The 72,089-nt window shown below is 46.1% G+C and overlaps 2 protein-coding genes across 2 annotated transcripts; one reads left to right on the top strand and one right to left on the bottom strand.

Annotated features, from left to right (window-relative positions):
- Window positions 1–20,880: 20,880 nt before the first annotated feature.
- On the top strand, window positions 20,881–22,385 carry LOC135374209 (uncharacterized). The gene is made up of 2 exons (XM_064607205.1): window positions 20,881–20,891; window positions 21,227–22,385. The coding sequence occupies exons 1-2, from the start codon at window positions 20,881–20,883 to the stop codon at window positions 22,383–22,385; spliced, it is 1,170 nt and encodes a 389-aa protein (XP_064463275.1).
- A 1,870-nt stretch (window positions 22,386–24,255) lies between these two features.
- LOC135374208 (uncharacterized) lies at window positions 24,256–25,275 on the bottom strand. Its single transcript, XM_064607204.1, has 3 exons — window positions 25,070–25,275; window positions 24,354–24,540; window positions 24,256–24,279 (listed from the first exon to the last, which is right to left on the bottom strand). Exons 1-3 carry the CDS (start codon window positions 25,273–25,275, stop codon window positions 24,256–24,258), a joined length of 417 nt encoding a protein of 138 aa, XP_064463274.1.
- Between the last annotated feature and the right edge of the window lie 46,814 nt (window positions 25,276–72,089).

Genomic DNA, 72,089 nt, shown 5'->3' with positions numbered 1-72,089 from the left:
CCAAGAAAACGTTGAAGCGCTTGGCGCGAAATTTGGCCGACGGCGAAGGAATATCGCGCGCAGTAAAAAAAAACAGCAATTGCGACGGGGAGAGACGTGTTGGATTCCATGCAGGGCTCGGGGAAGAACAATGGGAGGATACGCCGCAAAAGACAATAAAAAGCCACACCTGTCGAAGCACCTGCAGACATCTTTGGTTCTTTTTGAGCGAGAGGGTCACATATCCACTTCGCTCCCGTCATGACGTCAACGAAAGGAAAAATACAGACTCAACGGTCACCGCATTGTCTTACGAGTGACGTGATGATATTCGACCCCCCTTCTGTTCAATACGGAGTGGAAGATACTTCGTACCAACTTTTTTATCCGGTCAACGGAGTAAATAATTCCGTGATCGAGTTTTGTATTCAAAATTTACAAAGGGCACACTTGCATCTCTACGGTAGCTTTGTGTCTTTGACCGCACGCATTGTTCGCGACGACGGGGAAGAAATGGACGAGAAAGATGTCGTTTTCCCAATAAACCATCTGTTGAGCGGCATGTTTAAGACGGTCACCGTTTATGCGAACAACAAGCTCGTCAGTTCCAACGAGTTGTACGCCTACAGGAGTATTTTGGACGTCGTGCTACATTCCACGCCTATGGCTCAAGAAACAGTGCACGCGGCTGGACTCTATGTCGAGGACGACGAACATTTAAAGAACGATTACGACGTCTCGTCTCGCGGTCCGAAACAACGTTACGAAGCGACGAAGGGTGGAAAATACTTTAACCTGGTCGGTCAGATCAATACCGACCTGTTCCAACAGCCGCGACTGATGCTACCTGCCGTCGAAATTCGCATAATTTTCCTGTTAAACAACGACGAATTTAAACTCATGTCGGCGCCCAACGACAAGAAGACGTACAATTACGAGGTGGACATCAAAGAGATGACGTTACACTTGAAAAAGGTGACGCTGGCACCTTCCCTCTTTTTGGAATACGAGCGGCGCCTTCAGAGCACACCTGCTATCTACGTCTTACGCGGATTGGAAACCAAAGTGCGGAGTTTGAGTGCCGGGAGCTTGGACGCTCACTTTGAAAACGTTTATCCCGAAAGGGTGCCTTCCAAATTATGCGTCGTCCTGCTCGCCACGTCCGACTTTCTCGGAGACATCCAGTCGAACCCCTACAAATTCCGCCATTACGACCTGTCTCATTCGATGCTCTTCGTGGACGGTCAGCAAGTGCGAACCGAGTACGACTTTAAGAACGACCTCGTCAAAATTCCCTACTTTAACTTCTTGCAAGAACTGGGAGAGAAACATTTCAAGTATAGCTACGACCGATTTAAAACGAACGGGTTCCTTCTCTACTTCAACTTGGACGTGGACAAGTGTTCTTCTCCTTCGCATTTGAACGAGTGGCGAAAAGGAAACGTTCGCCTGCAATTACGTTTCGCTAAAGCCCTTCCACACGCGGTCACCGTCCTCTTGATTTCCGAGTGTCCCAAGCTCATGTGCGTCGACAAGGACCGCACGGTCACCTTCCCATAGAACAAATGTACGAGAGCGACATCTTGGAACTCGTGTCCCTGAACCCCCTCGCTTCCTCCATGCTGAGAGGCATTTGCGCTTCCGACGAAGCCTTCGTTTTACGCAAGCCCGGCTATTTAATCATCAATACCGAAGAGCGAAGAAATCGCGGGCAGCACTGGGTGCTTTACATGAAAAACTACGATGGGTCTGCAGTGTTTTTCGACAGCTACGGACTTCCCCCCATCGAAGCAAACCTTCGAAGGACTTTACTAGTGGACGAGTATAACGACCAGTGTATTCAATCACCCTTTTCGCCTTACTGCGGGCTTTTTTGTATCTACGTAGCCACGCGCATGTCGAAACGCTACAGCTTGAAAAATTGTGTATCCATATTTTCCTGTAACCTCGAAGAGAATGACGAAACAATAAAACGTCTCCTCGTGAGCGAAGTCGTTTCGTAAAATAGTCTATTTATTTATTCACGACATACACAAGACCCTTGCGAGACGATCTTCCAACGTGCTGACCCGACGCTCGCCGTCGTCGCTGGTCTGCACCGTGTCGTCGAGGGATGTGTGGAGAAGCCAGTAGCGACGGACGATAGGTCGGTTGAAACCCGCGTTGATGAGACACGGGTCAATTGACAGTCCTCGTTTATACTTTTCCAACAGCTCGAGCTTGTAATCTACGAATCGCTTCATTTTCTTTGTAATCCTCCCACTGGTGCTGAACAGACGTAAGAGTATCGTCTTGAGAATCGAGCGAAAGTCACCCTCGCAGCCATCACCGTGAATATAATCGCGTAATCGTAGCAAGTCCCGATACATTCACATTTGCACAAAGGTTGCAAACCGCTGCTCGGGCGTCATGACTGAGACATGAATGAGAGTAGGCAACCGTTTTTTTTTTTTATTTATCGTGAGAGGTTACATGAGAGAGAGAGAGAGTTAGCCTCCAGCTTTGGTTTCGTAGCCGGGAAGACAGCCCAAATACGGGCGAAGGCTCGAGTCTAACCAATGGCTGGGGTTTCTCGACCAAAGTCCACCGCAACGACAGGTTCTCAGCTGATCACCAATCCGCAAAAAGAACGTCTTCGGAGGAGGCTTGAAGGTTAGGACCAAGGGCAGATCTCCCGTCAGTAGCCATTCGTAATCTGCACGAAAGGAGTGTAAGAAGCACGTATTTAAAAAAAAACAACAGATACACGCACAGTCTTCTTCAGTCACAGAGTGACACTGATGATCCATCTCCTCCATCTTCTTCTTCTTCTTGTTCTTGTTGCTTTACGAGACGAATTCCTTTACAATGCACGTCGAACGGTACCGTCCGACAGCCGAGAAACGGTCGAATCAATCGGTCCGAACAATGCTTTTGCTCTGAAAAAATGTGACTGGTTATAGAACGCATTAAAAAAAATAACGAGGAAGCGTACCTTTGGACCACAAACCACCGCAGTTGGTGCAGAAGAAGCGTGCGCTGCCAATCTCCCGAAACACGTGAGGTGGGAAGAAACCGACTTCACGAGCCGCAAAGTTGTTGAAAACTGAAAACGAAACACTTCAAACAAACTTTTTTTCTCAAAACGGGCATCACTTACGAGGATCTTCCAAGCTGAGCATGGTTTTCTATACGATTGCTCAAACTGTCGCTACTGCTTCGAAATTTATACTAACGTTTATTCCCTCTCTCTCTCTATCGTCCTTGAACGTGTTGGGACATGTTTGGAAACAGCGGTCAGAACCATCATTTGGAAGCAACGATAACAACTGTTTTATTAACATTTGAATTTGCGCGCGCGCGCGTCATATTGAACGAGAAAATGGCGGTTTCCCGTAAGCGATACTATTACGCCGGATGCATGCGAGCGTGAGAAAGCACGGTTATAAGATGGACCGTTCCTCTTGCCACCTCATCTTCTATTCCCTGCCTATCATCAACCAACCAACCAACCGACCAAGCGATATGGCTCGTCGTTTCCAATCCATCTTCGACCTCCTTGTCCACATCCGTCCCCTCTTTGGTAAGTCTGTTCGACATTGTATAGCGTCTTGTTTATTTATTTATTTATTTTATTTCATGCATTTCTGTAGGGTTTACAGTAATCGCAGTGGTAGAAGCGTTCTTCCAACTGATACCGGCGACGGGGTGCGACGTCCCCCGCATGGACGTGGAGGCCTTCTTTCAGTGCTTCACGTTCAGTGAGGACGTTGAAATTCAGGACGCAACGGTGGCAGTTTTCATGGGCTACTACGTGACTGAGTGGACGCAGATTGCTATGCGTCGGGGACTGGACGGAGATCTATTTTTTAGACTCCCCCGAAACTTAGAGGGAGAGCTCTGTCTTGAAGGTAATCTTCCCCTAAGTTTTGAGGCCGCAGAGCGCCTCCTCCGGTCCCTCACCACTCAGTGGAACCAAGTGAGCAGTGCGGGATGGAGAGACATCCTCGAACGGTGGATGCGAACGCAAATCCCGTAAGTTTTCCGAGAGATCTTTCTTGTTCGATGTTTCATTCTTTTTGTTTATTTCTATAGGCACGACCCTTGGATCCTCGATGAACATGACGAGGAGGAGGAGGAGGAGCAAGGAGGAGACGTCGACGAGGTCGAATAACTGTATATACCGAATAAAAATTTTCCCTGTCTTCATTCTCTCTCTCTCTCTCTCTCTCTCGCGCGCGCTAGCTAATCGTTCGTGAGAACCCTGCTCAATAGAGGAATACGAAACCGTGCAACCTGAGCATGACAAGTGAATATGTGGGAGCAACCTACAACATGCACTCAGTCAGTCAACCAGTTAGTCTTCCTTCGAAACGTCCATCCGAAATTCGCGATGAGGCGTTTCGAAAGTGTGACGCACTTGTTGCGGGACATGGAGCCGTCGAGTGGTGAGTGCTCATCATCATAGAAAGTGTTATTTATTTATTTATTTATTTATTTAACATTTGCATAGGGTACACCATCCTGGGTATCGTGTCGCTGTTTTTTCAACTCATGGATTACAACGACGTCCCCAGGGTGGTCTTCGAGGACTTTTTAGAGTTCCTCGTTTTCCCCCTGGACGTCGTCGTTGAGGAGGCCCTCAACACCATCCTCCTCGCCTATTACAGGGTGGAATGGGAGGGCAGGGGTCTACATCGCCACCCTTTATACCAGAACCTTGTGTCAGTGCCCAGGAGCCTGGTGGATGACCTCACCGACCTCGATGTCGATGAGGGCATCCCCCTATCCACTGGAATGATCGGGGAGATTATGCACTCACTGATCTTCCAGTGGAATACCTGCGCGCACAGGCGAAGCGGACCCCAATTCGTAATCCAGTAAGCTCTTTATTATTTTATTTTTGACAAGATAATCACTCTCGTGATTCTATATTAGCAGGTTGATAGTGCACGACCCGGAGGATGATGCGGAGGACGTAGGGCGAGGACGCTAGGTTAGGATACTCGTTAAAGAAAAGTTGTCTTCCTAACAGTGCTTTTGATTTCATCCTAGACCCTCCCTTCTTTTTTTTTTGCACGTGGTAACGTGCTTCGAAACAACGGTTACAACAAACACAAGCAACGTGATGAAAACAGGAGGCTGGACACGAACCCTCATCTTCTGTGTTCCAGCCTGAGAACATCAATTGCCATCATGTACAAGCAACGAGCTTCCAAACAATGGTTACGGTGACAACAACAACAGCAACAAAAATCAAGGAGCATCGAAACGACGGTTACGACAGAAAAAAAAAAAAAAAGGTGGAGCTTGGAACGCAAGTGTCGATTTCACTCCGGTAAGACTGAGAGGGGGAGAGAAAGAGGAGAGCGGTGTCAACTATAAAAAGACAGTCTTCGCAGGAATTATTGCAAGCCCGCAAGGGCCATCCCTCAACGACGTGGACCGTTTCGTGGAAAACAAACATGTAAGTCGAATGTGTTTGATGATTGCTCTGTTTGTTCTAAATTGTGTACTTTTAGGGGATGATAGTCGCTGACACAATCTTTCATCACGCACAAGTTCTACAGGGGCACCGTTAACTGTGTCCATCCTTTCCCCAACAACCACAACATCAACAGAAACAACTACTACCTCAAGTGTTTCTTATCAAGAAGGAAGAGTGAGTATTTTTTTTTCTTTAGAGGGGGAATCTCGTATTGATTGTGCTTGGTCGCAGTGCCACGCTGCCTCGTATGCCAGTACGACCCCATCGACGCCATGCTCGTGGCCGTAGAAAGAGAACACGAGGATAGAATAGAGAATCTCGGTAACAGCCCGATAGTCATTTCAGATGATAATGATGATGATGATGATGATGATGACGAAACACTTATCAGTCCGTCTTTTGTAATGAACCAAACAGATGACGAAAACGACGACGACGACGACGAGCCCCTAGATTGGCACGACAATGCAGACGAACTACTCATGTGGGAAGGGGATCAGTCGTATGCAGATTTCATTCCTCTGTCTGGGTGGGTGGGAGTTGAAACACCAGATGCAAGCCCAGAATTTCGATGGGAAGATGTCCCCGTGGAGGGTCGCAGAATCGTAGAATTACGAGAACACGTCGTAGAGAATCATCCCTCCGTCACGGAGAGACGATTCCTTCCTTTTTTTGTAACAGATGAGGCATTTGACGGAACGGCTACTAGGTACACGCTTCTCTGTTCCCCGCACGACGACAACGTTGACGATTTGCGACTCTATCTACCGAGCATAGCTCCTGTAATCATGCGCGTGCTGGAAGCTTATCCCATGCCTTTCAAATTTTGTCTGTGCTCGAAGGCGCTCATGGTTAAGGACGGAGCCGACGGGATAACTTCGCACCTCCTTCACGTAAATCTTCACATGAGAGTGGTTTATAACCGTCAAGAAATCGAAGGCGCGCTAAACGCTGCCATCGCAGAGTCCTCGCAGCGCGTCGAAAACTATTCGAGAGAAGGGTTGGGCTTCACTTCCAGAGACGTTCAATGTGTCGACCTAAAAATAATACGTTTGAAACCGAAGCGGATTGGGTGCACTATCGAACTTCCCGCGTCCTTAAAGAAAAAAAGAAGGATCCTGACAAACGTCAAGCTACCGTGGAACCACGAAAATGAGTGTTTCAAGTATAGCGTGCTGGCGCTCTTACATCCGCTAAAAAATAACCCCAACGATTTCGTCAGATACAGAAAATACATGGATCCTACGAATCCGGAGACGCGCGTAACGTACTGGCCGCCCTGCTTCCCAGTCACTTACGAAGACATTTCCCTGTGGGAGAGAAAAAAACAAAATCTCCGTGTACATCTACGTGTTCGACGAGCAAACGTCGACGGTGAGCACGGGGAGGGTTCCCTCTATGCTGTATACGGATAAAGTACATTTGCTCGAGGTTAGGGGTCATTTCTATGGAATCAGAAAATTTAGCACTTTCATGGGACGAAGTGACTATTTTTATTGCGAGAAATGCACCAAGGGGCATCTAACGAGAGAGGCGTTGGAGCGCCACGAACGCCTATGCCGGGACGTAAATGAAACGATTTTGGAAATGCCAAAAGCGGGAGAAAGCGTCTCCTTCACCAAGATACAGCACATGCATCCCTACCCCTATTTCGCGGTACTGGACACGGAAAGCGTTTTGGAAAAGGATGCGCTCGTTAAGGACGCAGTGAGTGTGCACAGGATGAGCTCGTACTGCATCGTTCTAGTGCGAAGTTGCGATGGAAAAATAATGGACGCAGATGGGTATTTGGGACCTAACGCGCCAGAAAAATGCTTGCTCGCACTCAAGGGATTTAGCGAACAAATTGATAGGTTGAACCGCCTCCCCTCTCCGTTGGTCATGAGTCCGGAAGACCACCTTTGTCACCAATGCGCAACACACTGTAAATATTGTGGGGTAGAATTTAACCGTGACACGCGGAAGGTGTCGCACCATGACCACACCCGTTTCGTAGAGCCCGGATCCTCGAATTTTGTCGCGACGCTGTGTGATACGTGTAACCTTACGTGTCGTAACACCAAAGAACTCGTCGTGTTAGTGCACAACCTGCAATACGATTTGAGCTCCCTTCTCCGCCACATGCACGTTCTAAATCTGGGTGAACCGTGGATCTTAGCGTCTACCACAGAAAAAATACGAGGGTTCAGCATTGGCGATCTCCATTTCCGCGATACCACTCAGTTTTTCAACCTCTCCTTGTCGAACCTGGTGGAAACGCTACTTACGAGCGGTGGCGAAAGCGCCTTCCTTTGTACGCGTCAAATGTTTGATGAGCGTTTCCGCTGTCTCCTAAGGAAAGGCGTTTATCCGTACACCTTCGTCGACAGTTTCGAAGCGTACGATTTGCCCGCGCTACCGCCAAAGGAAGCTTTCAAAAATGACCTGAACGATGAAGATATCTCGGACGAGGACTATCAGTACGCCCGTGATATTTTTGAATATTTTGAATGTAGCAACCTTGGCGATTACACGCGTCTCTACGTCACGCTCGACACCTGTCAGCTCTGCGACGTCGTGCTGTATTTCAGGAAGATTACGCTAGAGACGGATGGGATAGATATCTTACGCACCGTATCCCTCGCCAGTTACGCGTGGAGCAGCGCACTGAAGCTCACCAAAGTCAAACTCGAGCTCATGAGCGATCGTGAGATGTACGAAACGATCGAGAAGGGAATCAGGGGAGGCATTTGTAACAGCTTCCACAGATATTGTCGGGCTAATCACGAGGGATGCGACGATTACGACCCTCAACAAGAGAAAAAATTTATTCAGTACTTAGATGTAAACAGTTTGTACGCTTATGCCATGACTTTCCATCTTCCGACAGGAGGTTTTGAGTGGGTCGATCCTTCCAGCTGGGGCGATATCGATTTTCTCAAAATTCCTCACGATTCAGAAGTGGGATACGTGTACGTGGTAGACCTGTCCTATCCCGAAGAACTGCACGCGCTCACGAGGGACTTCCCTCTGGCACCCGAACACAGAACCGTGGACGAGGGTCAACTATCCCCCTACCAAAGGAACTTGAAGGAGGCATTGGCACTGAACGCGCCACCCACGAGGAAATTGTTACTGACATGTTACGACAAAGAAAGTTACGTCGTGCACTATTATCTGCTCGCTCTCTACGTGAGGTTGGGCATGAAAATAAAACACATTCACGCCATCCTCTCGTTCCGCCAAGACAATTTTTTGTCCGCCTTCGTGCATAGAAACCTCGCATTGAGGAATGCCTCAAACAACAGAGTCTCGTCAAAGTTATTCAGACTGTTTAATGCGTTCCATTTCGATGACTAAACGGTATTTCAATAAATCAGTGACAAAATTGACAATGTAGACTGCTTGCAGATGATGTTGGTTCCGAAGTGAATACTTAATATGAGCAACGGCGCGAGCGAGGAGGTCCACGATGTCTGCAGACACGTAGTTGAATTCGGTGTTCGTCGACTTCAAAAATTCACTGATCACTCCGAAGGGTCCATCCAGAACGCTTATAGAGACGTTCTTGTAACGGGCGTATATCCGACGCACCATTTCCTGAAGGGGGCCTGGGGATATCTTTCCTATATTGCCAAAAGCCACCATGTCTATGACGTACCGAAAAGCAGAGATGACAAGCTCGTTTCGGGGACTCTCCTTGCTGAAACAGTCATTCTCCAGCTCTTCCCAAGAAGCGTGGATACGAGGACAAGTTTGCAAAGCGTGGTAACTGAACATTTCCAAGTATTGGTCTGAATGATAACGCGCGGATAGCGCGCTCTCCCTTTATACGGCGCTTCCAAATAAAAAACGTAAAGAAATGGGCGTCAGAACGAAAGCGAATCCTCCACCACCACCACCACCGTGCTCGAAGCGCATGCGCGAGACGTGAAGGGCGACGAGACCAAAACCGAAACGTCCGACGGCAGACGTGGTGGCGCTGCGAGCGCGCGAGACGTGAAGGGCGACGAGACCAAAACCGAAACGTCCTACGGCAGACGTGGTGGCGCTGCGAGCGCGCGAGACGTGAAGGGCGACGAGACCAAAACCGAAACGTCCGACGGCAGACGTGGTGGCGCTGCGAGCGCGCGCGCGCGTGTGACGTATGCTCCGCGGAGAGGGCGCCAGATTCAGTTTTCTGTTTGCCTCTCGTCGGGTGCGGACGTCTGGCGCGTCGCTCGTATCGTGACCGTTGATGTGCTGGTGAACTCTTTAGTCATGTAAAGAAGATGGAGGGCGGTGTGTGTGCACACAGATATGCTTGGATGTCGGTGAGTTGTCGTTTTAATACTTCTTCTGTTGACGCGTTTACCTACCCCCTAACTGCGATTACTTGTCAGCGTGTATTGGAGTAGTGTATGTTTGTCGATTTTCCTTGTTGCGATTAGCAGAAAGTCTTCCCCTTGTTGTTATTATTCTTGTCCGTGCATGCCCAAACATGTTCGCAATTCCCTTGTACGCCATTCTGTCAATGACCCTTGTTGCTATTCTCGTCGGTGCATGCCCGCACATATTCGCGATGGTGAAAATTTTGTGTGTGTGTGCCTGTTTTCGCGCGTGTTTTCCCCTCGTTAGCACTTTTTTGTTTTGTTTCTTTCTGCATTCCACGGAAGTCCCCATGATGACAGCGGTGCCGCCACCTGACGTGATGCTTTCCGACCTGCCTGGTGTGACGCTTTGCAAATGGCGGCGCCCATGGGCTGATGCTGTTACCGAACCTGGACTGACACATTAATGAATTGAATGTGTATAGTAATGACCTGAATTATTAAATGAGTTTAGAAAGTGCATTTATGCGTATGTGCGCTTTTCGTGTGTCTCGTTATAGAATAACACGACTTAACGATAATTTGATATTTTCCTCCTCTCTCTCTCTCGTTGGAATGAATAGTAATTGAATTTATTAATTGAAAATTATTTTCTACGCTCTATTATCACATTCTTATGCGTGTATGAGCGATTTTAAGTGAAAAAATCGAAAAAAATTTTTAAAAATTTGGTGGGGGTGCAAATTGCAAAATTGGGGGTAACAGGGGGGTGAGAGAGGAGAAAGGTGTCATGTTGCTCGTTAAGTCGTGTTTATCCAATACTACTCTTAAGACCTTGGGAATAATCGCAGAGTCACCACAAATCGCTACGCGGCTAACACAAGATAACAACAAGATACTAGCGGCGGGTAAAATTGCAACACTGCTAAACAAGCGCCAACCTGCCATGATGACGTCACAAACCAGGAAAAAAGCGCACACCGACGGCAGCTCAGGAATGCTTGAGGAGACGTGCTTTATAGGAATCTCTACTCCTGGCTCAGACACCAACATTTCTGCTCAAATACCCATACCTGCAGGATTAAGCACTGCTTACCTTATCAATATATCGAGCAACCAGCAGAATCAAACAAAAACAAACAAACCCACTTTCCGTGATAGAACACTATTCAGCTTTACCAAGCGATTTTCTCCTGCTTTAGCAGTGAAAGAAGAAAAGAGCCATGAAAAATTACACGTACTTTTGCTATAAGAGGAAAAAAAACCCCGAAGGGCACATGCTAATAAACTGTGACAAAGACACCCATTCCTGCTATCAGATAATTATTGCATAATGCTACATACACAGTCGCCTTGCCACTGTGTAAAGAAAGCACAGGACAAGGTACACATATCGAATTGGAAAATCACTTCTACTCGCGCAGCATAACACGATATACGCTGATTTTTTGTTTTTTTTTACGGGCGAAAATCGCAATAAGAACCCACTGCTATGCAAGTGCAACAACCCTTATTTTTAAACCAACATTTCATGCAATGCCACATAAATTTATCACTCGAGTCACATGAAAAGGCAAACACTTACTTGTTAAGTGGGGTTACAGTTGCACACACACAGCACAGACACAACGAGCGACAGTGAAAAATAAGAAATTACACGCACTTCTGCTCGAATAGCAAAGTGTCAAGCATGACAAAACACATTTTCTACTCAATCTCGCCCTGTTAGATATACTCAATCTGTGTTAAACACCAACAGCAACGAAGACTAGGCAATTTTGTATTTATTTTTGTCGTTTCCAGCAGCTCATTACTTTATGCGAGTCATCAAAAATTAAAAATTTCTGATCTGCTGCTGTTAAAGTGATAAGACAGTGTGCCCGCTCGGGGAAACGATAACGGAGCGCGCGTCATTGCATCAAGCGTGTCCTAACTGCGTGAACGGGCCCGATGCGGCTCACGTAGGGGCGCATTTCGAGGGCACTGTTTTATCACTTTAACAGCAGCAGATCAGAATCTTTTAATCTTTGATGACTCGCACAAAGTAACGAGCTGCTGGAAACGACAAAAATAAATACAAAATTGCCTAGTCTTCGTTGCTGTTGGTGTTTAACAGGGCGAGATTGAGTCTATTTGGTGTTTCTTACAAGAAAAATACGACGCGCAGCAGTTGCTTATTCTTGCATGAAGTTTGCAATCAATGATGATGGAATGACATTTTATCTTATTTGAATCGTTAGTGACTCCCCTATTTAGTGAATGGTAGTGTGGTTATGAACATATGAAAACTGGTTTGTTTAAAAATGATAAGAGCTATAGGGTGTAGCGAATGCTGTTCTCCTTTTACACTCTGTAATACAGTCGACCCCCGTTTATCCGGACTTCATTTATCCGGATCCCGCGGTATCCGGACAAAAGGCACGGGAACGGATTTTCCTCCATGTATTTTGTTCTCGTTTATCCGGACTTCAGCTTCCGGACTCGGACAAGAATTCCAGGGAACGAAAGTCGAAAATTCTTGTAATCCAGCTTCAGTTATCCGGACTACCGTGAGTAAGAGGAGACGCTGACCCCGCTTCGTCACCCTTTTCGCTGTGTTGGGGATATTCCCGTCACACGTCAGGGACCTACATTCCTCCGTAGGGGAGACAACCGTGCACGATGACCCCCTTTTCTATTTGTGTGCGTTGGGTCACGTTGACCAGTCGAGTCATTTGGAAATATCTCGAACAACTGTCTGGTTCTAGAGGGGAAAACTCCAACCCGAGGGCCTGCTGCTTACGGCCCGTTGGCCGATGAAGACATTCCCCTAGCTGAGCTGCGACCCCTGATGCAGAGGCTCACTGCGACTGCCGTAGATGATGCTGCGGTTTCTGACTACGTTGACGTTGATAAGGATGATGACGCGTGTGCAGCTATGACTGATGACGGTGTGATTGCTGCTGTTGCCTCCGATGATGTGCAGCAAGACGGTGCGATTACGCCAGTGAGAAACAAGGCTCCGACATTGACACTTTGCGTCCGCACTGACATTCTTCGAGCAGCGCAACAGCGCGGCTCAACTCTATGCAGTTAGCAAAAGTTTGCAGGAATCGAGTGCCTACACTACTATGTAACAGCTGTCATTGACGAGATTTCTGTGTTTTAATTAAACCTGGCTCTGTAGGACGTTTCTATTCGGTCGTTTCATTTATCCGGATGCCCCGGTATCCGGACGATTTCGCCGGGAACGGCACCGTCCGGATAAACGGGGGTCGACTGTATTTCTTGTGAAATATTTATATGCAAGCAAACAAAAGTACAAAGAAATGAATCCCATTCTGTATTATAATTGCTGCACGCTGTTTCTTGGATGTATAGGTAACATGCATTCCTGAGATGCTGTGTTTCCTTTTTGCTTTGGGACGGTTGTCTGGTGATATCGTATTACATCCGGCGGGAAGGCTTATTGTTTTCGCATTCCCGTATGTGTGTTCCCCGTTTTGACGATGGTTGGATAATTATTGACGGGAGGAATAATATGAATTTATGTGGCTGTGAATAGACTTTGGGATTTTGCTCGTTGTGAGGCGCTAAAAATGTGTGAGTGTGTGTGCGCGTTTGTGCAGCTCTGACACCACTTGACAAGTAAGTGTTTGACTTCAGTGGTGTTGCCGATATTGCCGTATATTATGCCGACTGTGATTTTTTTTAACAATAAGGTTTATCGCATTTTCAATAGAGTAGGGTGAGTTACACATGATATATGCTTTCTCCAAGTAGCGCGCTTTATTCTTATCTAATCGCTCACGCCTGTATAACAATTCCATGATAGGCAAGCCTGAGCGCCATCCTGTATAACAAACTCAGTAAGCAGATGTGAATGTTCCCCAGATTGTGTGTTTGCCACACAAGCTTAATTTTTGCGAATATTGTATTATTCTGCTTAATAATTTTCTGGTGGTAGAAAATGTGTTTTGTCATGCTTGACACTTTGCTATTCGAGCAGAAGTGCGTGTAATTTCTTATTTTTCACTGTCGCTCGTTGTGTCTGTGTTGTGTGTGTGCGCAACTGTGATCCCACTTAAGCAGTAAGTCTTTGCCTTTTCATGTAACTCGAGTGATAAATTTATGTGGTATTGCATGAAATGTTGGTTTAAAAATAAGGGTTGTTGCACCTGCATAGCAGTGGCTTCTTATTGCAATTTTCGCCCGTAAAAAAAATCAGCGTATATTGTGTTATGCTGCGCGAGTCGAAGAAGTGATTTTCCAATTCGATTTGTGTGCCCTTGTCCTGTGCTTTCTTTACACAGTGGCAAGGCGACTATGTATGTAGCATTATGCAATAATTTTCTGATAGCAGGAGTGGGTGTCTTTGTCACAGTTCATTAGCATGTGCTTCGGTTTTTTTTTTCGCTCTTATAGCTATTCAAGCAAAAGTACGTGTAATTTTTCATGGCTCTTTTCTTCTTTCACTGCTAAAGCAGAAGAAAATCGCTTGGTAAAGCTGAATAGTGTCCTATCACGGAAAGTGGGTTTGTTTGTTTTTGTTTATTTGTTTGTTTGATTGTGCTGGTTGCTCGATATATCGTTCAAGTAAGCAGTGCTTAATCCGGTAGTTATGGGTATTTGAGCAGAAATGTTGGTGTCTGAGCCAGGAGTAGAGATTCCTATCAAGCACGTCTCCTTATGCATTCCTGAGCTGCTGTCTGTGTGCGTGTGTGTGTGTGCGCGCGTGTGTGCTTTTTTCCTGTTTGTGACGTCATCATGGCATGTTGGGGCTTGTTTAGCAGTGTTGCAATTTTACCCGCCGCTAGTATCTTGTTGTTATATTGTGTTAGCCGCGTAGCGATTTGTGGTGGCTCTGCGATTATTCCTGAGGTCTTAAGCCTTTTCCCTCATTGCTTAAGTGAATTTGTGTACCCTTGTCCTGTGCTTTCTTTACGCAGGGACATGACTGTATGTAGCATTCTGCAAGAATTATCTGATAGCAGAAATGGGTGTTTTGTCAGTTGATGGTAGTTTGTTAGCATGTATTTAATTTTTGATGTCCTAGCTATTTTGCTATTCGAGCAGAAATGCCGGTATCTGAGGGTTTAGCGCTGAGGGTAGAAATTCCTGTCTGAGATGAATCTGCATTTCACTGCAGTTTGTTTCATTTAAGTAATATTATTGAAATTCCGCAGCCACTGTCAACATAAAAGGGATGGTTGTGTGCCTGCTCATGGAAGCAACTTGCATATTGGAATGACATGTGATGAGAGCGAACTTTGCGCTCAGGTGCGGCAATGGCGTATGCGGAGGTAGCATTACATAAAGCCAAGGGCAAGCTGCGACCATGAACATGCAGAGCAAGTTATTTTTAGGCTATGACGACTCCCCGCACCCGTGCATGTTGGGGCATGCAGCGAGGTCGTCGCTATATACGTGGGGAGGATGCAGTGGCGTAGCCAGACCTCCAAGGTAGGGGGCTCGATACGAAAACTCCCCCCCCCGCTGATCCTGTGTCGACAACACACACATACTTGTGCACACTGCAAACTGAGGATTAAAAAAAGGAACGAACATAGTTGATTTAGACGTTCACAGTACGATTACATGTATAGGCTGTCATGACCAATGAGGTGGTGTCACGAGACTGGAAGTATTTTGAAACGCTCATACTTTGAAAACCATTCAAGAGTGCTTCTTAGATAGACGCCATGAACTGCAAGAACTTTCGCGATCGTCACACTGGTCCCCCCCCCCACACACATATATTATGTTCTCGGATTTGCACGATTTGTGTGGGCCGGTCTGTGGCAGGTAGGGGGGGCTCGAGCACCCCCTAGCCCCCCCGTGGCTACGCCACTGGGAGGATGTGTAAAGAGGCAGCAGTCTTCGCATCGCTTCGGGAGTGTGCGGAGCTCGCTTCAAAAGTAAGTATTTTTCATCCGCGCTATGTGGTGCACTTTTTCCTAGTGTTTCTTCTTTTTTTTTCAGTGCCTAGATGCCTGTTCTGCTTTTTTGATCCTCATGATATAGGGGATGATCAGCCATTGGAAGAGAATTCACCATCTTCTCCAGACATTTCACCTGGCACATTGCATGCTCACGTCGAGCGATCACATCCCTATGTGGACATTTCCTTCCTACCTTTCTTTCAAACTGATAGCGCATTTCGAGGTATCGTCAAAGCGTTTGTGCTATTGGCATCTGTTCACGATCAGGGAGTAGAGGACTTGCGACAATATTTAGTGAAACACCTCCACAATATAATTGCTATTTTGCGAGCGCAAAGGATACCCGCTAGGTTTTGCATTTGTTCAGATGTCCTAATGATGAAAGAAAATCAAGGGGATATAACTGCACACATAGCTCATTTTATGGCGCTTGCTCGCGAAGTCCACAGCGACGGAGCAATCGCAAATACTTTGATGGACGTGATTCAGGAGTCCACCGGGCGCATTGAAAATTACCAGCGCGAGCGTAGTGGGTTTGTATCCACTGACGTCCAAAAAGTTCAAATGTGTACTTCCTCTGTGAAAACTAAAAAATTCGGGTGCAATGGGGTACTTCCCACCAATTTGGTTAGTCGTAGGAATGTCCTAACGAATGTCCCTTTACCAGAGCGTAAGGAGGGCGAGTGCGTTAAATACAATACGCTCGCCCTCTTGCACCCACAGGAAAGGAACCGATGGAAAAAATATGAAAACTATGCAACAGAGTACTGGTGGCCTACTCACTTCCCTGTTTCATTCGCTGATTTGGACGAGTTCGAGGAGAAAAATAGGATATCTGTGTACGAGTACGCGTACGTCGATCAGGGAGTGCACGTGTCACGACCCCCAAAACTGGAAAGCGAAAAGAAAATTCACTTATTGGAGGTTGATGAGCATTTTTTCGGAATTAAGTCCGTCGAGCGTTTGTTGACGAGAAAGAACACGCGTTTCGTATGCGAACGTTGCACTCGCTCTTTTAATGAGGAAAAGAGCATGGCGAAACATCGACGCCTTTGCGCGGACGTGAACTAAATCCTATTAGAATTTTGTGAAACTTTTGTAGAATTTACTAAAATACAGTACATACAACAGTACAGCTACGTTGTCGCGCTGGACACGGAGAGCGTACTTGCACCCAGTGGCGATGGCATGCAGCGTCACATCACCTCTAGCTTTTGTGCCGTGCTCGTGCGTGCCCACAATTCAAGGTTGTTGCGCATCCGGACGCACCATGGGGAAGATGCTGCGAGGCAGTGCGTGAAAGCATTGATGGAAATGCGGGATGAGATGATCGCCCTGAACGCTTGCTCCGCCGCAATGGTGCTGAATGATGAGCAGTGCGCTGAGCACAGAGCTGCTACCCACTGTGCGTACTGTAAACAGGAGTTTACCGAAGATCTACCCCGTGTCCGGCATCACGACCATTCCAAGCATTGTAGTGCGGGCGAGGCAAATTACATCGCGTCATTGTGTAAGCCCTGTAACGTCGCGTGCACGACGAGGAAAAAATTGCCGATCATGGTACACAATTTGTCCTACGATTTGGCCGGGCTGCTGCGGGAATTTCACATTCTTGGGTGGAAGCGACCTCCCTTCATTGTAGCCAGCTCCGTGGAAAAAATTCGTTCGTTCGAAATTGGCACCTTCCTCTTCAGAGATACCATGCAGTACCTAAATTTGTCGCTGGGGGAGCTTGTGGAAACTGTCAAATGCATGGGGGGCGCAGAGGCGTTCCAATGCCTTAAGCAGGCAACGAAGTATACCTTCATGCAAACACTACTAATATGCCTTAGGAGCCTTAGGATGAAACCAGTGCCGGAGTCTCTGAGGGGCAGGGGGATCAATTGCCCCCTGAGCTCATCTGAAGGGGCGCCAAAAGGACACCGTTCGGGCAGGAAGAAGCCGCTTTAGGACGACAGAAGAGAGAAAGAAAATTGAGAATTCCACTTTGTCCCTCCGAAGGCGAAAGGTAGACGGGTGGAACTCTTGCTCTTTTCATATCACATCCTTTATCGTTCAGTAGGATATACTCTGTGTCTTGGATCTTCGACAATTGCCGTATTTCAATCGGAGGCCTTTTTGCTCCTGTTTTGAATTCGTGTTAGCACCGTGAAGCAACTGGGTCGGATGCCAGTGGTATACAAGAGAGTATACTTCCCCGGCATCACGGGGAACTGTGCTCTTGACTGCGGGAAATCTGGGCGCATTTGAAATAAATAAAGACTACCGGAAAACCAGGAGAGAACCAGACATAGCGCAACCATCCTGTGGTAGTGGGATCCCAGCGTGACAACCACTAACGACTGCCCCAGTAAACCACAAATATCCTTTAGACATCCAGAGGATGGTTCAGTTGGGACGTTTAGTATGTCCAGTGGATATCCAGATATATCCAGATTACGTTGAAAAGACGTACTATAGATGATCGAATGCTTGTCCAAATCACGTTGCTGGTACGTTGCAGAGATATCCAAGCTGGATGTTTCTCCCCTCTAATGGACATACATCCGAAGCACATATGGATATCCATCGGACGTTCTATATGACCACCACTGTAAACTGTGCGTACCATGCGTCATAGAGGAAATATTTTTCATTTCACATGAACAGCAGCACAAATTTTCAACCTCTTGGCCGAAGCGAGTTAATAGTAAATCAATACAACACAGTTTTGAGTCACAATTTTTTTAATACACTGGAGAACAAATACTTCCAACACAAACCGCACTGAAATTGTTGTAATGCAGTAAACATCATTGTACCTTAGTACTTTCAGTATTATAGTATCACACGTGTTAAAATTTACAATCGCGACACAGTTATCTGAAGTCGCATGTGAGTAGTTCCGCTGCCCATGTTATCTTTGCTGTTGTTGAAACTTATATCAAGCTAATATTGGTATTATACAGCGTCTACGCGGAGCACAGCATTTCAATAAGGATGAGATGTTGATAGGCTTCACTAGAGACGTCACATTTTACATAACTATGCAATGAACACAGAGTAAGGCAAATACCAAACGTACGCACTTTACCACGCTACCGCCGTCGCTCCAATTAACTCACTTGTCACTGAACACAAAATAGCAGAAGATGGAAAAGGCTACTCCTCAGTGATGGAAACCGAACGTGCGTGAAGAACCACGCGTGGTGTCTGGAATAAAAAAAAGAAGAAACATAAGAAGGGGGCATTAAAAGAGCATTGATCAATTCGTGACACGGAGAGACGCAATATTGTTGTAAGGTGCCGAGATTGTGTCAATTAAGGGAGAACTACAACGACGACCGATTAAAAATATATTGTTTAATACTGCATTTTTTTCTTTTCTTCTTTTTTGTTTAATTCGATGTTACACTCTGAACCCAGTGACGGATATGTGCCATCAGTGCCATCAGATCAACTGGCCACAGCCACTCGAGCGTAGCGATTGTTTCGAACGTTTTGAAGGGTTAAACGGACCCCCTAATACACGAGACACTCTGGAGAACCGTAAGCAAAAAATAAACACATAAAACTGACTTAAAGGCTTCGTAAAAAAAACTGCTCCGAGGACATCGAACTTGAAACACTAAATTTTATTGGCGTGTACGTACCTTTAAATTGCATCCATACACAGTTCATTGATTCCAACACATTAACGTTGCACGGACACACAACCCATCCGATGCACCAGGCACTGCTAAACTCAGTCAAGGTCATCCTTAGTGACGAACACGATTGTCCCTCAAGCAAAATGGCCGACGAACATAGTCCAAGCAAAAAGTTCCACCAGACACGCTTCGATGTAAGAAGCAGTTGCAATTTTGCTATGTGTGACCGTTGAGACAGCAAATAACCTGTAAAGAAACTGAAGTGAGTAGCAGCAGGTTGGCCGTTTTTAACCGTTAACCGTTTTGTAACTCACTTTCTTGCAGTCGACACAGTCCCACGGTCACCTAGAATGAAACAATACAATTAGTCTCACTTGTAATGCACAACGTCGCTTCACCCATGTAGCCGATCTCTCCCGCCGCCATTTGTAATGCGTCCACCGTCTGCAACAGAGCATACTATAACAGTTAAACAAATGTAAAACACAGGCGTTGTACGATGCATCACAAATAGGTTGACCTACGTTTCTTGTACTTCACCAAACATTAGACCTATAATGAAAAGTGCGGTTGTCATCCATCTCAATGGAGAGGTTGCAGTTCCGACAACAGACGGGAAGGCGACAAAGCAAAGAATGCACTTTGGAAGAATACGCGATGCCATGTCACTCCTCATCGGCGGTGCGCGGAGCAACGTAGTTCGCTGCAACGATACCACGCGTAATTAGCAGGCACACGGATTCTACACGAGTCATGAAGCACACATATTATTCAGCGGACACAACGCTGTTGGAGGCCGATGTGACGGCTTTGTATACCTGCTCAAATTTGTCGATCTGGAGCCTTGTGCCTGCTATTTCAAAACTGTTACGGCTATTTCAGGACGGTTACGGCTGTGTACCTGCTGTACTGTCTGAGGGAACTTATCGAACCGGCACGTGTCCCTCACAGGATTTATTGTGTGGGCGCTCGTTTTCGCACTGCCGATCAAACTAGAAACAACCTTTCCAATTCACCTTCTCGACGCCAGACATCTTTATGTTTACAACACATATGTGTACAACATATATCAGACGTTCAATGCACATAACAATGGATGCACACTAGACGTCTGAAATCAGGGTGCCGTGTACGTTCCTTAGACATCCAACTTTTCTAACGTACTTTCTGTACGTACGATGGACATCGATGAGATGAGATGCTTTTGGATGTAGACGTTTGGATTTTCCTTTTACATCCGATAGATGTTTGTGGTGTACTGGGCGCCACATACCTGTCTTCCAACCGTTACTTCGTTACTCTTGTGATGGTCACCTGATGACTCACCAATTCTTCGTAAACAGATCGGAGAAGAGCAAACCAACAATCTTACCCCACATCAACAAATAAGAGGTGAGCCGGAACTGTATACACCCTTTTCGAAAATCAGCGCCATCTATCGCCGCGCGTCGGAAGCCCCTAGCGGCGGCCATGATGCAGTCGAAGCGGCTAGTGTCATACTGTTTCGCGTGGGCGGCGTCGACTGCTGCTGTTGTTCCGCATGCCGTACCACTGTTGCGTTCCCGTTTGCCGACAGCGTGGCTACGTCGACGAACATGGACAAAAGGTATGTACAGAAATAGGGTTTACAACTCTTCATCTGTTACAAACGCCGCCGTAAACATCAATCGGATAGTTTCGATTTCTTGTTGCACGTAGTAACGTCGAAAGGTGGACTGATTTCCTTTCTTCTTTTTAGTATTTCGTACTCAGCAGATAACCTAAACGTAGTCACACATTGCAACGGCACTTGTCTCGCGAAAATATTAAGTGGTAGTAATGACAGCGTGATAAAACACGCGCACTCGTTTAGCGCTTGCTACACGTGAGCGCGTGTATTTGGTGCAGTTCGCTGGACGTTTTCATCACGCACTTCTCTTCTTTTAAGGTTTCCTTTCACAGATTTCCGGAGGACAGTCAGGTTCGTAAGCTGTGGATCGTCGCCATCAAGAGGGATCCGGGGAAGCATTTTCAAATTACGAAAAACACAAAGGTGTGTTCACTGCACTTTAAGGAGGACGATTTCCTCAGCAATGTTGCAAGCGGAATGGGGATACTACGGGATGGTGCGGTTCCATCCATCTTTGCTTTCAACAAGCCAAGGAGGGAGCGCAAGGCGCCAAAACCGAGAACAACTATGGCAAGTCCCGAGTATCCACTGTGCTCTATCGAAAACTTTGAAAACACACTGGACGACACACATGACTCCTCACTAGTCGAAGCTTGTTCATGTGGCAACCAAGAAGAGCTTCAGAAAGTTAAAGCAGAATTGACTGAGCGCGACAGAGAGATCAGAAAGCTTCACCGAGAAGTGGAAGAAGCACGAGCAGAGATAAAGGAGAAAAACGCCACCATATTTAGACTAGAAGCAGAGCTCAGCAGTGCCAAGCAGGAAAGCGCTCATTTGCAGGACCTGTGTCCTCCTTTCTCTGTCAACAAATTTACGAGCAGTGCAGACGACATAAGCTTCTATACTGGCCTCCCAAGTTATGCACATTTTAACGCACTTCACAGTTATTTGGATCCCGGAATCGACGGAAACAACATGAAGTGGCACGGTTCTAAAGGACAAGCCGGTGATGTCTCACGGGGCCGCAAGCGAAAACTAAGCACAGAGAATCAGTTATTTCTTGTCCTCGTGAAGCTTCGGCTCGGACTCTTCCACAGACACCTAGGACATTTGTTCAGCATTTCCATAGGCACAGTGTCCAGAACACTGACCACCTGGATCGATTTCATGTATGTGAAGCTTGGCAAGCTACCGATCTGGGCACCCAGAAGTGTGATTGATGCCACCATGCCTCCACAGTTCAAAGCTAAATACCCCTCGACTAGGGTTATTATCGACGCCACAGAAATCCGATGTGAGGTTCATAGCTCACTTGCACTACAGTCTGCAACCTATTCGCAGTATAAATCGACAAATACCTTCAAGGGACTTGTTGGAATTGCACCTGATGGACGGCTCACGTTTGTCTCAGAACTGTTTACAGGCTGTGTGTCAGACAGAGAGATAGTCGTCAAAAAATGGGTTTCTGGACCTAGAGTTTGCCGCAGGTGACTCTGTGATGGCAGATAAAGGTTTTAAAATAGCAGACCTGCTAGAGAAGAGAGGCGTAGGCTTAAATATCCCGCCCTTCCTTAGAAGTCGACAGTTCAGTGCACAGGAGACATTGGAAACTCAGAAAATTGAAGCTTTGCGGATACACGTGGAAAGACGGATACAGAGAATCAAGACAAACCACATATTTGACAGATGCCTACCAATATCTCTAGGACCCATCGCAAACCAGATATGGACAGTTTATGCCATTTTGTCTAACCTCCAAAGCCCACTGATCAAGGACATTGAATAGCTGAGCTACCAGTGAGACACCAGAAGTACAAAGCCCAGTACACCTCATGTGTGGCATATTCCTGTGTGCATATTTAAAAATGTATATATTTATTTACAACTACTTATTCAGGCTATTTATTCTCTCTTGCATGGATGAAAGGCAACTAATGTAACCAAAATGGCTTAAAGTATTAAAATCAAACACTGCTTCAAGTTTTAAAAGTTTATTAATACATAACAAAAGTTTGTTCTAGCGCTGCTATCTATCAACATCTTATCTTATCATCCTACCTTTCAACAAGCACATTACAAATATGGTGTAAGCCTATGAACATTCCTGCCTTGCAAAATATGGTAGGGCATCACTGAAATAAAACGTTGTGAGCTTCGCCTTCATATCACCCCATTCCTGTTCATCATATCTGATCCTTTCCACGGTCAGAAATCCGGGCCCATACATCACAAAGTCTGCCCACTGCAAACCTGTTAGTCCCATTTGGCCAATAACCTGGGCATAATAGTCGTGGTCCCTTCTAAGCTGGGGGTGCTCGTTGTTGAATGTCATATAAAATCTTTGCTCCTTAAGTAGTTCCCCTGGTGTGTCACGGAGTGAATAGGGGCACTTAACTTCCAGCACGCCGTGTGGGCTCCTCTCGGTGGGATCAAAGACAATCCTATCCGGTGTAGCACCGAGCCATGGAGTTGCAGGGTCGACAAACAGTCCACAGGATAATATAGCAACGTCATGGCCAACTGAGCACATGACTTGTCTGTAACGCTGGACAGCCGCGGCCTCATTGCTGATGCCATATCTGTAACATCAAATGACCCATGTAGTGACGCAGGTGCTGCATTGTGAATGCACTAATGCCTGCTGGCACAGATACAATGATATTACCATCAATTTTACCATCTCCTAGTGAATTTTTTTAACAAGGCAGGAAGGTATTCAGATCTAAAAGTCGCTCCACAACCAAAGAAACAATGCCACTTTTAAAGATAGGGACGTATAGAGTGAGACTGCAGAGGGTTTTATGTGTTGAACGACGTACTGGACAGCACGAACTCTGGAGAGATCCTTTCGTCTGAAAAGGTTATCCAGGCCTCGTCTTGTCCATGTTGTTCGTTTCAAGATGGTGCCAAAATTTGATGCTGTCACCCGGTGATTCCTGGCTTCATTCCATGTTGCGCTGGTACTCTGCTGCCGTGAGTTCTTTTCTAGGTCCCTTGCAGCACTCGGTGTCAAGCACAGCGGCTGCAAATATATGCAACAACATGAATAACGACAGCATGGTAATAAACCCTGCTGGGTAAGATGAACGTAAAGTGAGGTGACCTTACCATCAGAATGGCTTGGTATGGCGTAGGGAGGCTATCAGGAACTTTCCAGTGATTGCTGTTCCTGTAAAAGGTGGCACTAAAGGCAACCTGAAGCTCACAGTGTGTCCCACAAAAATTTGGAGACAAGAAGGACTTGAACCCCGATGGCGTCAGTGATTGTTGGTACGTTAAAGGTGCCCCACAAAGAGACTGTCCAAACTTCGTTTCCTGGAACTCATGCCTTGCGTCAAGAAGAGAAGCAGCAAACCCTTTATCACCGTCGAGCAATGCAAGGGCTCTCCCAAATCGTTTTATAGCTTCGGTTTCCTCTTCCTTAGATTGTGCCTTCTTTCTTGCGTCGTAAAGTCGCACAGGGATCCTGTTCTCGTTTCCGTTTTCTTCTGGTCGCCTCCAGTCAACAGCCTGTACTGCAGAACCGTTAACAACTTGTTGCCTTGGCACTCGCCATTTTTGTGGTAAATCTGTGCAGGAAAGCTCAGCCGGCGCCTCTTTAAAACCTTTCAGCTGCAGCAGTGCCAAAAATCGCAGTGAACCAAGGCTGTGGTTACATGCACGTTTTGCTATAGGGCATCCACAACTGCTATCTATAACAACGCCGGTGCTGTTGAGACAGATGAGAATTGTATATGGGTCGCTTCTCTTCTTCTGACTCCGGTAACATTTGCATGTCACATACAGCATGTTGTCCCTGCGGAACAAGCAGTACAAAATTATGTCTCCTCATCTATCACACTGAATCTCGAATGCTGAACATCATATTCCTTGAAACGATACTGTTTTAATGACGGTCGACGGCTAGTTGTTAAATGTTTCGCTGTATATCTAACGGCATGGTGGCATTTGGCAATATGGACTGGCACAGTGATAATCAAAATATAGCTGAGGAGCGGTGTGTGTATTTACAGACATTTAAGAACATCCAACTACACCTAAAAACATTTCAGACATCTTCAAGCGACAACTAAAGTTATAAATGGTTTGCGTCACAGCGCCGACGCACAGTGGCGTTCTTCTTTGCTTTCCTCGCTCTCTCTGATTGTTCCACACCAAAACTCTCTAAAACTTACGTTTCGTCCTTGTAGCAAGCCTTCAGCGTCGATGCAACAACGTAAGATTCCGTTGTGAACTTGTAGCTGCGGCGGTAATGTCGATTGGCTAGACTTTTCCTGGCGTGAAAGTCTTTTATGGCGTTGTCCTTCACGGTGGGCAAATGAGATATGTCATTTACCCAGCCCGTTGTCGGGTATGACACACGACAGTTGGGTTCTCCCATCCTTATTTACTAAAGAAAAGGAACGCAATGCACATACAGATAACCGCAGATAACGCTCAGATACCTCCGCCGCGGAGAACTGACTGCATCATGGCCGCTGTGAGTGAGTGTTGCCAGACCAATTTCTTATTTCGGAAAGGGGCTATATTACTGGAGTCAATATTCTAGCGCAATATGATTCGAGTCGATACGTGTTCCGAAACGATAATTATTAGAACGGAACTTGAGGTCTTCTCTACGAAAGCGGCCTTTCTAATAACCACCAGCTATATTATATATTGACAGAAATGAGCCGCACGACCACCTTCTAGAAATAGACGGGACGCATTTACCGAATTGAGAGCAGACTTGTACGCGTTAACGAATGCAATTAAGAACGGCCTACCCTAAAATAAGTAATAATAAGGAAAGGAAATTGACACGTTGGTTCGTTACTACTATCCCCATCAGTTACGACGCAACCGCGTGTATGATATCTCATTTGCGTCATGTGTTTGTGTGCGTGTATGCCTCACCTTTTTCATCGTCATCCCACTCATATATTATCCCACGTGCACTGAGGTTGTTACCGATATTATTGCGGTGAAACACATCATCTCATCGTCATTCATGTAGTCGTTGTTCGTTACTCGTTTACTGAAAAGCGAAAAGGAATGTGCTCTCGTTAGCAACGAGTTACTTTTCCGTGAGTGGTGCAAAAAGCTCTTTGCTGAAGCTTTGGTGAAGGCTCTTTTGACCTTTTGGACACAATAGGACTTCGATTCTTATTGTGAAGAAACTCATTATTTCATCCCCCACATCACCACCATCATTTGGGTAGAGTATCGCCCCTGCAATGAAACTCCCCATTCATCATCTTAAAATAAAGTTGTTGTTTAAATTTTTGAGCTGTAAATCAATGCGGTCGAGATAGGTGTGCTGAAGATAATCAGGCATACTGTTTTCGGAAGGCAAATACAGCATAAAAGTACTAAACTAACATATCGCATAACGCAGGTCAATGTGACGCTATATGATGAACAATCGCATATACTGACCAAGAGGGTGGACCTCCTCACTCTAGAACTCACACGCTGCTTTTGTTCGGTGTTAAAGCACGCGAAGCAACTGTGGCTATCACCGGCGCACCGACGTGAAGAGATGACAACATGAAAAAGTGGGTGCTAGAGGGATTAGTATGCGTCCTGGGCAGTCTTCGGGGGAACTGAAAAGTCTGCCGGAAAACTCTAGGAAAACCTGAGGCAGCACAGCCGGTGGTAGGATTCAAACCAACCACCATGAGGTGGTGGGTTCATGTCAGACATTGCATGACTATCGGGAACCACTCGCCTCAACATCAAGGTCAGACACCGCGAAGCCAATTGATAACGTTTTTGCAGGTGCATACAAACAACGTCCTCATCAATGTCGCCTTGCAAAGTCACGAAGACCACGACGTGGTTGTTCCAGAAGGCTCTATGTGGTCAGTGACATGAATATCGGGAACCCGCTGTCTCAACACCCAGGTTAGAAGGGCATGTGCGAAGCCATTTGATAACGTTTTTGCAAGGGCGTACAATGTCCTCATCAATGTCGCCTTGCAAAGTCACGAAGACCACGACGTGGTTGTTCCAGAAGGCTCTATGTGGTCAGTGACATGAATATCGGGAACCCGCTGTCTCAACATCCAGGTCAGAAGGGCATGTGCGAAGCCATTTGATAACGCTTTTGCAAGAGCATAAAATGTTCTCATCAATGTCGCCTTAGCAAAGTCACGAAGACCACGACGTGGTTGTTCCAGAAGGCTCTATGTGGTCAGTGACATGAATATAGGGAACCCGCTGACTCAACATCCAGGTTAGAAGGGCATGTGCGAAGCCATTTGATAACGTTTTTGCAAGAGCATAAAATGTTCTCATCAATGTCGCCTTAGCCAAGTCACGAAGACCACGACGTGGGTGTTCCAGAAGGCTCTATGTGGTCAGTGACATGAATATAGGGAACCCTCTGACTCAACATCCAGGTCAGAAGGGCATGTGCGAAGCCATTTGGTAACGTTTTTGCAAGATCATAAAATGTTCTCATTAATGTCGCCTTAGCAAAGTCACGAAGACCACGACGTGGTTGTTCCAGAAGGCTCTATGTGGTCAGTGACATGAATATTGGGAACCCGCTGTCTCAACACCCAGGTTAGAAGGGCATGTGCGAAGCCATTTGATAACGTTTTTGCAAGGGCGTACAATGTCCTCATCAATGTCGCCTTGCAAAGTCACGAAGACCACGACGTGGTTCTTCCAGAAGGCTCTATGTGGTCAGTGACATGCATATCGGGAACCCGCTGTCTCAACATCCAGGTCAGAAGGGCATGTGCGAAGCCATTTGATAACGTTTTTGCAAGAGCATAAAATGTTCTGATCAATGTCGCCTTAGCAAAGTCACGAAGACCACGACGTGGTTGTTCCAGAAGGCTCTATGTGGTCAGTGACATGAATATAGGGAACCCGCTGACTCAACATCCAGGTCAGAAGGGCATGTGCGAAGCCATTTGATAACTTTTTTGCAAGGGCACACAATGTCCTCATCAATGTCGCCTTAGCAAAGTCACGAACACCACGACGTGGTTGTTCCAGAAGGCTCTATGTGGTCAGTGACAGGGATATCAGGAACCCGCTGACTCAACATCCAGGTCAGAAGGGCATGTGCGAAGCCATTTTATAACGTTTTCGCAAGAGCATACAATGAATGTCCTCATCAATGTCGCCTTAGCAAAGTCACGAAGAGCACGACGTAGTTGTTCCAGAAGGCTCTATGTGGTCAGTGACATGAATATTGAGTCACGCTGACTCAACATCCACCACACGCACGTCGCCGAGTTTCCTTGGTCGGAGGAAAAATCCCGGACCCCTCACATGCACCGAGAACCTCATGCACCACGAGATCTCGACCCTTACCGACTCAAGTAACCTCCGGCATGTGTGTGCCTTAAACCACTAGGCTACCCAAGCACCAAACACGCTTGCTCAAATTGCGAGTTTTCTGAAAAAAAACGATGACAGTGTTTTGAGTTTCAAAATGAATTTGTCAGGAAAGGATTTGGTGCCACATTGTAAAGAATACAGACACAAGGAGAACCACAGTTTACACAACATGCCTGTCTAGCGTGCAAATTTGTTAGGCGACCTTTCGGAAAATGCGTTAGCTGTCGGAGCCATGAAATCAACGCCAAGTAGCTCTCTTCGAAAACGCATCCGAAATTGTTTCTAGTTCGGCAGATCTATGATTCTTCGAAGTGGTCTAGTATAGAATTTATCGTGCAAGTGATCCGTGCTTCGCATCCCAGACGGGACAATTATAAATTATCTGGAGGTATTGAAGTTTTCTTCTAAGATATATCTCACTGATGACGAAACATGCAAATATCCCCTGCTTCTCGCATCTGTATAGTCTACAGCTTGAACGTCCATGCTCAGTATGGGATTTCCTGGCTAGACACGCTCTTGCAGTTCTTCTCAGCTAATGTTACCCGAGATTTAGAAACCATCGCAAGCAATGCTCGTACAGAACCTGTTATGGAGAATAATTATTCGCTAGGGCTTATCAGATGCCCGTAAGAAAGAAGGTACCCTTAGAATGTGATAAAGAACGGATTTCTTTCTACGCTAGATCTGTGTCGACTAAAAACTCTTGCAATTGCAGGCAACGCTCTTTGCCGTAGCCAAATACTTTTTCTATAGTGCACTAGCTGTCGAGTTTTTAAATTTTCACTACGTCTGGAGCCTGAGGTCACCTGAAGTCTCCTGAACATATCTGGAGTCATGTGAAGACGTGTGGTGTCATGTGAAATTACCTAAAGTCACCTGAAGCCACCTTAGGATGTCAGGAGCCTCCTGAATTTACTCGAAGTCACTTGGAGTGAGCTGGAGTCACCCTGAAGAAGTCTGGGTTCACCTTCGTACGTGTGCAGTCACCTGTAGTCACCCGAAATCACCTCAGGACGTCTAAAGTCACTTGAAATCGCACGTAGATGTCTCATCTCACCGGCAGTCACATGATGTCATTTCGAGTCACCTGAGGACGTCTGGTGTCATACGATGACGTCGGCAGTAAATTCAAGTTACCTGAAGACGTTATGAGTCACCTAAAGTTACGTGAAGTCGCCGTAAGACGTCTGGAGCCAACTGAGGTCACGTGAGGACGTCTGAAGTTTTTTGAAGTCACCTGAAGGTGACTGAGGGCACTTAAAGGCATCTGGAGTCACCTAAGGCCTTCTGAAGACAGCTGTAGATGTCATGAGTGAGCTAAAGGTACTCGAAGTACCTTACGTAAAGACAGCTGGGGGTCCCTTGACGTCGGCTCTAGTCACCGCAACACGTCAGGGGCCAACTGATAGACATTCGGAGTCAGCTGAAGTTATGTGAAGACGTCTGCAGTCGACTGAAGTCACTTGAAGTCACTTGAAGTCACCTGAAGCCACCTGAAGTTGTCTGGAGTCACCTAAAGTTAATCGAGCACACATGACGCGACTTGTCGAGATCCTGGGCAGGTTGAACCAGAAAGGACCTTGCCCTCGTGCACATTTCTCCGTTTTACACCCGATATCTCCCAACGCTCATTGCCATAGCCTAATATTTTTTTACATTCTGCTGACTGTCGTGTTTCTTATTTTTCACTATGATGTTATACGTTAAGTCCCTTTGAGTCAAAGTGTATCAGTATGCTCTGGTGCATATGCCTATCGAACTCCTGGTATGATAATCGAGATATGCAAAATTGACCTTCTTTGAAGATCGAGGGTTCAAATCCCGCACGAGACGGAATTTTTTCCAACAAAAATTAATGTAAATTTTCTTGTTTTCTCCTAATGATTTTCTTCTGAGAAGGACCCCGGTTTAATCGAAGTCTCAGTACTGCCTCCTGAACATTCAGTCTGTGCTTGTTCAGACTCAAAACTACTGGTATCGGTTTGAAATAGGGTTCAAAACATGGCTTGGGACTGGCAACTAACTAGCTAGTACCACACGCACGTCGCCGAGTTTCCTTGGTCGGAGGGGAAATCCCTGACCCCTTACATGCACCGAGAACCTAATGCACCACGAGATCTCGACCCTTACCGACTCAAGTAACCTCTGGCATGTGTGTGCCTTAAACCACTAGGCTACCCAAGCACCAAACACGCTTGCTCAAATTGGGAGTTTTCTGAAAGAAACGATGACAGTGCTTTGAGTGTCAAAATGGATCTGTCAGGAAAGGATTTGGTGCCACATTGTAAAGAATACAGACACAAGGAGAACCACAGTTTACACAACATGCCTGTCTAGCGTGCAAATTTCTTAGGCGACCTTTCGGAAAATGCGTTAGCTGTCGGGGCCATGAAATCAACGCCAAGTAGCTCTCTTCGAAAACGCATCGGAAATTGTTTCTAGTTCGGCAGATCTATGATTCTTCGAAGTGGTCTAGTATAGAATTTATCGTGCAAGTGATCCGTGCTTCGCATCCCAAACGGGACAATTATAAATTATGTGGAAGTATTGAAGTTTTCTTCTAAGATATATCTCACTGATGACGAAACATGCAAATATCCCCTGCTTCTCGCATCTGTATAGTCTACAGCTTGAACGTCCATGCCCAGTATGGGATTTCCTGGCTAGACACGCTCTTGCAGTTCTTCTCAGCTAATGTTACCCGAGATTTAGAAACCATCGCAAGCAATGCTCGTACAGAACCTGTTATGGAGAATAATTATTCGCTAGGGCTTATCAGATGCCCGTAAGAAAGAAGGTACCCTTAGAATGTGATAAAGAACGGATTTCTTTCTACGCTAGATCTGTGTCGACTAAAAACTCTTCCAATTGCGGGCAACGCTCTTTGCCGTAGCCAAATACTTTTTCTATGGTGCACTAGCTGTCGAGTTTTTAAGTTTTCACTACGTCTGGAGCCTGAAGTCACCTGAACATATCTGGAGTCATGTGAAGAAGTCTGGTGTCATGTGAAATTACCTAAAGTCACCTGAAGCCACCTTAGGATGTCAGGAGCCTCCTGAATTTACTCGAAGTTACTTGGAGTGAGCTGGAGTCACCCTGAAGAAGTCTGGGTTCACCTTCGTACGTGTGCAGTCACCTGTAGTCACCCGAAATCACCTCAGGACGTCTAAAGTCACTTGAAATCGCACGTAGATGTCTCATCTCACCGGCAGTCACATGATGTCATTTCGAGTCGCCTGAGGACGTCTGGTGTCATACGATGACGTCGGCAGTAACTTCAAGTTACCTGAAGACGTTATGAGTCACCTAAAGTTATGTGAAGTCGCCGTAAGACGTCTGGAGCCAACTGAGGTCACGTGAGGACGTCTGAAGTTTTTTGAAGTCACCTGAAGGTGACTGAGGGCACTTAAAGGCATCTGGAGTCACCTAAGGTCTTCTGAAGACAGCTGTAGATGTCATGAGTGAGCTACAGGTACTCGAAGTACCTTACTTAAAGACAGCTGGGGGTCCCTTGACGTCGGCTCTAGTCACCGGAACACGTCAGGGGCCAACTGATATACGTCCGGAGTCAGCTGAAGTTATGTGAAGACGTCTGCAGTCGACTGAAGTCTCTTGAAGTCACCTGAAGACGTCTGGGTCATCTGAAGTCACCTGAAGCCACCTGAAGTTGTCTGGAGTCACCTAAAGTTAATCGAGCACACATGACGCCACTTGTCGAGATCCTGGGTAGGTTGATCCAGAAATGACCTTGCCCTCGTGCACATTTCTCCGTTTTACACCCGATATCTCCCAACGCTCATTGCCATAGCCTAATATTTTTTTTTACATTCCGCTGACTGTCGTGTTTCTTATTTTTCACTATGATGTTATACGTTAAGTCCCTTTCAGGCAAAGTGTATCAGCGTGCTCTGGTGCATATGCCTATCGAACTCCTGGTATGATAATCGAGATATGCAAAATTGACCTTCTTTGAAGATCGAGTGTTCAAATCCCCCACGAGACGGTATTTTTTCCAACAAAAATTAATGTAAATTTTCTTGCTTTCTCCTAATGATTTTCTTCTGAGAAGGACCCCGGTTTAATCGAAGTCTCGGTACTGCCTCCTGAACATTCAGTCTGTGCTTGTTCAGACTCAAAACTACTGGTATCGGTTTGAAATAGGGTTCAAAACATGGCTTGGGAGTGGCAACTAACTAGCTAGTACCACACGCACGTCGCCGAGTTTCCTTGGTCGGAGGGGAAATCCCGGACCCCTTACATGCACCGAGAACCTCATGCACCACGAGATCTCGACCCTTACCGACTCAAATAACCTCTGGCATGTGTGTGCCTCAAACCACTAGGCTACCCAAGCACCAAACACGCTTGCTCAAATTGGGAGTTTTCTGAAAGAAGCGATGACAGTGTTTTGAGTGTCAAAATGGATCTGTCAGGAAAGGATTTGGTGCCACATTGTAAAGAATACAGACACAAGGAGAACCACAGTTTACACAACATGCCTGTCTAGCGTGCAAATTTCTTAGGCAACCTTTCGGAAAATGCGTTAGCTGTCGGGGCCATGAAATCAACGCCAAGTAGCTCTCTTCGAAAACGCATCGGAAATTGTTTCTAGTTCGGCAGATCTATGATTCTTCGAAGTGGTCTAGTATAGAATTTATCGTGCAAGTGATCCGTGCTTCGCATCCCAAACGGGACAATTATAAATTATGTGGAAGTATTGAAGTTTTCTTCTAAGATATATCTCACTGATGACGAAACATGCAAATATCCCCTGCTTCTCGCATCTGTATAGTCTACAGCTTGAACGTCCATGCCCAGTATGGGATTTCCTGGCTAGACACGCTCTTGCAGTTCTTCTCAGCTAATGTTACCCGAGATTTAGAAACCATCGCAAGCAATGCTCGTACAGAACCTGTTATGGAGAATAATTATTCGCTAGGGCTTATCAGATGCCCGTAAGAAAGAAGGTACCCTTAGAATGTGATAAAGAACGGATTTCTTTCTACGCTAGATCTGTGTCGACTAAAAACTCTTACAATTGCGGGCAACGCTCTTTGCCGTAGCCAAATACTTTTTCTATGGTGCACTAGCTGTCGAGTTTTTAAGTTTTCACTACGTCTGGAGCCTGAAGTCACCTGAACATATCTGGAGTCATGTGAAGAAGTCTGGTGTCATGTGAAATTACCTAAAGTCACCTGAAGCCACCTTAGGATGTCAGGAGCCTCCTGAATTTACTCGAAGTTACTTGGAGTGAGCTGGAGTCACCCTGAAGAAGTCTGGGTTCACCTTCGTACGTGTGCAGTCACCTGTAGTCACCCGAAATCACCTCAGGACGTCTAAAGTCACTTGAAATCGCACGTAGATGTCTCATCTCACCGGCAGTCACATGATGTCATTTCGAGTCACCTGAGGACGTCTGGTGTCATACCATGACGTCGGCAGTAACTTCAAGTTACCTGAAGACGTTATGAGTCACCTAAAGTTATGTGAAGTCGCCATAAGACGTCTGGAGCCAACTGAGGTCACGTGAGGACGTCTGAAGTTTTTTGAAGTCACCTGAAGGTGACTGAGGGCACTTAAAGGCATCTGGAGTCACCTAAGGTCTTCTGAAGACAGCTGTAGATGTCATGAGTGAGCTACAGGTACTCGAAGTACCTTACTTAAAGACAGCTGGGGGTCCCTTGACGTCGGCTCTAGTCACCGGAACACGTCAGGGGCCAACTGATATACGTCCGGAGTCAGCTGAAGTTATGTGAAGACGTCTGCAGTCGACTGAAGTCTCTTGAAGTCACCTGAAGACGTCTGGGTCATCTGAAGTCACCTGAAGCCACCTGAAGTTGTCTGGAGTCACCTAAAGTTAATCGAGCACACATGACGCCACTTGTCGAGATCCTGGATAGGTTGATCCAGAAATGACCTTGCCCTCGTGCACATTTCTCCGTTTTACACCCGATATCTCCCAACGCTCATTGCCATAGCCTAATATTTTTTTTACATTCCGCTGACTGTCGTGTTTCTTATTTTTCACTATGATGTTATACGTTAAGTCCCTTTCAGGCAAAGTGTATCAGCATGCTCTGGTGCATATGCCTATCGAACTCCTGGTATGATAATCGAGATATGCAAAATTGACCTTCTTTGAAGATCGAGTGTTCAAATCCCCCACGAGACGGAATTTTTTCCAACAAAAATTAATGTAAATTTTCTTGCTTTCTCCTAATGAGTTTCTTCTGAGAAGGACCCCGGTTTAATCGAAGTCTCGGTACTGCCTCCTGAACATTCAGTCTGTGCTTGTTCAGACTCAAAACTACTGGTATCGGTTTGAAATAGGGTTCAAAACATGGCTTGGGAGTGGCAACTAACTAGCTAGTACCACACGCACGTCGCCGAGTTTCCTTGGTCGGAGGGGATATCCCGGACCCCTTACATGCACCGAGAACCTCATGCACCACGAGATCTCGACCCTTACCGACTCAAATAACCTCTGGCATGTGTGTGCCTTAAACCACTAGGCTACCCAAGCACCAAACACGCTTGCTCAAATTGGGAGTTTTCTGAAAGAAACGATGACAGTGTTCTGAGTGTCAAAATGGATCTGTCAGGAAAGGATTTGGTGCCACATTGTAAAGAATACAGACACAAGGAGAACCACAGTTTACACAACATGCCTGTCTAGCGTGCAAATTTGTTAGGCGACCTTTCGGAAAATGCGTTAGCTGTCGGAGCCATGAAATCAACGCCAAGTAGCTCTCTTCGAAAACGCATCCGAAATTGTTTCTAGTTCGGCAGATCTATGATTCTTCGAAGTGGTCTAGTATAGAATTTATCGTGCAAGTGATCCGTGCTTCGCATCCCAGACGGGACAATTATAAATTATGTGGGGGTATTGAAGTTTTCTTCTAAGATATCTCACTGATGACGAAACATGCAAATATCCCCTGCTTCTCGCATCTGTATAGTCTACAGCTTGAACGTCCATGCTCAGTATGGGATTTCCTGGCTAGACACGCTCTTGCAGTTCTTCTCAGCTAATGTTACCCGAAATTTAGAAACCATCGCAAGCAATGCTCGTACAGAAGCTGTTATGGAGAATAATTATTCGCTAGGGCTTATCAGATGCCCGTAAGAAAGAAGGTACCCTTAGAATGTGATAAAGAACGGATTTCTTCCTACGCTAGATCTGTGTCGACTAAAAACTCTTCCAATTGCAGGCAACGCTCTTTGCCGTAGCCAAATACTTTTTCTATGGTGCACTAGCTGTCGAGTTTTTAAGTTTTCACTACCTCTGGAGCCTGAGGTCACCTGAAGTCACCTGGTATTATCTGGAGTCATGTGAAGAAGTCTGGTGTCATGTGAAATTACCTAAAGTCACCTGAAGCCACCTTAGGATGTCAGGAGCCTCCTGAATTTACTCGAAGTCACTTGGAGTGAGCTGGAGTCACCCTGAAGAAGTCTGGGTTCACCTTCGTACGTGTGCAGTCACCTGTAGTCACCCGAAATCACCTCAGGACGTCTAAAGTCACTTGAAATCGCACGTAGATGTCTCATCTCACCGGCAGTCACATGATGTCATTTCGAGACACCTGAGGACGTCTGGTGTCATACGATGACGTCGGCAGTAACTTCAAGTTACCTGAAGACGTTGTGAGTCACCTAAAGTTATGTGAAGTCGCCGTAAGACGTCTGGAGCCAACTGAGGTCACGTGAGGACGTCTGAAGTTTTTTGAAGTCACCTGAAGGTGACTGAGGGCACTTAAAGGCATCTGGAGTCACCTAAGGTCTTCTGAAGACAGCTGTAGATGTCATGAGTGAGCTACAGGTACTCGAAGTACCTTACTTAAAGACAGCTGGGGGTCCCTTGACGTCGGCTCTAGTCACCGCAACACGTCAGGGGCCAACTGATATACGTCCGGAGTCAGCTGAAGTTATGTGAAGACGTCTGCAGTCGACTGAAGTCTCTTGAAGTCACCTGAAGACGTCTGGGTCATCTGAAGTCACCTGAAGCCACCTGAAGTTGTCTGGAGTCACCTAAAGTTAATCGAGCACACATGACGCCACTTGTCGATATCCTGGGTAGGTTGATCCAGAAATGACCTTGCCCTCGTGCACATTTCTCCGTTTTACACCCGATATCTCCCAACGCTCATTGCCATAGCCTAATATTTTTTTTACATTCCGCTGACTGTCGTGTTTCTTATTTTTCACTATGATGTTATACGTTAAGTCCCTTTCAGGCAAAGTGTATCAGCGTGCTCTGGTGCATATGCCTATCGAACTCCTGGTATGATAATCGAGATATGCAAAATTGACCTTCTTTGAAGATCGAGTGTTCAAATCCCCCACGAGACGGTATTTTTTCCAACAAAAATTAATGTAAATATTCTTGCTTTCTCCTAATGATTTTCTTCTGAGAAGGACCCCGGTTTAATCGAAGTCTCGGTACTGCCTCCTGAACATTCAGTCTGTGCTTGTTCAGACTCAAAACTACTGGTATCGGTTTGAAATAGGGTTCAAAACATGGCTTGGGAGTGGCAACTAACTAGCTAGTACCACACGCACGTCGCCGAGTTTCCTTGGTCGGAGGGGAAATCCCGGACCCCTTACATGCACCGAGAACCTCATGCACCACGAGATCTCGACCCTTACCGACTCAAATAACCTCTGGCATGTGTGTGCCTTAAACCACTAGGCTACCCAAGCACCAAACACGCTTGCTCAAATTGGGAGTTTTCTGAAAGAAACGATGACAGTGTTCTGAGTGTCAAAATGGATCTGTCAGGAAAGGATTTGGTGCCACATTGTAAAGAATACAGACACAAGGAGAACCACAGTTTACACAACATGCCTGTCTAGCGTGCAAATTTGTTAGGCGACCTTTCGGAAAATGCGTTAGCTGTCGGAGCCATGAAATCAACGCCAAGTAGCTCTCTTCGAAAACGCATCCGAAATTGTTTCTAGTTCGGCAGATCTATGATTCTTCGAAGTGGTCTAGTATAGAATTTATCGTGCAAGTGATCCGTGCTTCGCATCCCAGACGGGACAATTATAAATTATGTGGGGGTATTGAAGTTTTCTTCTAAGATATCTCACTGATGACGAAACATGCAAATATCCCCTGCTTCTCGCATCTGTATAGTCTACAGCTTGAACGTCCATGCTCAGTATGGGATTTCCTGGCTAGACACGCTCTTGCAGTTCTTCTCAGCTAATGTTACCCGAGATTTAGAAACCATCGCAAGCAATGCTCGTACAGAACCTGTTATGGAGAATAATTATTCGCTAGGGCTTATCAGATGCCCGTAAGAAAGAAGGTACCCTTAGAATGTGATAAAGAACGGATTTCTTCCTACGCTAGATCTGTGTCGACTAAAAACTCTTCCAATTGCAGGCAACGCTCTTTGCCGTAGCCAAATACTTTTTCTATGGTGCACTAGCTGTCGAGTTTTTAAGTTTTCACTACCTCTGGAGCCTGAGGTCACCTGAAGTCACCTGGTATTATCTGGAGTCATGTGAAGAAGTCTGGTGTCATGTGAAATTACCTAAAGTCACCTGAAGCCACCTTAGGATGTCAGGAGCCTCCTGAATTTACTCGAAGTCACTTGGAGTGAGCTGGAGTCACCCTGAAGAAGTCTGGGTTCACCTTCGTACGTGTGCAGTCACCTGTAGTCACCCGAAATCACCTCAGGACGTCTAAAGTCACTTGAAATCGCACGTAGATGTCTCATCTCACCGGCAGTCACATGATGTCATTTCGAGACACCTGAGGACGTCTGGTGTCATACGATGACGTCGGCAGTAACTTCAAGTTACCTGAAGACGTTGTGAGTCACCTAAAGTTATGTGAAGTCGCCGTAAGACGTCTGGAGCCAACTGAGGTCACGTGAGGACGTCTGAAGTTTTTTGAAGTCACCTGAAGGTGACTGAGGGCACTTAAAGGCATCTGGAGTCACCTAAGGTCTTCTGAAGACAGCTGTAGATGTCATGAGTGAGCTACAGGTACTCGAAGTACCTTACTTAAAGACAGCTGGGGGTCCCTTGACGTCGGCTCTAGTCACCGCAACACGTCAGGGGCCAACTGATATACGTCCGGAGTCAGCTGAAGTTATGTGAAGACGTCTGCAGTCGACTGAAGTCTCTTGAAGTCACCTGAAGACGTCTGGGTCATCTGAAGTCACCTGAAGCCACCTGAAGTTGTCTGGAGTCACCTAAAGTTAATCCAGCACACATGACGCCACTTGTCGAGATCCTGGGTAGGTTGATCCAGAAATGACCTTGCCCTCGTGCACATTTCTCCGTTTTACACCCGATATCTCCCAACGCTCATTGCCATAGCCTAATATTTTTTTTTACATTCCGCTGACTGTCGTGTTTCTTATTTTTCACTATGATGTTATACGTTAAGTCCCTTTCAGGCAAAGTGTATCAGCATGCTCTGGTGCATATGCCTATCGAACTCCTGGTATGATAATCGAGATATGCAAAATTGACCTTCTTTGAAGATCGAGCGTTCAAATCCCGCACGAGACGGAATTTTTTCCAACAAAAATTAATGTAAATTTTCTTGTTTTCTCCTAATGATTTTCTTCTAAGAAGGACCCCGGTTTAATCTAAGTCTCGGTACTGCCTCCTGAACATTCAGTCTGTGCTTGTTCAGACTCAAAACTACTAGTATCGGTTTGAAATAGGGTTCAAAACATGGCTTGGGAGTGGCAACTAACTAGCTAGTACCACACGCACGTCGCCGAGTTTCCTTGGTCGGAGGGGAAATCCCGGACCCCTTACATGCACCGAGAACCTCATGCACCACGAGATCTCGACCCTTACCGACTCAAATAACCTCTGGCATGTGTGTGCCTTAAACCACTAGGCTACCCAAGCACCAAACACGCTTGCTCAAATTGGGAGTTTTCTGAAAGAAACGATGACAGTGTTTTGAGTGTCAAAATGGATCTGTCAGGAAAGGATTTGGTGCCACATTGTAAAGAATACAGACACAAGGAGAACCACAGTTTACACAACATGCCTGTCTAGCGTGCAAATTTGTTAGGCGACCTTTCGGAAAATGCGTTAGCTGTCGGAGCCATGAAATCAACGCCAAGTAGCTCTCTTCGAAAACGCATCCGAAATTGTTTCTAGTTCGGCAGATCTATGATTCTTCGAAGTGGTCTAGTATAGAATTTATCGTGCAAGTGATCCGTGCTTCGCATCCCAGACGGGACAATTATAAATTATGTGGAGGTATTGAAGTTTTCTTCTAAGATATATCTCACTAATGACGAAACATGCAAATATCCCCTGCTTCTCGCATCTGTATAGTCTACAGCTTGAACGTCCATGCTCAGTATGGGATTTCCTGGCTAGACACGCTCTTGCACTTCTTCTCAGCTAATGTTACCCGAGATTTAGAAACCATCGCAAGCAATGCTCGTACAGAACCTGTTATGGAGAATAATTATTCGCTAGGGCTTATCAGATGCCCGTAAGAAAGAAGGTACCCTTAGAATGTGATAAAGAACGGATTTCTTTCTACGCTAGATCTGTGTCGACTAAAAACTCTTCCAATTGCAGGCAACGCTCTTTGCCGTAGCCAAATACTTTTTCTATGGTGCACTAGCTGTCGAGTTTCTAAGTTTTCACTACCTCTGGAGCATGAGGTCACCTGAAGTCACCTGAACATATCTGGAGTCATGTGAAGAAGTCGGGTGTCATGTGAAGTTACCTAAAGTCACCTGAGGCCACCTTAGGATGTCAGGAGCCTCCTGAATTTGCTCGAAGTCACTTGGAGTGAGCTGGAGTCACCCTGAAGAAGTCTGGGTTCACCTTCGTACGTGTGCAGTCACCTGTAGTCACCCGAAATCACCTCAGGACGTCTAAAGTCACTTGAAATCGCACGTAGATGTCTCATCTCACCGACAGTCACATGATGTCATTTCGAGTCACCTGGGGACGTCTGGTGTCATACGATGACGTCGGCAGTAACTTCAAGTTACCTGAAGACGTTATGTGTCACCTAAAGTTATGTGAAGTCGCCGTAAGACGTCTGGAGCCAACTGAGGTCACGTGAGGACGTCTGAAGTTTTTGAAGTCACCTGAAGGTGACTGAGGGCACTTAAAGGCATCTGGAGTCACCTAAGGTCTTCTGAAGACAGCTGTAGATGTCATTAGCGAGCTACAGGTACTCGAAGTACCTTACTTAAAGACAGCTGGGGGTCCCTTGACGTCGGCTATAGTCACCGCAACACGTCAGGGGCCAACTGATATACGTCCGGAGTCAGCTGAAGTTATGTGAAGACGTCTGCAGTCGACTGAAGTCACTTGAAGTCACCTGAAGACGTCTGGGTCATCTGAAGTCACCTGAAGCCACCTGAAGTTGTCTGGAGTCACCTAAAGTTAATCGAGCACACATGACGCCACTTGTCGAGATCCTGGGTAGGTTGATCCAGAAATGACCTTGCCCTCGTGCACATTTCTCCGTTTTACACCCGATATCTCCCAACGCTCATTGCCATAGCCTAATATTTTTTTTACATTCCGCTGACTGTCGTATTTCTTATTTTTCACTATGATGTTATACGTTAAGTCCCTTTCAGGCAAAGTGTATCAGCATGCTCTGGTGCATATGCCTATCGAACTCCTGGTATGATAATCGAGATATGCAAAATTGACCTTCTTTGAAGATCGAGGGTTCAAATCCCGCACGAGACGGAATTTTTTCCAACAAAAATAATGTAAATTTTCTTGTTTTCTCCTAATGATTTTCTTCTGAGAAGGACCCCGGTTTAATCGAAGTCTCGGTACTGCCTCCTGAACATTCAGTCTGTGCTTGTTCAGACTCAAAACTACTGGTATCGGTTTGAAATAGGGTTCAAAACATGGCTTGGGAGTGGCAACTAACTAGCTAGTACCACACGCACGTCGCCGAGTTTCCTTGGTCGGAGGGGAAATCCCGGACCCCTTACATGCACCAAGAACCTCATGCACCACGAGATCTCGACCCTTACCGACTCAAATAACCTCTGGCATGTGTGTGCCTTAAACCACTAGGCTACCCAAGCATTTTTTTTTCTTTTCCACCTTTTATTAACAAAACACACAAGTGCACACAACTACAGGTACGTCACACGGTCGCAACGCCGTGGGCTATTACAAAACGTCTAAAGAGGGAACTGAAGACCTTTTGAATTTGTACATACGATTTTACAAGTACGTAAGGGCATCAGACAATGTTTCTAACCAATCTGGCAGCTCTAAACATCGCATAAGGCACTTGCTCAAATTGGGAGTTTTCTGAAAGAAACGATGACAGTGTTTTGAGTGTCAAAATGGATCTGTCAGGAAAGGATTTGGTGCCACATTGTAAAGAATACAGACACAAGGAGAACCACAGTTTACACAACATGCCTGTCTAGCGTGCAAATTTGTTAGGCGACCTTTCGGAAAATGCGTTAGCTGTCGGAGCCATGAAATCAACGCCAAGTAGCTCTCTTCGAAAACGCATCCGAAATTGTTTCTAGTTCGGCAGATCTATGATTCTTCGAAGTGGTCTAGTATAGAATTTATCGTGCAAGTGATCCGTGCTTCGCATCCCAGACGGGACAATTATAAATTATGTGGGGGTATTGAAGTTTTCTTCTAAGATATCTCACTGATGACGAAACATGCAAATATCCCCTGCTTCTCGCATCTGTATAGTCTACAGCTTGAACGTCCATGCTCAGTATGGGATTTCCTGGCTAGACACGCTCTTGCAGTTCTTCTCAGCTAATGTTACCCGAGATTTAGAAACCATCGCAAGCAATGCTCGTACAGAAGCTGTTATGGAGAATAATTATTCGCTAGGGCTTATCAGATGCCCGTAAGAAAGAAGGTACCCTTAGAATGTGATAAAGAACGGATTTCTTCCTACGCTAGATCTGTGTCGACTAAAAACTCTTCCAATTGCAGGCAACGCTCTTTGCCGTAGCCAAATACTTTTTCTATGGTGCACTAGCTGTCGAGTTTTTAAGTTTTCACTACCTCTGGAGCCTGAGGTCACCTGAAGTCACCTGGTATTATCTGGAGTCATGTGAAGAAGTCTGGTGTCATGTGAAATTACCTAAAGTCACCTGAAGCCACCTTAGGATGTCAGGAGCCTCCTGAATTTACTCGAAGTCACTTGGAGTGAGCTGGAGTCACCCTGAAGAAGTCTGGGTTCACCTTCGTACGTGTGCAGTCACCTGTAGTCACCCGAAATCACCTCAGGACGTCTAAAGTCACTTGAAATCGCACTTAGATGTCTCATCTCACCGGCAGTCACATGATGTCATTTCGAGACACCTGAGGACGTCTGGTGTCATACGATGACGTCGGCAGTAACTTCAAGTTACCTGAAGACGTTGTGAGTCACCTAAAGTTATGTGAAGTCGCCGTAAGACGTCTGGAGCCAACTGAGGTCACGTGAGGACGTCTGAAGTTTTTTGAAGTCACCTGAAGGTGACTGAGGGCACTTAAAGGCATCTGGAGTCACCTAAGGTCTTCTGAAGACAGCTGTAGATGTCATGAGTGAGCTACAGGTACTCGAAGTACCTTACTTAAAGACAGCTGGGGGTCCCTTGACGTCGGCTCTAGTCACCGCAACACGTCAGGGGCCAACTGATATACGTCCGGAGTCAGTTGAAGTTATGTGAAGACGTCTGCAGTCGACTGAAGTCACTTGAAGTCACCTGAAGACGTCTGGGTCATCTGAAGTCACCTGAAGCCACCTGAAGTTGTCTGGAGTCACCTAAAGTTAATCGAGCACACATGACGCCACTTGTCGAGATCCTGGGTAGGTTGATCCAGAAATAACCTTGACCTCGTGCACATTTCTCCGTTTTACACCCGATATCTCCCAACGCCCATTGCCATAGCCTAATATTTTTTTTACATTCCGCTGACTGTCGTGTTTCTTATTTTTCACTATGATGTTATACGTTAAGTCCCTTTCAGGCAAAGTGTATCAGCATGCTCTGGTGCATATGCCTATCGAACTCCTGGTATGATAATCGAGATATGCAAAATTGACCTTCTTTGAAGATCGAGTGTTCAAATCCCCACGAGACGGATTTTTTTCCAACAAAAATTAATGTAAATTTTCTTGCTTTCTCCTAATGATTTTCTTCTGAGAAGGACCCCGGTTTAATCGAAGTCTCGGTACTGCCTCCTGAACATTCAGTCTGTGCTTGTTCAGACTCAAAACTACTGGTATCGGTTTGAAATAGGGTTCAAAACATGGCTTGGGAGTGGCAACTAACTAGCTAGTACCACACGCACGTCGCCGAGTTTCCTTGGTCGGAGGGGAAATCCCGGACCCCTTACATGCACCGAGAAACCACGAGATCTCGACCCTTACCGACTCAAATAACCTCTGGCATGGGTGTGCCTTAAACCACTAGGCTACCCAAGCACCAAACACGCTTGCTCAAATTGGGAGTTTTCTGAAAGAAACGATGACAGTGTTTTGAGTGTCAAAATGGATCTGTCAGGAAAGGATTTGGTGCCACATTGTAAAGAATACAGACACAAGGAGAACCACAGTTTACACAACATGCCTGTCTAGCGTGCAAATTTGTTAGGCGACCTTTCGGAAAATGCGTTAGCTGTCGGAGCCATGAAATCAACGCCAAGTAGCTCTCTTCGAAAACGCATCCGAAATTGTTTCTAGTTCGGCAGATCTATGGTTCTTCGAAGTGGTCTAGTATAGAATTTATCGTGCAAGTGATCCGTGCTTCGCATCCCAGACGGGACAATTATAAATTATGTGGAGGTATTGAAGTTTTCTTCTAAGATATATCTCACTGATGACGAAACATGCAAATATCCCCTGCTTCTCGCATCTGTATAGTCTACAGCTTGAACGTCCATGCTCAGTATGGGATTTCCTGGCTAGACACACTCTTGCAGTTCTTCTCAGCTAATGTTACCCGAGATTTAGAAACCATCGCAAGCAATGCTCGTACAGAACCTGTTATGGAGAATAATTATTCGCTAGGGCTTATCAGATGCCCGTAAGAAAGAAGGTACCCTTAGAATGTGATAAAGAACGGATTTCTTTCTACGCTAGATCTGTGTCGACTAAAAACTCTTCCAATTGTCGGCAACGCTCTTTGCCGTAGCCAAATACTTTTTCTATGGTGCACTAGCTGTCGAGTTTTTAAGTTTTCACTACCTCTGGAGCCTGAGGTCACCTGAAGTCACCTGAACATATCTGGAGTCATGTGAAGAAGTCTGGTGTCATGTGAAGTTACCTAAAGTCACCTGAAGCCACCTTAGGATGTCAGGAGCCTCCTGAATTTGCTCGAAGTCACTTGGAGTGAGCTGGAGTCACCCTGAAGAAGTCTGGGTTCACCTTCGTACGTGTGCAGTCACCTGTAGTCACCCGAAATCACCTCAGGACGTCTAAAGTCACTTGAAATCGCACGTAGATGTCTCATCTCACCGGCAGTCACATGATGTCATTTCGAGTCACCTGAGGACGCCTGGTGTCATACGATGACGTCGGCAGTAACTTCAAGTTACCTGAAGACGTTATGAGTCACCTAAAGTTATGTGAAGTCGCTGTAAGACGTCTGGAGCCAACTGAGGTCACGTGAGGACGTCTGAAGTTTTTTGAAGTCACCTGAAGGTGACTGAGGGCACTTAAAGGCATCTGGAGTCACCTAAGGTCTTCTGAAGACAGCTGTAGATGTCATGAGTGAGCTACAGGTACTCGAAGTACCTTACTTAAAGACAGCTGGGGGTCCCTTGACGTCGGCTCTAGTCACCGCAACACGTCAGGGGCCAACTGATATACGTCAGGAGTCAGTTGAAGTTATGTGAAGACGTCTGCAGTCGACTGAAGTCACTTGAAGTCACCTGAAGACGTCTGGGTCATCTGAAGTCACCTGAAGCCACCTGAAGTTGTCTGGAGTCACCTAAAGTTAATCGAGCACACATGACGCCACTTGTCGAGATCCTGGGTAGGTTGATCCAGAAATGACCTTGCCCTCGTGCACATTTCTCCGTTTTACACCCGATATCTCCCAACGCTCATTGCCATAGCCTAATATTTTTTTTACATTCTGCTGACTGTCGTGTTTCTTATTTTTCACTATGATGTTATACGTTAAGTCCCTTTCAGGCAAAGTGTATCAGCATGCTCTGGTGCATATGCCTATCGAACTCCTGGTATGATAATCGAGATATGCAAAATTGACCTTCTTTGAAGATCGAGTGTTCAAATCCCCCACGAGACGGAATTTTTTCCAACAAAAATTAATGTAAATTTTCTTGCTTTCTCCTAATGATTTTCTTCTGAGAAGGACCCCGGTTTAATCGAAGTCTCGGTACTGCCTCCTGAACATTCAGTCTGTGCTTGTTCAGACTCAAAACTACTGGTATCGGTTTGAAATAGGGTTCAAAACATGGCTTGGGAGTGGCAACTAACTAGCTAGTACCACACGCACGTCGCCGAGTTTCCTTGGTCGGAGGGGAAACCCCGGACCCCTTACATGCACCGAGAACCTCATGCACCACGAGATCTCGACCCTTACCGACTCAAATAACCTCTGGCATGTGTGTGCCTTAAACCACTAGGCTACCCAAGCACCAAACACGCTTGCTCAAATTGGGAGTTTTCTGAAAGAAACGATGACAGTGTTTTGAGTGTCAAAATGGATCTGTCAGGAAAGGATTTGGTGCCACATTGTAAAGAATACAGACACAAGGAGAACCACAGTTTACACAACATGCCTGTCTAGCGTGCAAATTTGTTAGGCGACCTTTCGGAAAATGCGTTAGCTGTCGGAGCCATGAAATCAACGCCAAGTAGCTCTCTTCGAAAACGCATCCGAAATTGTTTCTAGTTCGGCAGATCTATGGTTCTTCGAAGTGGTCTAGTATAGAATTTATCGTGCAAGTGATCCGTGCTTCGCATCCCAGACGGGACAATTATAAATTATGTGGAGGTATTGAAGTTTTCTTCTAAGATATATCTCACTGATGACGAAACATGCAAATATCCCCTGCTTCTCGCATCTGTATAGTCTACAGCTTGAACGTCCATGCTCAGTATGGGATTTCCTGGCTAGACACGCTCTTGCAGTTCTTCTCAGCTAATGTTACCCGAGATTTAGAAACCATCGCAAGCAATGCTCGTACAGAACCTGTTATGGAGAATAATTATTCGCTAGAGCTTATCAGATGCCCGTAAGAAAGAAGGTACCCTTAGAATGTGATAAAGAACGGATTTCTTTCTACGCTAGATATGTGTCGACTAAAAACTCTTCCAATTGCCGGCAACGCTCTTTGCCGTAGCCAAATACTTTTTCTATGGTGCACTAGCTGTCGAGTTTTTAAGTTTTCACTACCTCTGGAGCCTGAGGTCACCTGAAGTCACCTGAACATATCTGGAGTCATGTGAAGAAGTCTGGTGTCATGTGAAGTTACCTAAAGTCACCTGAAGCCACCTTAGGATGTCAGGAGCCTCCTGAATTTGCTCGAAGTCACTTGGAGTGAGCTGGAGTCACCCTGAAGAAGTCTGGGTTCACCTTCGTACGTGTGCAGTCACCTGTAGTCACCCGAAATCACCTCAGGACGTCTAAAGTCACTTGAAATCGCACGTAGATGTCTCATCTCACCGGCAGTCACATGATGTCATTTCGAGTCACCTGAGGACGCCTGGTGTCATACGATGACGTCGGCAGTAACTTCAAGTTACCTGAAGACGTTATGAGTCACCTAAAGTTATGTGAAGTCGCCGTAAGACGTCTGGAGCCAACTGAGGTCACGTGAGGACGTCTCAAGTTTTTTGAAGTCACCTGAAGGTGACTGAGGGCACTTAAAGGCATCTGGAGTCACCTAAGGTCTTCTGAAGACAGCTGTAGACGTCATGAGTGAGCTACAGGTACTCGAAGTACCTTACTTAAAGACAGCTGGGGGTCCCTTGACGTCGGCTCTAGTCACCGCAACACGTCAGGGGCCAACTGATATACGTCCGGAGTCAGTTGAAGTTATGTGAAGACGTCTGCAGTCGACTGAAGTCACTTGAAGTCACCTGAAGACGTCTGGGTCATCTGAAGTCACCTGAAGACGTCTGGGTCATCTGAAGTCACCTGAAGACGTCTGGGTCATCTGAAGTCACCTGAAGCCACCTGAAGTTGTCTGGAGTCACCTAAAGTTAATCGAGCACACATGACGCCACTTGTCGAGATCCTGGGTAGGTTGATCCAGAAATGACCTTGCCCTCGTGCACATTTCTCCGTTTTACACCCGATATCTCCCAACGCTCATTGCCATAGCCTAATATTTTTTTTACATTCCGCTGACTGTCGTGTTTCTTATTTTTCACTATGATGTTATACGTTAAGTCCCTTTCAGGCAAAGTGTATCAGCATGCTCTGGTGCATATGCCTATCGAACTCCTGGTATGATAATCGAGATATGCAAAATTTACCTTCTTTGAAGATCGAGTGTTCAAATCCCCCACGAGACGGAATTTTTTCCAACAAAAATTAATGTAAATTTTCTTGCTTTCTCCTAATGATTTTCTTCTGAGAAGGACCCCGGTTTAATCGAAGTCTCGGTACTGCCTCCTGAACATTCAGTCTGTGCTTGTTCAGACTCAAAACTACTGGTATCGGTTTGAAATAGGGTTCAAAACATGGCTTGGGAGTGGCAACTAACTAGCTAGTACCACACGCACGTCGCCGAGTTTCCTTGGTCGGAGGGGAAACCCCGGACCCCTTACATGCACCGAGAACCTCATGCACCACGAGATCTCGACCCTTACCGACTCAAATAACCTCTGGCATGTGTGTGCCTTAAACCACTAGGCTACCCAAGCACCAAACACGCTTGCTCAAATTGGGAGTTTTCTGAAAGAAACGATGACAGTGTTTTGAGTGTCAAAATGGATCTGTCAGGAAAGGATTTGGTGCCACATTGTAAAGAATACAGACACAAGGAGAACCACAGTTTACACAACATGCCTGTCTAGCGTGCAAATTTGTTAGGCGACCTTTCGGAAAATGCGTTAGCTGTCGGAGCCATGAAATCAAGGCCAAGTAGCTCTCTTCGAAATCGCATCCGAAATTGTTTCTAGTTCGGCAGATCTATGATTCTTCGAAGTGGTCTAGTATAGAATTTATCGTGCAAGTGATCCGTGCTTCGCATCCCAGACGGGACAATTATAAATTATGTGGAGGTATTGAAGTTTTCTTCTAAGATATATCTCACTGATGACAAAACATGCAAATATCCCCTGCTTCTCGCATCTGTATAGTCTACAGCTTGAACGTCCATGCTCAGTATGGGATTTCCTGGCTAGACACGCTCTTGCAGTTCTTCTCAGCTAATGTTACCCGAGATTTAGAAACCATCGCAAGCAATGCTCGTACAGAACCTGTTATGGAGAATAATTATTCGCTAGGGCTTATCAGATGCCCGTAAGAAAGAAGGTACCCTTAGAATGTGATAAAGAACGGATTTCTTTCTACGCTAGATCTGTGTCGACTAAAAACTCTTCCAATTGCAGGCAACGCTCTTTGCCGTAGCCAAATACTTTTTCTATGGTGCACTAGCTGTCGAGTTTTTAAGTTTTCACTACCTCTGGAGCCTGAGGTCACCTGAAGTCACGTGAACATATCTGGAGTCATGTGAAGAAGTCTGGTGTCATGTGAAGTTACCTAAAGTCACCTGAAGCCACCTTAGGATGTCAGGAGCCTCCTGAATTTGCTCGAAGTTACTTGGAGTGAGCTGGAGTCACCCTGAAGAAGTCTGGGTTCACCTTCGTACGTGTGCAGTCACCTGTAGTCACCCGAAATCACCTCAGGACGTCTAAAGTCACTTGAAATCGCACGTAGATGTCTCATCTCACCGGCAGTCACATGATGTGATTTCGAGTCACCTGAGGACGTCTGGTGTCATACGATGACGTCGGCAGTAACTTCAAGTTACCTGAAGACGTTATGAGTCACCTAAAGTTATGTGAAGTCGCCGTAAGACGTCTGGAGCCAACTGAGGTCACGTGAGGACGTCTGAAGTTTTTTGAAGTCACCTGAAGGTGACTGAGGGCACTTAAAGGCATCTGGAGTCACCTAAGGTCTTCTGAAGACAGCTGTAGATGTCATGAGTGAGCTACAGGTACTCGAAGTACCTTACTTAAAGACAGCTGGGGGTCCCTTGACGTCGGCTCTAGTCACCGCAACACGTCAGGGGCCAACTGATATACGTCCGGAGTCAGCTGAAGTTATGTGAAGACGTCTGCAGTCGACTGAAGTCACTTGAAGTCACCTGAAGACGTCTGGGTCATCCTGAAGACGTCTGGGTCATCTGAAGTCACCTGAAGCCACCTGAAGTTGTCTGGAGTCACCTGAAGTTAATCGAGCACACATGACGCCACTTGTCGAGATCCTGGGTAGGTTGATCCAGAAATGACCTTGCCCTCGTGCACATTTCTCCGTTTTACACCCGATATCTCCCAACGCTCATTGCCATAGCCTAATATTTTTTTTACATTCCGCTGACTGTCGTGTTTCTTATTTTTCACTATGATGTTATACGTTAAGTCCCTTTCAGGCAAAGTGTATCAGCATGCTCTGGTGCATATGCCTATCGAACTCCTGGTATGATAATCGAGATATGCAAAATTGACCTTCTTTGAAGATCGAGTGTTCAAATCCCGCACGAGACGGAATTTTTTCCAACAAAAATTAATGTAAATTTTCTTGCTTTCTCCTAATGATTTTCTTCTGAGAAGGACCCCGGTTTAATCGAAGTCTCGGTACTGCCTCCTGAACATTCAGTCTGTGCTTGTTCAGACTCAAAACTACTGGTATCGGTTTGAAATAGGGTTCAAAACATGGCTTGGGAGTGGCGACTAACTAGCTAGTACCACACGCACGTCGCCGAGTTTCCTTGGTCGGAGGGGAAATCCCGGACCCCTTACATGCACGAGAACCTCATGCACCACGAGATCTCGACCCTTACCGACTCAAATAACCTCTGGCATGTGTGTGCCTTAAACCACTAGGCTACCCAAGCACCAAACACGCTTGCTCAAATTGGGAGTTTTCTGAAAGAAACGATGACAGTGTTTTGAGTGTCAAAGTGGATCTGTCAGGAAAGGATTTGGTGCCACATTGTAAAGAATACAGACGCAAGGAGAACCACAGTTTACACAACATGCCTGTCTAGCGTGCAAATTTGTTAGGCGACCTTTCGGAAAATGCGTTAGCTGTCGGAGCCATGAAATCAAGGCCAAGTAGCTCTCTTCGAAATCGCATCCGAAATTGTTTCTAGTTCGGCAGATCTATGATTCTTCGAAGTGGTCTAGTATAGAATTTATCGTGCAAGTGATCCGTGCTTCGCATCCCAGACGGGACAATTATAAATTATGTGGAGGTATTGAAGTTTTCTTCTAAGATATATCTCACTGATGACGAAACATGCAAATATCCCCTGCTTCTCGCATCTGTATAGTCTACAGCTTGAACGTCCATGCTCAGTATGGGATTTCCTGGCTAGACACGCTCTTGCAGTTCTTCTCAGCTAATGTTACCCGAGATTTAGAAACCATCGCAAGCAATGCTCGTACAGAACCTGTTATGGAGAATAATTATTCGCTAGGGCTTATCAGATGCCCGTAAGAAAGAAGGTACCCTTAGAATGTGATAAAGAACGGATTTCTTTCTACGCTAGATCTGTGTCGACTAAAAACTCTTCCAATTGCAGGCAACGCTCTTTGCCGTAGCCAAATACTTTTTCTATGGTGCACTAGCTGTCGAGTTTTTAAGTTTTCACTACCTCTGGAGCCTGAGGTCACCTGAAGTCACCTGAACATATCTGGAGTCATGTGAAGAAGTCTGGTGTCATGTGAAGTTACCTAAAGTCACCTGAAGCCACCTTAGGATGTCAGGAGCCTCCTGAATTTGCTCGAAGTCACTTGGAGTGAGCTGGAGTCACCCTGAAGAAGTCTGGGTTCACCTTCGTACGTGTGCAGTCACCTGTAGTCACCCGAAATCACCTCAGGACGTCTAAAGTCACTTGAAATCGCACGTAGATGTCTCATCTCACCGGCAGTCACATGATGTCATTTTGAGTCACCTGAGGACGTCTGGTGTCATACGATGACGTCGGCAGTAACTTCAAGTTACCTGAAGACGTTATGAGTCACCTAAAGTTATGTGAAGTCGCCGTAAGACGTCTGGAGCCAACTGAGGTCACGTGAGGACGTCTGAAGTTTTTTGAAGTCACCTGAAGGTGACTGAGGGCACTTAAAGGCATCTGGAGTCACCTAAGGTCTTCTGAAGACAGCTGTAGATGTCATGAGTGAGCTACAGGTACTCGAAGTACCTTACTTAAAGACAGCTGGGGGTCCCTTGACGTCGGCTCTAGTCACCGCAACACGTCAGGGGCCAACTGATATACGTCCGGAGTCAGCTGAAGTTATGTGAAGACGTCTGCAGTCGACTGAAGTCACTTGAAGTCACCTGAAGACGTCTGGGTCATCTGAAGTCACCTGAAGCCACCTGAAGTTGTCTGGAGTCACCTAAAGTTAATCGAGCACACATGACGCCACTTGTCGAGATCCTGGGTAGGTTGATCCAGAAATGACCTTGCCCTCGTGCACATTTCTCCGTTTTACACCCGATATCTCCCAACGCTCATTGCCATAGCCTAATATTTTTTTTACATTCCGCTGACTGTCGTGTTTCTTATTTTTCACTATGATGTTATACGTTAAGTCCCTTTCAGGCAAAGTGTATCAGCATGCTCTGGTGCATATGCCTATCGAACTCCTGGTATGATAATCGAGATATGCAAAATTGACCTTCTTTGAAGATCGAGTGTTCAAATCCCGCACGAGACGGAATTTTTTCCAACAAAAATTAATGTAAATTTTCTTGCTTTCTCCTAATGATTTTCTTCTGAGAAGGACCCCGGTTTAATCGAAGTCTCGGTACTGCCTCCTGAACATTCAGTCTGTGCTTGTTCAGACTCAAAACTACTGGTATCGGTTTGAAATAGGGTTCAAAACATGGCTTGGGAGTGGCAACTAACTAGCTAGTACCACACGCACGTCGCCGAGTTTCCTTGGTCGGAGGGGAAATCCCGGACCCCTTACATGCACCGAGAACCTCATGCACCACGAGATCTCGACCCTTACCGACTCAAATAACCTCTGGCATGTGTGTGCCTTAAACCACTAGGCTACCCAAGCACCAAACACGCTTGCTCAAATTGGGAGTTTTCTGAAAGAAACGATGACAGTGTTTTGAGTGTCAAAATGGATCTGTCAGGAAAGGATTTGGTGCCACATTGTAAAGAATACAGACACAAGGAGAACCACAGTTTACACAACATGCCTGTCTAGCGTGCAAATTTGTTAGGCGACCTTTCGGAAAATGCGTTAGCTGTCGGAGCCATGAAATCAACGCCAAGTAGCTCTCTTCGAAAACGCATCCGAAATTGTTTCTAGTTCGGCAGATCTATGATTCTTCGAAGTGGTCTAGTATAGAATTTATCGTGCAAGTGATCCGTGCTTCGCATCCCAGACGGGACAATTATAAATTATGTGGAGGTATTGAAGTTTTCTTCTAAGATATATCTCACTGATGACGAAACATGCAAATATCCCCTGCTTCTCGCATCTGTATAGTCTACAGCTTGAACGTCCATGCTCAGTATGGGATTTCCTGGCTAGACACGCTCTTGCAGTTCTTCTCAGCTAATGTTACCCGAGATTTAGAAACCATCGCAAGCAATGCTCGTACAGAACCTGTTATGGAGAATAATTATTCGCTAGGGCTTATCAGATGCCCGTAAGAAAGAAGGTACCCTTAGAATGTGATAAAGAACGGATTTCTTTCTACGCTAGATCTGTGTCGACTAAAAACTCTTCCAATTGCAGGCAACGCTCTTTGCCGTAGCCAAATACTTTTTCTATGGTGCACTAGCTGTCGAGTTTTTAAGTTTTCACTACCTCTGGAGCCTGAGGTCACCTGAAGTCACCTGAACATATCTGGAGTCATGTGAAGAAGTCTGGTGTCATGTGAAGTTACCTAAAGTCACCTGAAGCCACCTTAGGATGTCAGGAGCCTCCTGAATTTACTCGAAGTCACTTGGAGTGAGCTGGAGTCACCCTGAAGAAGTCTGGGTTCACCTTCGTACGTGTGCAGTCACCTGTAGTCACCCGAAATCACCTCAGGACGTCTAAAGTCACTTGAAATCGCACGTAGATGTCTCATCTCACCGGCAGTCACATGATGTGATTTTGAGTCACCTGAGGACGTCTGGTGTCATACGATGACGTCGGCAGTAACTTCAAGTTACCTGAAGACGTTATGAGTCACCTAAAGTTATGTGAAGTCGCCGTAAGACGTCTGGAGCCAACTGAGGTCACGTGAGGACGTCTGAAGTTTTTTGAAGTCACCTGAAGGTGACTGAGGGCACTTAAAGGCATCTGGAGTCACCTAAGGTCTTCTGAAGACAGCTGTAGATGTCATGAGTGAGCTACAGGTACTCGAAGTACCTTACTTAAAGACAGCTGGGGGTCCCTTGACGTCGGCTCTAGTCACCGCAACACGTCAGGGGCCAACTGATATACGTCCGGAGTCAGCTGAAGTTATGTGAAGACGTCTGCAGTCGACTGAAGTCACTTGAAGTCACCTGAAGACGTCTGGGTCATCTGAAGTCACCTGAAGCCACCTGAAGTTGTCTGGAGTCACCTAAAGTTAATCGAGCACACATGACGCCACTTGTCGAGATCCTGGGTAGGTTGATCCAGAAATGACCTTGCCCTCGTGCACATTTCTCCGTTTTACACCCGATATCTCCCAACGCTCATTGCCATAGCCTAATATTTTTTTTACATTCCGCTGACTGTCGTGTTTCTTATTTTTCACTATGATGTTATACGTTAAGTCCCTTTCAGGCAAAGTGTATCAGCATGCTCTGGTGCATATGCCTATCGAACTCCTGGTATGATAATCGAGATATGCAAAATTGACCTTCTTTGAAGATCGAGTGTTCAAATCCCGCACGAGACGGAATTTTTTCCAACAAAAATTAATGTAAATTTTCTTGTTTTCTCCTAATGATTTTCTTCTGAGAAGGACCCCGGTTTAATCGAAGTCTCGGTACTGCCTCCTGAACATTCAGTCTGTGCTTGTTCAGACTCAAAACTACTGGTATCGGTTTGAAATAGGGTTCAAAACATGGCTTGGGAGTGGCAACTAACTAGCTAGTACCACACGCACGTCGCCGAGTTTCCTTGGTCGGAGGGGAAATCCCGGACCCCTTACATGCACCGAGAACCTCATGCACCACGAGATCTCGACCCTTACCGACTCAAATAACCTCTGGCATGTGTGTGCCTTAAACCACTAGGCTACCCAAGCACCAAACACGCTTGCTCAAATTGGGAGTTTTCTGAAAGAAACGATGACAGTGTTTTGAGTGTCAAAATGGATCTGTCAGGAAAGGATTTGGTGCCACATTGTAAAGAATACAGACACAAGGAGAACCACAGTTTACACAACATGCCTGTCTAGCGTGCAAATTTGTTAGGCGACCTTTCGGAAAATGCGTTAGCTGTCGGAGCCATGAAATCAACGCCAAGTAGCTCTCTTCGAAAACGCATCCGAAATTGTTTCTAGTTCGGCAGATCTATGATTCTTCGAAGTGGTCTAGTATAGAATTTATCGTGCAAGTGATCCGTGCTTCGCATCCCAGACGGGACAATTATAAATTATGTGGAGGTATTGAAGTTTTCTTCTAAGATATATCTCACTGATGACGAAACATGCAAATATCCCCTGCTTCTCGCATCTGTATAGTCTACAGCTTGAACGTCCATGCTCAGTATGGGATTTCCTGGCTAGACACGCTCTTGCAGTTCTTCTCAGCTAATGTTACCCGAGATTTAGAAACCATCGCAAGCAATGCTCGTACAGAACCTGTTATGGAGAATAATTATTCGCTAGGGCTTATCAGATGCCCGTAAGAAAGAAGGTACCCTTAGAATGTGATAAAGAACGGATTTCTTTCTACGCTAGATCTGTGTCGACTAAAAACTCTTCCAATTGCCGGCAACGCTCTTTGCCGTAGCCAAATACTTTTTCTATGGTGCACTAGCTGTCGAGTTTTTAAGTTTTCACTACCTCTGGAGCCTGAGGTCACCTGAAGTCACCTGAACATATCTGGAGTCATGTGAAGAAGTCTGGTGTCATGTGAAGTTACCTAAAGTCACCTGAAGCCACCTTAGGATGTCAGGAGCCTCCTGAATTTGCTCGAAGTCACTTGGAGTGAGCTGGAGTCACCCTGAAGAAGTCTGGGTTCACCTTCGTACGTGTGCAGTCACCTGTAGTCACCCGAAATCACCTCAGGACGTCTAAAGTCACTTGAAATCGCACGTAGATGTCTCATCTCACCGGCAGTCACATGATGTCATTTCGAGTCACCTGAGGACGTCTGGTGTCATACGATGACGTCGGCAGTAACTTCAAGTTACCTGAAGACGTTATGAGTCACCTAAAGTTATGTGAAGTCGCCGTAAGACGTCTGGAGCCAACTGAGGTCACGTGAGGACGTCTGAAGTTTTTTGAAGTCACCTGAAGGTGACTGAGGGCACTTAAAGGCATCTGGAGTCACCTAAGGTCTTCTGAAGACAGCTGTAGATGTCATGAGTGAGCTACAGGTACTCGAAGTACCTTACTTAAAGACAGCTGGGGGTCCCTTGACGTCGGCTCTAGTCACCGCAACACGTCAGGGGCCAACTGATATACGTCCGGAGTCAGCTGAAGTTATGTGAAGACGTCTGCAGTCGACTGAAGTCTCTTGAAGTCACCTGAAGACGTCTGGGTCATCTGAAGTCACCTGAAGCCACCTGAAGTTGTCTGGAGTCACCTAAAGTTAATCGAGCACACATGACGCCACTTGTCGAGATCCTGGGTAGGTTGATCCAGAAATGACCTTGCCCTCGTGCACATTTCTCCGTTTTACACCCGATATCTCCCAACGCTCATTGCCATAGCCTAATATTTTTTTACATTCCGCTGACTGTCGTGTTTCTTATTTTTCACTATGATGTTATACGTTAAGTCCCTTTCAGGCAAAGTGTATCAGCATGCTCTGGTGCATATGCCTATCGAACTCCTGGTATGATAATCGAGATATGCAAAATTGACCTTCTTTGAAGATCGAGTGTTCAAATCCCGCACGAGACGGAATTTTTTCCAACAAAAATTAATGTAAATTTTCTTGTTTTCTCCTCATGATTTTCTTCTGAGAAGGACCCCGGTTTAATCGAAGTCTCGGTACTGCCTCCTGAACATTCAGTCTGTGCTTGTTCAGACTCAAAACTACTGGTATCGGTTTGAAATAGGGTTCAAAACATGGCTTGGGAGTGGCGACTAACTAGCTAGTACCACACGCACGTCGCCGAGTTTCCTTGGTCGGAGGGGAAATCCCGGACCCCTTACATGCACCGAGAACCTCATGCACCACGAGATCTCGACCCTTACCGACTCAAATAACCTCTGGCATGTGTGTGCCTTAAACCACTAGGCTACCCAAGCACCAAACACGCTTGCTCAAATTGGGAGTTTTCTGAAAGAAACGATGACAGTGTTTTGAGTGTCAAAGTGGATCTGTCAGGAAAGGATTTGGTGCCACATTGTAAAGAATACAGACACAAGGAGAACCACAGTTTACACAACATGCCTGTCTAGCGTGCAAATTTGTTAGGCGACCTTTCGGAAAATGCGTTAGCTGTCGGAGCCATGAAATCAACGCCAAGTAGCTCTCTTCGAAAACGCATCCGAAATTGTTTCTAGTTCGGCAGATCTATGATTCTTCGAAGTGGTCTAGTATAGAATTTATCGTGCAAGTGATCCGTGCTTCGCATCCCAGACGGGACAATTATAAATTATGTGGAGGTATTGAAGTTTTCTTCTAAGATATATCTCACTGATGACGAAACATGCAAATATCCCCTGCTTCTCGCATCTGTATGGTCTACAGCTTGAACGTCCATGCCCAGTATGGGATTTCCTGGCTAGACACGCTCTTGCAGTTCTTCTCAGCTAATGTTACCCGAGATTTAGAAACCATCGCAAGCAATGCTCGTACAGAACCTGTTATGGAGAATAATTATTCGCTAGGGCTTATCAGATGCCGTAAGAAAGAAGGTACCCTTAGAATGTGATAAAGAACGGATTTCTTTCTACGCTAGATCTGTGTCGACTAAAAACTCTTCCAATTGCGGGCAACGCTCTTTGCCGTAGCCAAATACTTTTTCTATGGTGCACTAGCTGTCGAGTTTTTAAGTTTTCACTACGTCTGGAGCCTGAGGTCACCTGAAGTCACCTGAACATATCTGGAGTCATGTGAAGAAGTCTGGTGTCATGTGAAATTACCTAAAGTCACCTGAAGCCACCTTAGGATGTCAGGAGCCTCCTGAATTTACTCGAAGTTACTTGGAGTGAGCTGGAGTCACCCTGAAGAAGTCTGGGTTCACCTTCGTACGTGTGCAGTCACCTGTAGTCACCCGAAATCACCTCAGGACGTCTAAAGTCACTTGAAATCGCACGTAGATGTCTCATCTCACCGGCAGTCACATGATGTCATTTTGAGTCACCTGAGGACGTCTGGTGTCATACGATGACGTCGGCAGTAACTTCAAGTTACCTGAAGACGTTATGAGTCACCTAAAGTTATGTGAAGTCGCCGTAAGACGTCTGGAGCCAACTGAGGTCACGTGAGGACGTCTGAAGTTTTTGAAGTCACCTGAAGGTGACTGAGGGCACTTAAAGGCATCTGGAGTCACCTAAGGTCTTCTGAAGACAGCTGTAGATGTCATGAGTGAGCTACAGGTACTCGAAGTACCTTACTTAAAGACAGCTGGGGGTCCCTTGACGTCGGCTCTAGTCACCGCAACACGTCAGGGGCCAACTGATATACGTCCGGAGTCAGCTGAAGTTATGTGAAGACGTCTGCAGTCGACTGAAGTCACTTGAAGTCACCTGAAGACGTCTGGGTCATCTGAAGTCACCTGAAGCCACCTGAAGTTCTCTGGAGTCACCTAAAGTTAATCGAGCACACATGACGCCACTTGTCGAGATCCTGGGTAGGTTGATCCAGAAATGACCTTGCCCTCGTGCACGTTTCTCCGTTTTACACCCGATATCTCCCAACGCTCATTGCCATAGCCTAATATTTTTTTTACATTCCGCTGACTGTCGTGTTTCTTATTTTTCACTATGATGTTATACGTTAAGTCCCTTCCAGGCAAAGTGTATCAGCATGCTCTGGTGCATATGCCTATCGAACTCCTGGTATGATAATCGAGATATGCAAAATTGACCTTCTTTGAAGATCGAGTGTTCAAATCCCGCACGAGACGGAATTTTTTCCAACAAAAATTAATGTAAATTTTCTTGTTTTCTCCTAATGATTTTCTTCTGAGAAGGACCCCGGTTTAATCGAAGTCTCGGTACTGCCTCCTGAACATTCAGTCTGTGCTTGTTCAGACTCAAAACTACTGGTATCGGTTTGAAAGAGGGTTCAAAACATGGCTTGGGAGTGGCAACTAACTAGCTAGTACCACACGCACGTCGCCGAGTTTCCTTGGTCGGAGGGGAAATCCCGGACCCCTTACATGCACCGAGAACCTCATGCACCACGAGATCTCGACCCTTACCGACTCAAATAACCTCTGGCATGTGTGTGCCTTAAACCACTAGGCTACCCAAGCACCAAACACGCTAGCTCAAATTGGGAGTTTTCTGAAAGAAACGATGACAGTGTTTTGAGTGTCAAAATGGATCTGTCAGGAAAGGATTTGGTGCCACATTGTAAAAAATACAGACACAAGGAGAACCACAGTTTACACAACATGCCTGTCTAGCGTGCAAATTTGTTAGGCGACCTTTCGGAAAATGCGTTAGCTGTCGGAGCCATGAAATCAACGCCAAGAAGCTCTCTTCGAAAACGCATCCGAAATTGTTTCTAGTTCGGCAGATCTATGATTCTTCGAAGTGGTCTAGTATAGAATTTATCGTGCAAGTGATCCGTGCTTCGCATCCCAGACGGGACAATTATAAATTATGTGGAGGTATTGAAGTTTTCTTCTAAGATATATCTCACTGATGACGAAACATGCAAATATCCCCTGCTTCTCGCATCTGTATAGTCTACAGCTTGAACGTCCATGCTCAGTATGGGATTTCCTGGCTAGACACGCTCTTGCAGTTCTTCTCAGCTAATGTTACCCGAGATTTAGAAACCATCGCAAGCAATGCTCGTGCAGAACCTGTTATGGAGAATAATTATTCGCTAGGGCTTATCAGATGCCCGTAAGAAAGAAGGTACCCTTAGAATGTGATAAAGAACGGATTTCTTTCTACGCTAGATCTGTGTCGACTAAAAACTCTTCCAATTGCCGGCAACGCTCTTTGCCGTAGCCAAATACTTTTTCTATGGTGCACTAGCTGTCGAGTTTTTAAGTTTTCACTACCTCTGGAGCCTGAGGTCACCTGAAGTCACCTGAACATATCTGGAGTCATGTGAAGAAGTCTGGTGTCATGTGAAGTTACCTAAAGTCACCTGAAGCCACCTTAGGAAGTCAGGAGCCTCCTGAATTTGCTCGAAGTCACTTGGAGTGAGCTGGAGTCACCCTGAAGAAGTCTGGGTTCACCTTCGTACGTGTGCAGTCACCTGTAGTCACCCGAAATCACCTCAGGACGTCTAAAGTCACTTGAAATCGCACGTAGATGTCTCATCTCACCGGCAGTCACCTGATGTCATTTCGAGTCACCTGAGGACGTCTGGTGTCATACGATGACGTCGGCAGTAACTTCAAGTTACCTGAAGACGTTATGAGTCACCTAAAGTTATGTGAAGTCGCCTTAAGACGTCTGGAGCCAACTGAGGTCACGTGAGGACGTCTGAAGTTTTTTGAAGTCACCTGAAGGTGACTGAGGGCACTTAAAGGCATCTGGAGTCACCTAAGGTCTTCTGAAGACAGCTGTAGATGTCATGAGTGAGCTACAGGTACTCGAAGTACCTTACTTAAAGACAGCTGGGGTCCCTTGACGTCGGCTCTAGTCACCGCAACACGTCAGGGGCCAACTGATATACGTCCGGAGTCAGCTGAAGTTATGTGAAGACGTCTGCAGTCGACTGAAGTCTCTTGAAGTCACCTGAAGACGTCTGGGTCATCTGAAGTCACCTGAAGCCACCTGAAGTTGTCTGGAGTCACCTAAAGTTAATCGAGCACACATGACGCCACTTGTCGAGATCCTGGGTAGGTTGATCCAGAAATGACCTTGCCCTCGTGCACATTTCTCCGTTTTACACCCGATATCTCCCAACGCTCATTGCCATAGTCTAATATTTTTTTACATTCCGCTGACTGTCGTGTTTCTTATTTTTCACTATGATGTTATACGTTAAGTCCCTTTCAGGCAAAGTGTATCAGCATGCTCTGGTGCATATGCCTATCGAACTCCTGGTATGATAATCGAGATATGCAAAATTGACCTTCTTTGAAGATCGAGGGTTCAAATCCCGCACGAGACGGAATTTTTTCCAACAAAAATTAATGTAAATTTTCTTGTTTTCTCCTAATGATTTTCTTCTGAGAAGGACCCCGGTTTAATCGAAGTCTCGGTACTGCCTCCTGAACATTCAGTCTGTGCTTGTTCAGACTCAAAACTACTGGTATCGGTTTGAAATAGGGTTCAAAACATGGCTTGGGAGTGGCAACTAACTAGCTAGTACCACACGCACGTCGCCGAGTTTCCTTGGTCGGAGGGGAAATCCCTGACCCCTTACATGCACCGAGAACCTCATGCACCACGAGATCTCGACCCTTACCGACTCAAATAACCTCTGGCATGTGTGTGCCTTAAACCACTAGTCTACCCAAGCACCAAACACGCTTGCTCAAATTGGGAGTTTTCTGAAAGAAACGATGACAGTGTTTTGAGTGTCAAAATGGATCTGTCAGGAAAGGATCTGGTGCCACATTGTAAAGAATACAGACACAAGGAGAACCACAGTTTACACAACATGCATGTCTAGCGTGCAAATTTGTTAGGCGACCTTTCGGGAAATGCGTTAGCTGCCGGAGCCATGAAATCAACGCCATGTAGCTCTCTTCGAAAACGCATCCGAAATTGTTTCTAGTTCGGCAGATCTATGATTCTTCGAAGTGGTCTAGTATAGAATTTATCGTGCAAGTGATCCGTGCTTCGCATCCCAGACGGGACAATTATAAATTATGTGGAGGTATTGAAATTTTCTTCTAAGGTATATCTCACTGATGACGAAACATGCAAATACCCCCTCCTTCTCGCATCTGTATAGTCTACAACTTGAACGTCCATGCTCAGCATGGGATTTCCTGGCTGGACACGCTCTTGCAGTTCTTCTCAGCTAATGTTACCCGAGATTTAGAAACCATTGCAAGCAATGCTCGTACAGAACCTGTTATGGAGAATAATTATTCGCTAGGGCTTATCAGATGCCCGTAAGAAAGAACGTACCCTTAGAATGTGATAAAGAACGGATTTCTTTCTACGCTAGATCTGTGTCGACTAAAAACTCTTCCAATTGCAGGCAACGCTCTTTGCCGTAGCCAAATACTTTTCCTATGGTGCACTAGCTGTCGAGTTTTTAAGTTTTCACTACCTCTGGAGCCTGAGGTCACCTGAAGTCACCTGAACATATCTGGACTCATGTGAAGAAGTCTGGTGTCATGTGAAGTTACCTAAAGTCACCTGAAGCCACCTTAGGATGTCAGGAGCCTCCTGAATTTGCTCGAAGTCACTTGGAGTGAGCTGGAGTCACCCTGAAGAAGTCTGGGTTCACCTTCGTACGTGTGCAGTCACCTGTAGTCACCCGAAATCACCTCAGGACGTCTAAAGTCACTTGAAATCGCACGTAGATGTCTCATCTCACCGGCAGTCACATGATGTCATTTCGAGTCACCTGAGGACGTCTGGTGTCATACGATGACGTCGGCAGTAACTTCAAGTTACCTGAAGACGTTATGAGTCACCTAAAGTTATGTGAAGTCGCCGTAAGACGTCTGGAGCCAACTGAGGTCACGTGAGGACGTCTGAAGTTTTTTGAAGTCACCTGAAGGTGACTGAGGGCACATAAAGGCATCTGAAGTCACCTAAGGTCTTCTGAAGACAGCTGTAGATGTCATGAGTGAGCTACAGGTACTCGAAGTACCTTACTTAAAGACAGCTGGGGGTCCCTTGACGTCGGCTCTAGTCACCGCAACACGTCAGGGGCCAACTGATATACGTCCGGAGACAGCTGAAGTTATGTGAAGACGTCTGCAGTCGACTGAAGTCTCTTGAAGTCACCTGAAGACGTCTGGGTCATCTGAAGTCACCTGAAGCCACCTGAAGTTGTCTGGAGTCACCTAAAGTTAATCGAGCACACATGACGCCACTTGTCGAGATCCTGGGTAGGTTGATCCAGAAATGACCTTGCCCTCGTGCACATTTCTCCGTTTTACACCCGATATCTCCCAACGCTCATTGCCATAGCCTAATATTTTTTTACATTCCGCTGACTGTCGTGTTTCTTATTTTTCACTATGATGTTATACGTTAAGTCCCTTTCAGGCAAAGTGTATCAGCATGCTCTGGTGCATATGCCTATCGAACTCCTGGTATGATAATCGAGATATGCAAAATTGACCTTCTTTGAAGATCGAGTGTTCAAATCCCGCACGAGACGGAATTTTTTCCAACAAAAATTAATGTAAATTTTCTTGTTTTCTACTAATGATTTTCTTCTGAGAAGGACCCCGGTTTAATCGAAGTCTCGGTACTGCCTCCTGAACATTCAGTCTGTGCTTGTTCAGACTCAAAACTACTGGTATCGGTTTGAAATAGGGTTCAAAACATGGCTTGGGAGTGGCAACTAACTAGCTAGTACCACACGCACGTCGCCGAGTTTCCTTGGTCGGAGGAGAAATCCCGGACCCCTTACATGCACCGAGAACCTCATGCACCACGAGATCTCGACCCTTACCGACTCAAATAACCTCTGGCATGTGTGTGCCTTAAACCACTAGGCTACCCAAGCACCGAACACGCTTGCTCAAATTGGGAGTTTTCTGAAAGAAACGATGACAGTGTTTTGAGTGTCAAAATGGATCTGTCAGGAAAGGATTTGGTGCCACATTGTAAAGAATACAGACACAAGGAGAACCACAGTTTACACAACATGCCTGTCTAGCGTGCAAATTTGTTAGGCGACCTTTCGGAAAATGCGTTAGCTGTCGGAGCCATGAAATCAACGCCAAGTAGCTCTCTTCGAAAACGCATCCGAAATTGTTTCTAGTTCGGCAGATCTATGATTCTTCGAAGTGGTCTAGTATAGAATTTATCGTGCAAGTGATCCGTGCTTCGCATCCCAGACGGGGCAATTATAAATTATGTGGAGGTATTGAAGTTTTCTTCAAAGATATATCTCACTGATGACGAAACATGCAAATATCCCCTGCTTCTCGCATCTGTATGGTCTACAGCTTGAACGTCCATGCCCAGTATGGGATTTCCTGGCTAGACACGCTCTTGCAGTTCTTCTCAGCTAATGTTACCCAAGATTTAGAAACCATCGCAAGCAATGCTCGTACAGAACCTGTTATGGAGAATAATTATTCGCTAGGGCTTATCAGATGCCCGTAAGAAAGAAGGTACCCTTAGAATGTGATAAAGAACGGATTTCTTTCTACGCTAGATCTGTGTCGACTAAAAACTCTTCCAATTGCAGGCAACGCTCTTTGCCGTAGCCAAATACTTTTTCTATGGTGCACTAGCTGTCGTGTTTTTAAGTTTTCACTACCTCTGGAGCCTGAGGTCACCTGAAGTCACCTGAACATATCTGGAGTCATGTGAAGAAGTCTGGTGTCATGTGAAGTTACCTAAAGTCACCTGAAGCCACCTTAGGATGTCAGGAGCCTCCTGAATTTGCTCGAAGTCACTTCGAGTGAGCTGGAGTCACCCTGAAGAAGTCTGGGTTCACCATCGTACGTGTGCAGTCACCTGTAGTCACCCGAAATCACCTCAGGACGTCTAAAGTCACTTGAAATCGCACGTAGATGTCTCATCTCACCGGCAGTCACATGATGTCATTTCGAGTCACCTGAGGACGTCTGGTGTCATACGATGACGTCGGCAGTAACTTCAAGTTACCTGAAGACGTTATGAGTCACCTAAAGTTATGTGAAGTCGCCGTAAGACGTCTGGAGCCAACTGAGGTCACGTGAGGACGTCTGAAGTTTTTTGAAGTCACCTGAAGGTGACTGAGGGCACTTAAAGGCATCTGGAGTCACCTAAGGTCTTCTGAAGACAGCTGTAGATGTCATGAGTGAGCTACAGGTACTCGAAGTACCTTACTTAAAGACAGCTGGGGGTCCCTTGACGTCGGCTCTAGTCACCGCAACACGTCAGGGGCCAACTGATATACGTCCGGAGTCAGCTGAAGTTATGTGAAGACGTCTGCAGTCGACTGAAGTCACTTGAAGTCACCTGAAGACGTCTGGGTCATCTGAAGTCACCTGGAGCCACCTGAAGTTGTCTGCAGTCACCTAAAGTTAATCGAGCACACATGACGCCACTTGTCGAGGTCCTGGGTAGGTTGATCCAGAAATGACCTTGCCCTCGTGCACATTTCTCCGTTTTACACCCGATATCTCCCAACGCTCATTGCCATAGCCTAATATTTTTTTTACATTCCGCTGAGTGTCGTGTTTCTTATTTTTCACTATGATGTTATACGTTAAGTACCTTTCAGGCAAAGTGTATCAGCATGCTCTGGTGCATATGCCTATCGAACTCCTGGTATGATAATCGAGATATGCAAAATTGACCTTCTTTGAAGATCGAGGGTTCAAATCCCGCACGAGACGGAATTTTTTCCAACAAAAATTAATGTAAATTTTCTTGTTTTCTCCTAATGATTTTCTTCTGAGAAGGACCCCGGTTTAATCGAAGTCTCGGTACTGCCTCCTGAACATTCAGTCTGTGCTTGTTCTTTCTTTCTTTCTTTCTTTCTTTCTTTCTTTTGGTGCCACATTGTAAAGAATACAGACACAAGGAGAACCACAGCTTACACAACATGCCTGTCTAGCGTGCAAATTTGTTAGGCGACCTTTCGGAAAATGCGTTAGCTGTCGGAGCCATGAAATCAACGCCAAGTAGCTCTCTTCGAAAACGCATTGAAATTGTTTCTAGTTCGGCAGATCTATGATTCTTCGAAGTGGTCTAGTATAGAATTTATCGTGCAAGTGATCCGTGCTTCGCATCCCAGACGGGACAATTATAAATTATGTGGAGGTATTGAAGTTTTCTTCTAAGATATATCTCACTGATGACGAAACATGCAAATATCCCCTGCTTCTCGCATCTGTATAGTCTACAGCTTGAACGTCCATGCCCAGTATGGGATTTCCTGGCTAGACACGCTCTTGCAGTTCTTCGCAGCTAATGTTACCCCAGATTTAGAAACAATCGCAAGCAATGCTCGTACAGAACCTGTTATGGAGAATAATTATTTGCTAGGGCTTATCAGATGCCCGTAAGAAAGAAGGTACCCTTAGAATGTTATAAAGAACGGATTTCTTTCTACGCTAGATCTGTGTCGACTAAAAACTCTTCCAATTGCACGCAACGCTCTTTGTCGTAGCCAAATACTTTTTCTATAGTGCACTAGCTGTCGAGTTTTTAGGTTTTCACTACGTCTGGAGCCTGAGGTCACCTGAAGTCACCTGAACATATCTGGAGTCGTGTGAAGAAGTCTGGTGTCATGTGAAGTTACCTAAAGTCACCTGAAGTCACCTTAGGATGTCAGGAGCCTCCTGAATTTACTCGAAGTCACTTGGAGTGAGCTGGAGTCACCCTGAAGAAGTCTGGGTTTACCTTCGTACGTTAGTGCACTAGCTGTCGAGTTTTTAAGTTTTCACTAGAGTTTTCACAGAAGGACATGTGCGAAGCCATTTGATAACGTTTTTGCACGGGCGTACAATGTCCTCGTCAATGTCGCCTTAGCAAAGTCACGAAAACCACGACGTGGTTGTTCCAGAAGGCTCTATGTGGTCAGTGACATGAATATCGGGAACCCGCTGTCTCAACATCCAGGTCAGAAGGGCATGTGCGAAGCCACTTGATAACGTTTTCGCAAGAGCATACAATGAATGTCCTCATCAATGTCGCCTTAGCAAAGTCACGAAGAGCACGACGTAGTTGTTCCAGAAGGCTCTAAGTGGTCAGTGACGTGAATATCGGGAACCCGCTGTCTCAACATCCAGGTTAGAAGGGCATGTGCGAAGCCATTTGATACCGTTTTTGCAAGGGCGTACAATGTCCTCATCAATGTCGCCTTGCAAAGTCACGAAGACCACGACGTGGTTGTTCCAGAAGGCTCTATGTGGTCAGTGACATGAATATCGGGAACCCGCTGTCTCAACATCCAGGTCAGAAGGGCATGTGCGAAGCCATTTGATAACGTTTTTGCAAGAGCATAAAATGTTCTCATCAATGTCGCCTTAGCAAAGTCACGAAGACCACGACGTGGTTGTTCCAGAAGGCTCTATGTGGTCAGTGACATGAATATTGGGAACCCGCTGACTCAACATCCAGGTCAGAAGGGCATGTGCGAAGCCATTTGAGAAGGTCTTTGCAATGTCGTACAGTGTACCCATCAATGTCGCCTTAGCAGTCACGAAGACCACGACTGCTATGTGGTTCATTGGCATAAATATCGGGAACCCGCTGTCTTAACATTCAGTTCAAAATAACATGTGCAAAGGCATTTCGGAAGTTTTTTGCAGGGACGTTCAATATCCTCGTCAATGCCGCCTTAGCAAAGTTACGAAGACCTCGACTTGGTTATTCCAGAGTGCTCTATGTGGTCAGCACCTCACCGACGACTGGAAGTCATGTGGACTGATAAGAGACAGTGAGTCAGGGTGCAGCATCCTGTGCTCCTAGTCAAGAAGAACTAGAAGGGTAGAAAATCCAGAGAACCAGTAAGGAAATGTTAAGTGGGAAGTGCCTAACGACGAGATATTTCGGACGGAGACCGTTCTTCTTCTGGGCACCGTCCTCACCATTGGCGTGATACTTAAAGAGTTAGGGATGACGTGTTAAAGGTTCGTGGGAATTGTGGGTAACAGCCCGGGAGGAGAAAAGGTCAACAACAATAAATGATGACGACGAGATGGGGTGTTTCACCACGGTGGTGCGGTACCCTACCCCACTGCACGTAGAAAAGGTCAATTCAGTCTTTTACGACCGAGGACACAGACCTACACCTCAAGATGAGCACTGCATAAGCCACGAGACTAACGATCATTGATTGAACAACTAGAAACGCCCTGCACTTAAATATGTGGTTGGGGAGTTGTGAAGCGATCCTCAGTTCATACAGGCGAACCTACCAAAACTCAAGTGTGCTTTATAAGGTATCGCGTGCGGCTCTCTTGTGGTATCAGTGGTTCTCCCTGCAGACATGTACAGGGTAACTGACATGAGCTTTGGAAATACGTTTAACAGAGCAACGTTTAAGTGCACATCTAGGAATTCCGAAAGTACCCTTTGTACGGCCGTGTCGTACGACTGGTGACGTCATACGAATTTTTTTTTCGTGGCGTTTCCTCTCATTCCTTCCTCCATAACTTGTGGTCATCGTGCGTGCTCGCAGTTTAGACAACACTTACTGTCGTACATAGATTCACGAAGGCCAGACAAACGCGATGCATGTTGGACAGATCCACGGAGCTCTGTTCCACATGGATGTCGTCCACCAGCTGACCTGCGTCTACGCCATTCTCTATGTCCTGTTGGACAGGTCCTGGATTCATGTCATTGTGGTTGTGAATTTGCACGTGATGTGATCTATATGATGGGCAACGCGCGATAGCAGTTTCTGTGCATGAATTAGATTGATGCGGTCACCAGGTGGTATCCTCGTTCTTAACCCCATATTTCATTAGATGTTCGAACGGTCCCCCATCCCCACTTGTAACAATCAGTAGTAACACCCCCCCTCCCACCACCATCACCGCTGACTCAACATCCAGGTCAGAAGGGCATGTGCGAAGCCATTTGATAACGTTTTTGCAAGAGCATAAAATGTTCTCATCAATGTCGCCTTAGCAAAGTCACGAAGACCACGACGTGGTTGTTCCAGAAGGCTCTATGTGGTCAGTGACATGAATATCGGGAACCCGCTGTCTCAACACCCAGGTTAGAAGGGCATGTGCGAAGCCATTTGATAACGTTTTTGCAAGGGCGTACAATGTCCTCATCAATGTCGCCTTGCAAAGTCACGAAGACCACGACGTGGTTGTTCCAGACGGCTCTATGTGGTCAGTGACATGAATATCGGGAACCCGCTGTCTCAACATCCAGGTCAGAAGGGCATGTGCGAAGCCATTTGATAACGTTTTTGCGAGAGCATAAAATGTTCTCATTAATGTCGCTTTAGCAAAGTCACGAAGACCACGACGTGGTTGTTCCAGAAGGTTCTATGTGGTCACTGACATGAATATAGGGAACCCGCTGACTCAACATCCAGGTCAGAAGGGCATGTGCGAAGCCATTTGATAACTTTTTGCAAGGGCATACAATGTCCTCATCAATGTCCCCTTAGCAAAGTCACGAACACCACGACGTGGTTGTTCCAGAAGGCTCTATGTGGTCAGTGACATGAATATCAGGAACCCGCTGACTCAACATCCAGGTCAGAAGGGCATGTGCGAAGCCATTTGATAACTTTTTTGCAAGAGCATACAATGAATGTCCTCATCAATGTCGCCTTAGCAAAGTCACGAAGAGCACCACGTAGTTGTTCCAGAAGGCTCCATGTGGTCAGTGACATGAATATCGGGAACCCGCTGACTCAACATCCAGGTCAGAAGGGCATGTGCGAAGCCATTTGATAACGTTTTCCCAAGAGCATACAATGAATGTCCTCATCAATGTCGCCTTAGCAAAGTCACGAAGAGCACGACGTAGTTGTTCCAGAAGGCTCTATGTGGTCACTGACTTGAATATAGGGAACCCGCTGACTCAACATCCAGGTCAGAAGGGCATGTGCGAAGCCATTTGATAACGTTTTTGCACGGGCGTACAATGTCCTCATCAATGTCGCCTTAGCAAAGTCACGAAGACCACGACGTGGTTGTTCCAGAAGGCTCTATGTGGTCAGTGACATGAATATTGGGAACCCGCTGACTCAACATCCAGGTCAGAAGGGCATGTGCGAAGCCATTTGAGAAGGTCTTTGCAATGTCGTACAATGTACCCATCAATGTCGCCTTAGCAGTCACGAAGACCACGACGTGGTTGTTCCAGAAGGCTCTATGTGGTCAGTGACATGAATATCGGGAACCCGCTGTCTCAACACCCAGGTTAGAAGGGCATGTGCGAAGCCATTTGATAACGTTTTTGCAAGGGCGTACAATGTCCTCATCAATGTCGCCTTGCAAAGTCACGAAGACCACGACGTGGTTGTTCCAGACGGCTCTATGTGGTCAGTGACATGAATATCGGGAACCCGCTGTCTCAACATCCAGGTCAGAAGGGCATGTGCGAAGCCATTTGATAACGTTTTTGCGAGAGCATAAAATGTTCTCATTAATGTCGCCTTAGCAAAGTCACGAAGACCACGACGTGGTTGTTCCAGAAGGTTCTATGTGGTCACTGACATGAATATAGGGAACCCGCTGACTCAACATCCAGGTCAGAAGGGCATGTGCGAAGCCATTTGATAACTTTTTGCAAGGGCATACAATGTCCTCATCAATGTCCCCTTAGCAAAGTCACGAACACCACGACGTGGTTGTTCCAGAAGGCGCTATGTGGTCAGTGACATGAATATCAGGAACCCGCTGACTCAACATCCAGGTCAGAAGGGCATGTGCGAAGCCATTTGATAACTTTTTTGCAAGAGCATACAATGAATGTCCTCATCAATGTCGCCTTAGCAAAGTCACGAAGAGCACCACGTAGTTGTTCCAGAAGGCTCCATGTGGTCAGTGACATGAATATCGGGAACCCGCTGACTCAACATCCAGGTCAGAAGGGCATGTGCGAAGCCATTTGATAACGTTTTCCCAAGAGCATACAATGAATGTCCTCATCAATGTCGCCTTAGCAAAGTCACGAAGAGCACGACGTAGTTGTTCCAGAAGGCTCTATGTGGTCACTGACTTGAATATAGGGAACCCGCTGACTCAACATCCAGGTCAGAAGGGCATGTGCGAAGCCATTTGATAACGTTTTTGCACGGGCGTACAATGTCCTCATCAATGTCGCCTTAGGAAAGTCACGAAAACCACGACGTGGTTGTTCCAGAAGGCTCTATGTGGTCAGTGACATGAATATTGGGAACCCGCTGACTCAACATCCAGGTCAGAAGGGCATGTGCGAAGCCATTTGAGAAGGTCTTTGCAATGTCGTACAATGTACCCATCAATGTCGCCTTGCAAAGTCACGAAGACCACGACGTGGTTGTTCCAGAAGGCTCTATGTGGTCAGTGACATGAATATCGGGAACCCGCTGTCTCAACATCCAGGTCAGAACGGCATGTGCGAAGCAATTTGATAACGTTTTTGCAAGAGCATAAAATGTTCTCATCAATGTCGCCTTAGCAAAGTCACGAAGACCACGACGTGGTTGTTCCAGAAGGCTCTATGTGGTCAGTGACATGAATATTGGGAACCCGCTGACTCAACATCCAGGTCAGAAGGGCATGTGCGAAGCCATTTGAGAAGGTCTTTGCAATGTCGTACAATGTACCCATCAATGTCGCCTTAGCAGTCACGAAGACCACGACTGCTATGTGGTTCTATGAGTAGTCACGTAGACCACGTGACTCTATGTGGTTCATTGGCATGAATATCGGGAACCCGCTGTCTTAACATTCCGTTCAAAATAACATGTGCAAAGGCATTTCGGAAGTTTTTTGCAGGGACGTTCAATGTCCTCGTCAATGCCGCCTTAGCAAAGTTACGAAGACCTCGACTTGGTTATTCCAGAGTGCTCTATGTGGTCACCACCTCACCGACGACCGGAAGTCATGTGGACTGATAAGAGACAGTGAGTCAGGGTGCAGCATCCTGTGCTCCTAGTCAAGAAGAACTAGAAGGGTAGAAAATCCAGAGAACCAGTAAGGAAATGTTAAGTGGGAAGTGCCTAACGACGAGATATTTCGGACGGAGACCGTTCTTCTTCTGGGCACCGTCCTCACCATTGGCGTGATACTTAAAGAGTTAGGGATGACGTGTTAAAGGTTCATGGGAATTGTGGGTAACAGCCCGAGAGGAGAAAAGGTCAACAACAATAAATGATGACGACGAGATGGGGTGTTTCACCACGGTGGTGCGGTACCGTACCCCACTGCACGTAGAAAAGGTCAATTCAGTCTTTTACGACCGAGGACACAGACCTACACCTAGGGATGAGCACTGCATAAGCCACGAGACTAACGATCATTGATTGAACAACTAGAAACGCCCTTGCACTTAAATATGTGGTTGGGGAGTTGTGAAGCGATCCTCAGTTCATACAGGCGAACCTACAAAAACTCAAGTGTGCTTTATAAGGTATCGCGTGCGGCTCTCTTGTGGTATCAGAGGTTCTCCCTGCAGACATGTACAGGGTAACTGACATGAGCTTTGGAAATACGTTTAACAGAGCAACGTTTAAGTGCACATCTAGGAATTCCGAAAGTACCCTTTGTACGGCCGTGTCGTACGACTGGTGACGTCATACGAATTTTTTTTTCGTGGCGTTTCCTCTCATTCCTTCCTCCATAACCTGTGG

Source organism: Ornithodoros turicata, unplaced genomic scaffold, assembly GCF_037126465.1.
Source record: "Ornithodoros turicata isolate Travis unplaced genomic scaffold, ASM3712646v1 Chromosome48, whole genome shotgun sequence".
In the NCBI taxonomy this organism is placed as follows: Eukaryota; Metazoa; Arthropoda; class Arachnida; order Ixodida; family Argasidae; genus Ornithodoros; species Ornithodoros turicata.
Note: the sequence above shows the minus strand (reverse complement) of the source record. Positions and strands in the feature narration are given on the sequence as shown.

Bases quoted from the DNA above. Each gene is read 5' to 3' on its own strand.
- LOC135374208 (XM_064607204.1), bottom strand. From the start codon at position 25,275: ATGGGAGAACCCAACTGTCGTGTGTCATACCCGACAACGGGCTGGGTA. The intron at 24,541-25,069 runs GTAAGTTTTAGA...ATGTAACCACAG, and splicing joins GCTTGCTACAAGGACGAAAC to CCTTGGTTCACTGCGATTTT. The intron at 24,280-24,353 runs GTGCGACTTTAC...ACGATTTGGGAG, and splicing joins GAAACGAGAACAGGATCCCT to AGCCCTTGCATTGCTCGACG.